The sequence below is a fragment of the Neoarius graeffei genome, chromosome 3, assembly GCF_027579695.1.
Source record: "Neoarius graeffei isolate fNeoGra1 chromosome 3, fNeoGra1.pri, whole genome shotgun sequence".
Classification (NCBI taxonomy): Eukaryota; Metazoa; Chordata; class Actinopteri; order Siluriformes; family Ariidae; genus Neoarius; species Neoarius graeffei.
Window position 1 is genome coordinate 59,077,745 of NC_083571.1, and position 53,612 is coordinate 59,131,356.

General features: G+C 42.1%; 7 protein-coding genes across 7 annotated transcripts; all 7 read left to right on the plus strand.

Annotated features, from left to right (window-relative positions):
- Positions 1-9,012: 9,012 nt before the first annotated feature.
- Positions 9,013-9,722, plus strand: LOC132882834 (gamma-crystallin M2-like). Its single transcript, XM_060915943.1, has 3 exons — positions 9,013-9,027; positions 9,111-9,356; positions 9,447-9,722. The coding sequence occupies exons 1-3, from the start codon at positions 9,013-9,015 to the stop codon at positions 9,720-9,722; spliced, it is 537 nt and encodes a 178-aa protein (XP_060771926.1).
- A 9,046-nt stretch (positions 9,723-18,768) lies between these two features.
- Positions 18,769-19,577, plus strand: LOC132882835 (gamma-crystallin M2-like). The gene is made up of 3 exons (XM_060915944.1): positions 18,769-18,777; positions 18,958-19,203; positions 19,302-19,577. The coding sequence occupies exons 1-3, from the start codon at positions 18,769-18,771 to the stop codon at positions 19,575-19,577; spliced, it is 531 nt and encodes a 176-aa protein (XP_060771927.1).
- A 3,744-nt stretch (positions 19,578-23,321) lies between these two features.
- Positions 23,322-24,072, plus strand: LOC132883425 (gamma-crystallin M2-like). The gene is made up of 3 exons (XM_060917057.1): positions 23,322-23,336; positions 23,453-23,698; positions 23,797-24,072. The coding sequence occupies exons 1-3, from the start codon at positions 23,322-23,324 to the stop codon at positions 24,070-24,072; spliced, it is 537 nt and encodes a 178-aa protein (XP_060773040.1).
- Positions 24,073-29,638: 5,566 nt separating this feature from the next.
- LOC132883426 (gamma-crystallin M2-like) lies at positions 29,639-30,383 on the plus strand. The gene is made up of 3 exons (XM_060917058.1): positions 29,639-29,647; positions 29,765-30,010; positions 30,108-30,383. The coding sequence occupies exons 1-3, from the start codon at positions 29,639-29,641 to the stop codon at positions 30,381-30,383; spliced, it is 531 nt and encodes a 176-aa protein (XP_060773041.1).
- Positions 30,384-36,225: 5,842 nt separating this feature from the next.
- Positions 36,226-36,955, plus strand: LOC132882836 (gamma-crystallin M2-like). The gene is made up of 3 exons (XM_060915945.1): positions 36,226-36,240; positions 36,336-36,581; positions 36,680-36,955. The coding sequence occupies exons 1-3, from the start codon at positions 36,226-36,228 to the stop codon at positions 36,953-36,955; spliced, it is 537 nt and encodes a 178-aa protein (XP_060771928.1).
- A 4,993-nt stretch (positions 36,956-41,948) lies between these two features.
- LOC132882837 (gamma-crystallin M2-like) lies at positions 41,949-42,671 on the plus strand. Its single transcript, XM_060915946.1, has 3 exons — positions 41,949-41,963; positions 42,052-42,297; positions 42,396-42,671. Exons 1-3 carry the CDS (start codon positions 41,949-41,951, stop codon positions 42,669-42,671), a joined length of 537 nt encoding a protein of 178 aa, XP_060771929.1.
- Positions 42,672-44,533: 1,862 nt separating this feature from the next.
- On the plus strand, positions 44,534-45,286 carry LOC132882577 (gamma-crystallin M2-like). Its single transcript, XM_060915670.1, has 3 exons — positions 44,534-44,542; positions 44,631-44,872; positions 44,971-45,286. Exons 1-3 carry the CDS (start codon positions 44,534-44,536, stop codon positions 45,284-45,286), a joined length of 567 nt encoding a protein of 188 aa, XP_060771653.1.
- Positions 45,287-53,612: the final 8,326 nt, after the last annotated feature.

Sequence of the window (53,612 nt, forward strand, 5' to 3'; positions counted from 1 at the left end):
ACTCGTTCCTTTCAGCTCTCCTGGTACGAGAAAGTGAATTGGCTAACAGCAAGTGACCCACATCAACAACAGTAAATAGGCTACTTTAGTAATATGTCATGGATGGACCAAAAATATAGAATCTATTTAAAATGTTTATGCTGAGTATATTATATTGGAATATATATTTTTCTGGATATGAATTAAACACAGCTACAATTTGGAAAACATTTTTAAACAAAAATACAGCAGAGAACATTTCACACTACAGACCTGGATTAAAAGTGAAGGGTTATGAAAATTGTCAATAAAACATTTCTCAGTCAAAATAAGTAAAATATAGGGAAAGTGTCACTGAATGAAATGTGTGGCACCCAGCTCTACTGCTGAGGTTCCTGACAAAGAGCTGCTTTCAATAATGATCAATTTTTAAACAACATGCCACAATTTTAAAATATAAAATGTTAAAATATACCCCCCCCCCCCAACACCACCATCATGTATATTGGACAGTAGGCTAATGGGCCAAAAGAAGCTGTTATTTCACAGTTTGTGACCCTGCCAACAATCAGCCAGATCAGAGGCAAGAGTATGGGCAAAACTGATGTTTTTTCTTTTAAAATCTGGAAATATCGTAACCGACCAGCCTCTCCTGTTTGAAAGACTACCAGCCGCCACTGGTATAATGTAAAGTGATAACAAGAACGAACCTTTTTGTGGATTTTTTTAGCTTTAGAATGCTAAAAATATATAATGTCATTATTTAATAGAAAAAATTGTTAGCACTGGCAGTTTGCTGCACTATAAGAAGAATAAAACACTTCAGGACATGCTGTTATTTGAAAATAATTAAATAAATGGTAATAGTAACATCACTTCATGTCAGGTGCAACACATCCATGCTGAATATTTTCTGATTACAGCATGTTATTTTGTTGTTTAGGTTGTTGATTGCAGAGGTCACTCAAATATTGACTTATTGTATCACATGAAACCCCTTTTATTAACCAGAAATCAACTTCTATAGATTATTCTAAATGGCATAGTTATAAAACTTTTGCATTTATTTATTGATTTATTTATTTACACTTGATTTGTAATATTTTTGCTATTAAATCTCCTGATTAGATTCGCTGCTTCCAGTTTTATAGAAAAACTCTGCTCATGTAAATCAGGACTATTTCAGTGAATCACACATTTTAAGGATGAGTCTCAGTATCCCATGCTTCCCCTCTCTCAAATATCCTGAGTCATTTTTCTTGATGCACTCTTTAATGCCAGGTGATACAGTGTGTATGAGACAGACCATACAGTGAGCTATTGAACATTCATTGAGGTGTCCTGGAACACATTGAGACAGATTGCCTATTGACATCTTTGACAAAAAGGCCATTTATATCTTTTTGGATGACCTTGCCAGTGGCACAATTTTACAACTGTTAGAAGTTCATGATTCTGTCACAGCAAGTACAAACAAGGTACTGATTAGTGTGTATGTACTCTGTTTTACTGTGCAGTGAAATCATTATACAACCCTAAATCAGAAAAAAAGTTAGGATGGTATGCTGAAATTAAAACAGAAAATAATGATTTGTATATAAACGGTGACCTGTATTTCACTCAAAACAATATAACAGCACACTATTTGATGTTTTAACTCATGATTTTTTTTTAAAAAATAAACATTTATTTCAGCCCTGCAATGAGCTGGCGACTTGTCCAGGGTGTACCCTGCCTCTCGCCCATGGTCAGCTGGGATAGGCTTCAGCTTGCCCCCCGCAACCCCGCATGGGATAAGCGGTTACAGATCAAACAAACAAACATTTATTTCAATTTTGATTCTTGCAACACTGTGGCAGCGGGGGCGTGGTCAGGCGCCGGTCTGTGACAGGAGGGCGGAGTCAGGGAAGGTAAGTGGCAGAATCACTACACCTGAGAGCAATTAACCTGTGTTTGTGTGTCTTCCCAGTGACCGCGCCCTATATCAGGAGGGAGAGCGAGAGCGGAAGGAGCGGATCCCTAAACCAGACGCCGGTTGTGTGTGTGTGTCTGTGTTAGTCACTGGAGATTGTTAGACTGAAAAGTGTGGCAATAAAGCCTAGTTGTAAACCTGATCTCTGTCCTGCCGTCCTCTGTGCTCCACCCACACATAGGGAACATACCACAGTGGTGCCGAAACCCGGGAAAGTGGAGCACCAATCCAGCAGCCCCATGGAATCCTCCCCGTTCGCCGACCTGGTCCACGCCCTCGCCACGGCTCAGCAAAGCCAGCACCAGGCGCTCGTCACACTCCGAAAGGAACAAGAGCGGTGCTTCGAAGCCCTGGTGCTGGCCCAGCAGGAAGATCGCGAGGCGTTCCGGCATCTCCTCGCGTCGGTGGGGTCCACCAGCGCTCCGGCCGCGGGCCCGTCTCCCCTCACTGTCACCAAGATGGGCCCGCAGGACGACCCCGAGGCGTTCCTCACGTTGTTTGAACAGGTCGCCGAAGCCTCGGGGTGGCCGATGGAGCAGCGCGCGGCACGCCTCCTCCCCCTGCTAACGGGAGAGGCACAGCTGGCCGCGCTACAGCTCCCCGCCGACCGCTGGCTGGGCTACGTGGACCTCTGCCGGGCCGTCCTCCAGTGCATGGGGTGCACACCGGAACAACAGCGCCAGCGCTTCCGCGCGCTGCGATTGGAGGAAGTCGGCCGGCCGTTCGCGTTCGGCCAGCAGCTCCGGGACGCCTGCTGGCGGTGGTTGAGGGCCAACGATCGCGACACCGAGGGAATCGTCGACCAGGTGGTACTGGAACAGTTCATCGCCCGCTTACCAGCAGGAACCGCAGAGTGGGTCCAGTGCCACCGCCCGGCGTCGCTGGATCAGGCAGTCGAGCTGGCGGAGGATCATCTGGTGGCTGTCCCGGCAGCAGGACAGCAGATGGCATCTTCTCTTCTCTCCTCTTCTCTCTCTCTCTCTCTCTCCTCCTGTGTCCCGTCCTCGCCTCATTCCCCTACCGCGGAGGTGGGGGCCGGCACCACCCCAGCCGGCCCACCGCACCCGCGGTGCCCTCCCATTTCTCCCTTCTGTGTCTGTCTCTCCCCCACCTCAGGTGAGTGAGCCCCAGATCACCAGTGCAGAGGGAAAGCCCGGGCCGGTTTGCTGGCGCTGCGGGGAGCCAGGCCACCTTCAACAGCAGTGCACAGCAATGGAAGTGGGCGCAGTGGTTCGGATCCCCGACACGCCAGAGGCCGCCCTCGATCAGGCTGGAGCGTATCGCATACCGGTGAGTATCCAAGGGGCTACATATCAGGCGTTTGTGGATTCTGGTTGTAATCAGACCTCAATTCGCCAAAGCCTGGTTCAAAATGAGGCATTGGGGGGAGCACAAGGGGTGAAGGTGTTGTGTGTGCACGGGGATGTTCACCGCTACCCTTTAGTGTCGGTCCACATTCTTTTCAGAGGGGAAAAATTTATAGAGAAGGCGGTGGTTAATCCTCGCCTTACCCACTCCTTAATTTTGGGGACTGATTGGCCGAGATTTCGGGGTTTAATGACGCGCCTAGTAGAGAGTGGGTCCTGACATTTGACAGGGGGAGGTCCCGGTGTCGCTGTGGTGGGAGCAGCTGTCACAGAGCCGTCTACATCATCTCCGCGTCAGAGTGAGGAGCCGTCGGCTCCTCCTCTCTCTATTGGGGAATCCCTCGCGGATTTCCCATTAGAGCAGTTGCGAGATGAGACTCTGCGGCATGCGTTTGACCAAGTGAGAGTAATCGATGGTCAAACGCTCCAGCTGAACGCCACCCCGTCCTTCCCCTACTTCGCAGTTATGAAGGATAGATTATACCGAGTGACGCAGGACACTCAAACTAAAGAGCGAGTCATGCAGCTTTTAATTCCGAAGAGCCGCCGGGAATTGGTATTCCAGGCGGCTCACTTTAATCCCATGGCTGGACACTTGGGGCAGGATAAAACACTAGCCCGAATAATGGCCCGATTCTATTGGCCGGGGATTCGCGGCAATGTCCGTAGGTGGTGTACGGCATGCCGCGAATGCCAGTTAATAAATCCAGCAGCCATTCCAAAAGTGCCTTTGCGCCCTCTACCGTTAATCGAGACCCTGTTTGAGAGAATTGGGATGGATCTCGTCGGGCCATTAGATCGGTCAGCACGAGGGTACCGCTTTATATTAGTTCTGGTGGACTATGCAACGCGATACCCGGAAGCAGTGCCTCTGCGCAATATCTCAGCACGCAGTATTGCAGAGGCACTCTTCCGCGTCATCTCCCGAGTTGGAATCCCGAAAGAGATTCTGACTGATCAAGGCACTACGTTTATGTCACGAACACTCCGCGAACTGTATGGGTTATTGGGGATTAAGCCGATCCGCACCAGCGTGTATCACCCACAAACGGACGGTTTAGTGGAACGGTTCAACCGCACCCTCAAAAATATTATTAAGAAATTCGTACGTGAGGACGCACGTAATTGGGATAAGTGGCTCGAACCCTTGCTGTTCTCAGTGCGAGAGGTCCCCCAAGCCTCCACGGGGTTCTCCCCATTCGAATTATTATATGGGCGTAAGTCGCGCGGCATCCTGGACATGCTGCAGGAAAATTGGGAGGAGGGACCTTCACAAAGTAAGAACGAAATTCAGTACGTTATGGACCTGTGCGCAAAACTCCTCACGCTCACCCACCTAACTCAGGAGAATTTGCGGCAGGCCCAACAACAAGGGTACGCGCCTTAGAGAGTTCACACCGGGAGATAAGGTACTTGTACTGTTGCCCACGTCGAGCTCCAAATTGATCGCCAAGTGGCAAGGACCCTTTGAGGTCACACGGCGAGTCGGGGACGTCGACTATGAGGTGAGGCGAACGGACAGGGGTGGGGCGCTACAGATTTACCTCCTCAATCTGCTTAAACTCTGGAATGAGGAGGTCCCCGTGGCATTGGTGTCGGTGGTTCCAGAGAAGGCGGAGCTGGGGCCGGAGGTTCAAAAAGGGACATTGGCATCACGTACCTCTTCGGTCCCCTGTGGAGACCACCTCTCCCCGACCCAACTCACGGAGGTCGCCCAGTTGCAGACCGAGTTTTCGGATGTGTTCTCACCCCTGCCCGGTCGCACTAACCTCATAGAGCACCACATAGAGACGCCCCCGGGGGTGGTAGTGCGTAGCCACCCTTACAGGCTACCCGAACACAAAAAAAAGGTGGTTCGGGAAGAACTTCAGACCATGCTCGAAATGGGCATCGTCGAGGAGTCCCACAGTGACTGGAGCAGCCCGGTGGTCTTGGTACCCAAGGCCGACGGGTCGGTCCGGTTCTGTGTGGACTATAGAAAAGTCAACGCGGTGTCTAAATTCGACGCGTACCCAATGCCTCGTATTGATGAGTTGCTCGATCGACTCGGCACTGCTCGCTTTTATTCGACGCTGGATTTGATGAAGGGATATTGGCAGATCCCCTTGACTCCACTATCCCAAGAAAAAATGGCCTTTTCCACACCGTTTGGTTTACACCAATTCGTCACTCTTCCATTTGGGCTGTTTGGGGCACCCGCTATGTTTCACCGGCTGATGGACAGAGTCCTCCGCCCTCACGCCACTTATGCGGCCGCGTATTTGGATGACATCATCATCTATAATAATGACTGGCAGCGGCACCTCAAACATCTGAGGGCCGTCCTTAGGTCACTGAGGCGAGCGGGGCTCACAGCCAACCCAAAGAAGTGTGCGATTGGGCAGGTGGAAGTCCGGTATCTGGGCTTCCACTTGGGCAACGGGCAGGTGCGTCCCCAAATTAATAAGACGGCAGCAATTGTGGCCTGCCCGAGGCCCAAGACCAAAAAGGGGGTGAGACAGTTCCTGGGGCTGGCTGGCTATTATCGTAGGTTTATACCTAATTATTCGGACGTCACCAGCCCGCTGACTGATCTCACTAAAAAGGGGGCACCAGATCCGGTCCAGTGGACGGAGCAATGCCAGCGGGCTTTCTCAGAGGTAAAGGCTGCACTGTGTAGGGGGCCACTTCTACACTCCCCTGACTTTTCTCTCCCCTTTATGTTGCAGACCGATGCGTCGGACAGAGGGCTGGGGGCGGTTTTGTCCCAGGAGGTGGAGGGGGAGGACCGCCCTGTCCTGTATATCAGCAGGAAGCTGTCAGTGCATGAGGGGCACTACGGCACCATAGAGAAAGAGTGTATGGCCATCAAGTGGGCGGTTCTCGCCCTCCGGTACTACCTGCTGGGGCGCCCTTTCACCCTCTGTTCGGACCACGCGCCCCTCCAGTGGCTCCACCGCATGAAAGATGCCAATGCGCGGATCACCCGTTGGTATCTGGCGCTCCAACCCTTTAATTTCAAGGTGGTCCACAGGCTGGGGGCACAGATGGTCGTGGCGGACTTCCTCTCCCGTCAAGGGGGGGGGGGGAGTCGGCTGCAGGCCGGACGGCCGCCCGGCCTGAGTCGGGTGGTGGGGGTATGTGGCAGCGGGGGCGTGGTCAAGCACCGGTCTGTGACAGGAGGGCGGAGTCAGGGAAGGTAAGTGGCAGAATCACTACACCTGAGAGCAATTAACCTGTGTTTGTGTGTCTTCCCAGTGACCGCGCCCTATATCAGGAGGGAGAGCGAGAGCGGAAGGAGCGGATCCCTAAACCAGACGCTGGTTGTGTGTGTGTGTCTGTGTTAGTCACTGGAGATTGTTAGACTGAAAAGTGTGGCAATAAAGCCTAGTTGTAAACCTGATCTCTGTCCTGCCGTCCTCTGTGCTCCACCCACACATAGGGAACATACCACAAACACATTTCAAAAAAGTTGGGACAGTAAAGCATTTACCACTTTTATAATGTTTCCATTCCTTCTCACAACACTTAAAATATTTTTTGGGACTGAAGAAACCAAGTGATGAAGTGTTTCAGGTGTTATTTTGTCCCATTCTTCCTGCAAACAGATCTTAAGGTGTGCAACAGTACAGGGTCGGCATTGTAATATTTTTTGTTTCAGAGCTCACCACACATTCTCTGTTGGGGACAGAGGGGACAGACACCCTCTTCTTCTACAGCCATGCCTTTGTAATGTGTGCAGAATGTAGTTTTGCATTGTCTTTTTGAAATCTCCCTGGAAAATATGTCGTCTTAAAGGCAGCATATGTTGCTCCAAAATCTCAGTGTACTTGTCTGCATTACTGCTCCATCACAGAAGTGTAAGTTACATTTGCCAAGGGCACTGACACAACCCCATACCATGAAAGACCCCTGGCTTTCTGACTTGGTCCTGGTAACAGTCTGCATGGGCCTTTGTGTCTTTGGTCTGGAGCACACAGCATCCCTTTCTTCCAAAAAACACCTGGAATATTGATTTGTCTGACCACAATCCACGTTTCCACTGTGTGCTGGTCCATCCCAGATACCTCTGAGCCCAGAGAAGTCAATAGCGCTTCTGGACACAGTTAACATAAGGCTTCCTTTTTGCACAATAAAGTTTTAATTGACATTTGTGGATGTAACTCCATATTGTAGAGCTTGACAAAAGTTTTGTCAAAGTAATCCCGAGCCCATGTGGTTCTATCAGCTATAGATGAATGATGGTTCTTGATGCAGTGCTGTCTGAAGGATCAGAAATCACGGGTGTTCAGCTTAGGCTTGTTCCCTTGCTCTTTACTCACTGAAATTCCTCCAGATTCCTTGAATTGTTTAATGATATTTTGCACCATAAATGATGAAATATCCAAATCCCTTCACATCTTTCTTTGAAGGACATTGTTTTAAAATATTTCAAGAATTTTCTCACACATTTGTTAACAAACTGGAGATCCTCAGCCAATGTTTGCTCCTCAAAGACTAGACCTTTCCTGGATACTGATTTTGTACCAAATCACGGTTACAGTCACCTGTTGACTTCACCTGTTTCAAATTACATCATTATTTCATTGTTTTACCTAATTACTAACCCTAAATTGCTCCCATCACAACTGTTTTTGGAATGTATTGCAGGACCTGAAACTCAGGAATGGATGTATATTAACAAATGAAATGAAGTTGACCAGACAAAACAGGAAATATCTTGGGTTCATACTGTCTGCAATGAAATACAAGTAATAGTGAATTTAGAAATAATTGCTTTCTTTTTTATTTGCATTTTTCATACCATCCCAAATTTTTTTCTGATTTTGGGTTTTATTTGTACCTCATTTTTTTCTTTCTTTTAGTTATGTTTCTGTTGAAAGAAAACAAACAAACAAACAAACAAACAAACAACCTTTGGTGTTCCTTATGGAAACCTCATAGCTTACAAGTGGATTTTCATGTCTTTAAACCCATGTCAGGTCAAAACATCAATAGGTTTTAATTTTAAGCACATTTTAGTAAAGAATTTCTTTCACTGATCTTATTTAATAACATTTCATGCCAGATATTTTGGGGGTATCAATAATGTTGACATGAAAACCTGTTTTGAATATAGAAAGGTTGTGTAGTTTCTACTGTTGTTTTCATGAACAGTTTGAATTGTTTTGTGGAATGGTTGGAATATTTTAGTCATATTTCCGATAATTTTGGAGTTCTCAGAGTTTCCACAACAACACATCCACAAAATACCAAATACTCTCCTTGGTACTCAAATGCAGAATGGAATGAAAACAAACAAACCAAGGCAGTAAAGGAAACAATTTAAAATAAATACAGTATTTAAGGGTTTTACAAAATGCCGAGAACAGTTCTGGTTGTTTCAGAAAAGATCTACATATTATTTTTAGAGAAAGGGAAGAGGTTATGGTACAGAAGTAACAAAGCGGTAGGTTTATAGTATGTGCTAAGCAAAAATAGCAAGGCAGAGCAGATGTATTGTTTTGCCAATGGGAAGCTTTCAAAAGTCTTCTGTGTCATATGAAAATGGAACAAAAACTCTTTGTGGGCCTCTGTACACAACTGCATATTCATGGGTTTTCCCAGTAGAGGTCCATATTCTTTAGTCCTGGTCAGGTATAAATACAAGAGTTAAACCAGGCAGGCTGTCAGTTCACCAAGTAGATCCAGTTTGGACAAACCAAGCCAGGAATCATGACTATGGGCAGGGTAAAATTATCAAAAGACAGATTGGTTTCATGTAATTTAACTTGTGAATGCTAAACTGATTGTGAAACTCATCCTCCAAACAGGTTATCTTCTATGAGGACAGGAACTTCATGGGGCGCTCCTATGAGTGCACCGGTGATTTTTCCGATATGCACTCTTACATGAGTCGCTGCCACTCCTTCAGGGTGGAGAGTGGCTGCTGGATGGTCTACGACCACCCCAACTTCATGGGAAACCAGTATTTCCTGAGGAGGGGCGAGTACCCTGACTACATGAACATGTGGGGCTGGGGCAACAACTACATCAGGTCCTGTCGCATGATCCCCATGGTATGGGTAACATCCTTTTTAGGACACATACCATATCCCAGTAGGTGTTTTTGCTCTATAATGACAGTGTTTGATCTCTTTCCCAAACAGTACAGAGGATCTTACAGAATGAGGCTCTATGAGAGGGACAACTTCATGGGTCAGATGATGGATGTGATGGATGACTGTGATTCCTTCATGGATCGCTACCACTGGTCCAATGGCTGCATGTCCTGCCATGTGATGGACGGCCACTGGCTCATGTATGAGTATCCCCACTACAGAGGCAGGATGTGGTACTTCAGGCCTGGAGAGTACAGGAACTTCAGGGACTATGGTGGCATGAGGTTCATGAGCATGAGGCGCATCATGGACTCCTGGTATTAAAAGCAAACTGAGTTAAAATATCAATAAAAAATGAATATGAAGAAAAGTGTTTGGGTTTTTCCTCCATAATAATCTGCATCTCCACTGCATCTCCATGAAGACATTTTGAATAAAACATTTTAGAAAACACGTGACAGGAATGAAGCACAATATGTCCTCCACTGACCTTATATAGTTAGATTCACGATCATCAGTGAGGGTGCAACATTTTTTTTTTTTTTGTGGTGGTTATCTTGCACTCATAGACTTATTGTACAATTGTAGCACCTTAAATAAAGCCAGGCTATATATTTTTTTTTCATTTAATTTTTGTTTTATAAAATTATTTCTGGTTCTGACATAAAGCCACATTACTCACACTATAACCCTTCAACAATTTACTTTCAACCACCAAACTTGCTGCAGAGCATTATTTACTGAATCAAGTACATCTTGGTATTTCATTAAAAAAATCAATATGCAAAAGAATTCAACAACAAAATGTTGCAATGTATAACCAGCCATTGCTAAATGTCATTTTGAGACACATTTATTTAAAATAATAGTAAAATGCAGTCAACCCTGCATGAGTTTTTAACTCCAAGTTTTACTTTTTAAGCACATGTTTTAAGGCAGCAGTTTGTTTTGGCCAACCTGCCCAGATCTGACTCATGATTACTCAATTACTGTTGAGACAATATTTGGTTCATTAATTGCTTATTATTTTCAGGGGCATTTCTTACTCCAATAGTTATGACTGTATACTCACAGAGGATGTACCAAAAAGTAAAGATCTTTGATACTCACTGGGTTAATGGAATGTATCAAATTTCTTTATAACAATCCAGTTTATTGGCATATGACGAGCTTCCTGTTTTACTCATATCAACTTCCAAGTGAAGAAAAGCAAAAGAATCTCAGTTATTGCATGTCCATAACCACTTATCCTGTTCAGGGTCATGGGAAAGCTGGAGCCTATCCCAGTTGACTATGGGTGAGAGGTGGAGTAAACCCTGGACAAGTCACCACATCATTGCAGGGCTGACACATAGAGACAAACAACCATTCACACTCATATTTATGGTCAGCTTAGAGCCACCAATTAGCCTAACATGCATGTACTTGGACTGAGGGGGAAACCGGAGCACCCAGAGGAAACCTATGCAGACACAGGGAGAACATGCAAACTCTACACAGAAAGATCCCCGTCAGCCACTGGGCTCGAACCCAGAACATTTCTGCTGTGAGGCGATGGTGCTAACCACTACACCACCGTGCTGCCCAAGTTGTTGATTGTGTTAAGGCAATTTTTGAAATGTTTTAAAAATTTGTCAAAACTAATTATATATATACAGTGGTGCTTGAAAGTTTGTGAACCATTTAGAATTTTCTATATTTCTGCATAAATATGACCTAAAACATCATCAGATTTTCACACAAGTCCTAAAAGTAGATAAAGAGAACCCAGTTAAACAAATAAGACAAAAATATTATACTTGGTCATTTATTTATTGAGGGAAATGATCCAATATTACATATCTGTGAGTGGCAAAAGTATGTGAACTTCTAGGATTAGCAGTTAATTTGAAGGTGAAATTAGACTCAGGTGTTTTCAGTCAATGGAATGACAGTCAGGTGTGAGTGGGCACCCTGTTTTATTTAAAGAACAGGGATCTATCAAAGTCTGATCTTCACAACACATGTTTGTGGAAGTGTATCATGGCATGAACAAAGGAGATTTCTGAGGACCTCAGAAAAAGCATTGTTGATGCTCATCAGGCTGGAAAAAGTTACAAAACCATCTCTAAAGAGTTTGGACTCCACCAATCCACAGTCAGATAGATTGTGTACAAATGGAGGAAATTCAAGACCATTGTTACCCTCCCCAGGAGTGGTCGACCAACAAAGATCACTCCAAGAGCAAGGCATATCATAGTTGGCAAGGTCACAAAGGACCCCAGGGTAACTTCTAAGCAACTGAAGGCCTCTCTCACATTGGCTAATGTTAATGTTCATGAGTCCTCCATCAGGAGAACACTGAACAACAATGGTGTGCATGGCAGAGTTGCAAGGTGAAAGCCACTGCTCTCCAAAAAGAACATTGCTGCTTGTCTGCAATTTGCTAAAGATCATGTGGACAAGCCAGAAGGCTATTGGAAAAATGTTTTGTACAGTAGACAGATGAGACCAAAATAGAACTTTTTGGTTTAAATGAGAAGCGTTATGTTTGGAGAAAGGAAAACACTGCATTCCAGCATAAGAACCTTATCCCATCTGTGAAACATGGTGGTGGTAGTATCATGGTTTGGGCCTGTTTTGCTGCATCTGGGCCAGGACGGCTTGCCGTCATTGATGGAACAATGAATTCTGAATTATACCAGCGAATTCTAAAGGAAAATGTCAGGACATCTGTCCATGAACTGAATCTCAAGAGAAGGTGGGTCATGCAGCAAGACAACGACCCTAAGCACACAGGTCATTCTACAGTACCAAAGAATGGTTAAAGAAGAATAAAGTTAATGTTTTGGAATGGCCAAGTCAAAATCCTGATCTTAATCCAATCGAAATGTTGTGGAAGAACCTGAAGCGAGCAGTTCATGTGAGGAAACCCACCAACATCCCAGAAGCTGTTCTGTACAGACAAATGGGCTAAAATTCCTCCAAGCCAGTGTGCAGGACTGATCAACAGTTACTGGAAACGTTTAGTTGCAGTTATTGCTGCCAAGGGGGTCACACCAGATACTGAAAGCAAAGGTTCACATACTTTTGCCACTCACAGATTTGTAATATTGTATCATTTTCCTCAATAAATAAATGACCAAGTATAATATTTTTGTCTCATTTGTTTAACTTGGTTCTCTTGATCTACTTTTAGGACTTGTGTGAAAATCTGATGATGTTTTAGGTCATATTTATGCAGAAATATAGAAAATTCTAAAGGGTTCACAAACTTTCATGTACCACTATATATATATATATATATATATATATATATATCAGCTGGATAGTACAGTGGTAATGCTCACTGACTATGATGCAGGAGATCGGGGTTCGAATCCCGGTCGGGGTTCATCATCCAGTAAGGGTCCTTAGGCAAAACCCCTCATGATATATCAGCCTACCTCAGGAATGAGTGAAAACATAACTGATAGAGTCATACCGGCTCAGACGTCGCCCGGGTCAACAAGGTCTGCATCAGTTGCTAGGGAACCAGGGCAAACTGATGAGAAATGGGCTACTGGAACAAGACATCGATGGACGAGGACAGAAAATACGGATTTGCTGGAATGCTACTATACAAGCAATCCCAGAGAGAGGGGATACATGCAGAGAATGTGGGACCATTGGATACTTCGAAACCCACAATCAAGGCTAACAAAGAAACAGCTATTAGCCCAGTGTTCCAACATCCATAATCGAAATCTGCTATCACAACTAGAGATTAATGAAATACAACAACGATGCTACGGCAAGGGGGAGCCAGGAAGACAGGTCAGCGGGGAGATGTCATCATCCCCACAACCAGAGATTGGGTACCAAGCCCCAACAGCTAACAGCCTCAACACAAGAGCTGCTGACCTGAGAAGGAAGATCGTGACCCAACTGGAAACCTGGAGCCCCCGACGAATACCGAAGCTGAGTTGCCAAGTACCTTCAGAAGATCTACTAGTAGATGTGAATGCTGCTCTGAAGACAATCTCCACAAGAACCATCACTGAGACCAACAAGCTGATACACAGTACGGCAACAGTAATCATGGAGATGCTTGGACACAAGGTGGGCTCGGGACATAACAAACAGTATCCACCATGGAAGAGACGATTAGAGGCCAAGATAAAGGCAGCAAGGAGAGAAGTTAGCCAGCTAGCTGAACTACAGAAAGGGAACATGGTGAATAAAGGGGCGCCCAGGAAGTACAACTCACTCTCCATACCAGAGGCACTCGAAACTGCCAAACAGCGACTAACAGCTCTGGCCACCCAGTTGAGGAGATACACCAAGGAAGGAGAGGCTAGGAGAATAAACAAGCTGTTCTCCACTGAACCAACCAAGGTGTACTCTCAATGGCAGGGGAACAACAACCGGTCAGACCCACCAAGAGCTGAGGTGGAAAAATACTGGAAAGACATATGGGAAAGAAAGGCATCACACAACACCGATGCCCAATGGTTAGTGGACCTAAGAGCTGACCACAGCAACCTCCCAGAACAAGAACCAGTAACCATCTCAATGGCAGATGTCCAAGAAAGAGTGTCAAAGATGAAGAGCTGGACAGCACCAGGCCCCGATATGATCCATACGTACTGGCTGAAGAAGCTAACTGCACTCCATGAATGCCTAGCAGCACAGATGAACCAGCTGCTGAGGGATGGAACCCACCCAGAATGGCTAACCCAAGGCAGGACAGTCCTAATCATGAAGGACCCCCAGAAGGGACCCATCCCATCCAACTACCGGCCAATTACCTGTCTCTGCACAACATGGAAGGCCCTGTCAGGCATCATTGCGGCAAAAATGAGTAAGCATGTGGCTCAATACATGAGCGAGGCACAGAAAGGAATTGGCAGTAACACCAGAGGAGCCAAGCACCAGCTACTGGCCGATAGAACAGTCGCCCGAGACTGTAAGAAGAGACAGACCAACCTGTGCACTGCCTGGATTGACTACAAGAAAGCCTACGACTCAATGCCACACACATGGATACTGGAATGTCTGGAACTGTATAAGATCAACAGGAACCTAAGGACCTTCATACAGAACTCAATGGAAATGTGGAAGACAACCCTAGAGGCCAACTCAAAACCCATTGCCCAAGTCAACATCAAGTGCGGCATATACCAAGGAGATGCGCTATCACCACTGCTGTTCTGCATAGGCCTGAACCCCCTCAGTCAGATCATCACGAAGAGCGGCTACGGGTACCGATTCCGTAGTGGGGCAACAATCAGCCACCTGCTCTACATGGATGACATCAAGCTGTATGCCAGGAACGAGCGAGAAATAGACTCGCTGATCCACACCACCCGGATCTACAGCGATGACATAGGGATGTCATTCGGATTGGACAAGTGTGGCCGGATGGTCTCAAAGAGAGGCAAGATGATCCGGACTGAAGGGATTGACCTACCAGAGGGCAACATAGGTGATATCCAAGACAGCTACAAGTACCTTGGCATCCCACAGGCTAATGGAAACCATGAAGAGGCCACAAGGAAGTCAACCACAGCCAAATACCTCCAGAGAGTAAGGCAGGTCCTGAAAAGTCAGCTGAATGGTAAAAACAAGGTCCGAGCCATCAACATGTACGCACTACCAGTCATCAGATACCCCGCTGGTATCATAAACTGGCCAAAGGAGGAGATAGAAGCCACAGATATCAAGACTAGAAAGCTCCTCACCATGCATGGAGGGTTCCACCCCAAGTCCAGCACCCTGAGACTATACACTAAGCGGAAAGAGGGAGGCCGAGGGCTAGTGAGCGTCAAGACCACGGTCCAGGATGAAACATCGAAAATCCGAGAATACATCAGAAAGATGGCCCCAAAGGATGAACTGCTAAGTGAATGTCTCAGGCAGCAGAACCCTGATGAGAGTGCAGAGGAGGAGGAGGAACAGACAACCTGGAGAGACAAACCCCTACATGGCATGTACCACCGTCAGATAGAGGAAGTGGCTGATATCAAGAAATCCTACCAGTGGCTGGATAATGCAGGACTGACAGACAGCACAGAGGCACTAATCATGGCAGCACAAGAACAGGCCATAAGCACAAGAGCCATAGAGGCCAGGATCTACCAGAGTAGATCAGACCCAAGATGCAGACTGTGCAAAGAAGCCCCTGAAACAGTCCAGCACATAGTAGCAGGGTGTAAGATGCTAGCTGGATCAGCGTACATGGAGAGGCACAACCAAGTGGCTGGGATAGTATACAGGAACATCTGCAACCAGTATGGAATAGAAATGCCCAAGTCCCAATGGGCCATACCACAGAAGGTGGCTGAGAACAACAGGGCCAAGATTCTGTGGGACTTCAGCTTCCAGACTGACAAACAGATCCTGGCTAACCAACCGGACATAGTGGTGGTGGACAAAGAGCAGAAGAGGGTGGTGGTGATAGATGTGGCGATCCCAGCTGACGCCAACATCAGGAAGAAGGAACATGAGAAACTTGAGAAGTATCAAGGGTTGAAAGAGCAGCTGGAACGGATGTGGAAGGTCAAGGGTTGCATGGTCCCCGTGGTAGTGGGGGCACTTGGGGCAGTAACCCCCAAACTGGGAGAGTGGCTCCAGCAAATCCCAGGAACAACATCTGAAGCCTCAGTCCAGAAGAGCGCAGTTCTAGGAACATCGAAGATACTGCGCAGAACCCTCAAACTCCCAGGCCTCTGGTAGAGGACCCGAGCTTGAGGATGACATGGATACCACCCCCCCCGCCGGGGGTGAGAAGGAGATAATATATATAAAATCTTATTATCTCTAGCCACTTTATCCTGTTCTACAGGGTCGCAGGTAAGCTGGAGCCTATCCCAGCTGACTACGGGCGAAAGGCGGAGTACACCCTGGACAAGTCACCAGGTCATCACAGAGCTGACACATAGACACAGATAACCATTCACACTCACATTCACACCTACGGTCAATTTAGAGCCACCAGTTAACCTAACCTGCATGTCTTTGGACTGTGGGGGAAACCGGAGCACCCGGAGGAAACCCACGCGGACATGGGGAGAACATGCAAACTCCGCACAGAAAGGCCCTCGTCAGCCACGGGGCTCGAACCTGGACCTTCTTGCTGTGAGGTGACAGCGCTAACCACTACACCACCGTGCCCCTCATGAGTGTATGAGCAAAATATTTGCAAAAGCATAAAATCAGCCTGAATAGAATGATAACATTATAGCAAATGAACCATCGAATTATGTAGTGTAGTGCATTTCACATCAATAAATTGCTGTATTGTTTTGTGACAGTGATACCAATAATGAGATACACATCACAGTTACAAATACATATTTATTCCTTTGTTTGACAAAACATACCATGTACAAGAAATGACACCACAGCATTTATCATGGTGTGACTCTGCTGGGTGCCTGGTGGACAGCAGTGAACCAGCGCTTTCACTTTGCATCATTACTACAGAGTTATGATCAAATACTATTGGACATAAGAACTAATCAGTATCGATCCGTGGGAGTTTAAAATCATAATTGCTTTTGAACTATACAATAAATATGTTTACACGAGTGTGCACAGCAGAGTAAGAAATTGTTCAGGTAAAAAGCATACAATGCAAAGATATGTTGCCTGCTATGAAAAAAAACCCCAGTGGCATAAAAACCTTCAGGAAAAGAAAACCTACTGGAAAACATGCACTTTGACCAAATGCAGCATATGAGCTCCGAGGGTTCAAGCTGCAATCTTGATATTTCAAACTTGATACAGTATGTCAAACTGTTGTCTGGTTACAAATGTCAATTTTCCAACAACCAAGTGGACTAATAAAACTGTTTTAACGAGTTTTATATGAAACTGTCATGAATATTTTCTGTAAAATGTGTTATTAAATAGTCCCAGGTTATTTTTGAAAATGCAAATAAAAAATAAGCACTGGATAAAATCCCATCTAGCTTATGGAAATAAAGATACAAATTCCGTTGTCTGGTGGCCATGTTTATGAGATACATTGCCTTGCACTTACGATTGGGTTCCCTGTGGTGGTACACGTACGTCGTTCATATGCATGTACGGATGTTGCACGGTAGCAAAAGACATAAAAAAAATCAGTTGAATGCATTACCGTATTCTCTCAAGTATGAAGCTTTACTCTGTGCACTTTGCATGCAGGGAGCTCTGCTAATAATTGGCAGACACTTTCTACCAGTCAAACATGCAGCTAAATCTTCTGGTATGATATGAGTGGTAAAAAACATCTCCCAAACATCTACTGTGTAACATCAGGATATTGAGCTTTATTTTTTATTTTATTTTTATTTGCTTGTTTAATGTCTTCTGCCCAGAGTTGTAAATATGAAGAAGATATTGGACAGCTTTGTAGTCTGGTCCAAGCAGGACCATTTTGGCAGTTGTTAGTAACAAAATCTGTTGTAAAGTAGCCTAAGTTCATTATGGAGTCCGAGAACAGGAGCACAATAGCAGGTGACAGTGGCTTAACAGATTGAGCTTTCTCTCTCAAAGTACTGTTTTTCTGTGGTTGATAGTGATGGGTGGTGTGAGATAAATAAGATCAAATTTCAGGGCTCCTCAGTGTTGCTAAAAAATAAAATCACATATCTAAGGATGTTGCTTCTGGCCTGAATTCATAACACCTTCTATGCATGAATATTACAGGATTTGCCCCAGTGCCTGTATGTGGAAAAAGCAAACTGTGATAAGAGGAAAAAACTGAATGTTTGTTGTAACCTTGGGGTATTTCTTGACCAGAGAAGGAACCAATGCTCAGATTGGTCAAGGCAGCAAACTGGTGTAGTTAATTCATCTTTATTTGATCATTTTGAAACATTTCTTTTAAACTGTTTCAGAGATTTATTTAGACACACAGAAATGTCTATTTAAGCTTCTCAGAGCAATTGCTGCATAATACCCCAAAGCCTCATTTGTATATAGGCTTACTGAATGGATTATGCTACTAAACTCAGGGAACAGCATACTCTGCTTGTACTGACAAGGCACCTTTGTCTTTACAGAATCATTTTGCCAGCTTTCCAAATATAAGCATTCAGAGAAGGCAGGCACAGGTTTTTTACATTATACAAAAGAAAAAAACAACAACACGTCTATAGACTTTAATGACCAACATAGCTGATGACTGTGAGATAGATGGATGTGGTTTTAACTTGCCAAAGATAGACATTTTAAACCCATTTAGAAACCACATCACATGGACATGTAGCAAATGCTTTTCAGGTCTTTGTTCACCTTTTTTTTTTGTCTGGTCAAGAATTTCTTTGGTTCTGGTCAGGTATAAATACAGGGGTTAATCCAGAAAGGTGGGCAGCTCACCATTTGGAAGTAGCTTGGACAAGTCAAAACAGTCACTACAACCATGGGCAGGGTAAACACTACAAGAGAAAACATTTGTTTAATTTAAAATAATTGATCACGCTTGACCAATGCAATGTTGCTAAGATAGCACAGAAATGTGCCCAACTTTCAATTTTCTCAAAGTTTTATTCAACCAAAAACATAGATACTGCTCTTTAAAAACTAATTCTGAAACTCATTCTCCAAACAGGTTATCTTCTATGAGGACAGGAACTTCATGGGGCGCTCCTACGAGTGCACCGGTGATTGTTCCGATATGCACTCTTACATGAGTCGCTGCCACTCCTTCAGGGTGGAGAGTGGCTGCTGGATGGTCTACGACCACCCCAACTTCATGGGAAACCAGTATTTCCTGAGGAGGGGCGAGTACCCTGACTACATGAACATGTGGGGCTGGGGCAACAACTGCATCAGGTCCTGCCGCATGATCCCCATGGTATGGTTTTGGATGTAACATCCTTTTCAGGATACATACCATATCCCAGTAGGTGTTTTTGCCCTAAAATGACAGGGTTTGATCTCTTTCCAAAACAGTACAGAGGATCCTACAGAATGAGGATCTATGAGAGGGACAACTTCATGGGTCAGATGATGGATGTGATGGATGACTGTGATTCCTTCATGGATCGCTACCACTGGTCCAATGGCTGCATGTCCTGCCATGTGATGGACGGCCACTGGCTCATGTATGAGTATCCCCACTACAGAGGCAGGATGTGGTACTTCAGGCCTGGAGAGTACAGGAACTTCAGGGACTATGGTGGCATGAGGTTCATGAGCATGAGGCGCATCATGGACTCCTGGTATTAAAAGATTTTTGAACAATCAAGAAATTTTAAATAAAATATTAAATAACCATTAACTAAGTATGTTGTTGTTGTTGTTTTCAGTAAAGATGTGGTTTATTACCAGTGTATGACTTTCTATACTTGTGATATGTTACTATAACAGGTAGCAGGTACAGAAATTTGCTTCTTAACTGGTCAAAAATAACATGATAGAACATGTTTACCCATACACCCATCTGTTATCTATACCGCTTATCTGTCAGAATTGCGGGGGATGCTGGAACCAATCCCAGCTAACTTTGGGCAAGAGGCAGGGTACACCCTGGGCAGATCACCAGTCTATCGCAGGGTTAACACAGAGAAGAACAACCATTCACACTCACCCCTATGGGTAATTTAGAGTAGCCAGTTGACCTTACCCACATGTTTTTGGCTTGTGGGAGGAAACTGGAGCACCCAGAGGAAACCCATACAGACACAAGGAAAACATGCAAACTCCAAACAGACAGGCCCCAGTCAGCCATAAGGTTCAAACCCAGAACCTTCTTGCTGTGAGGTCACAGTGCTAACCACTGCATCACCGTGCTGTCTACCCAAGACATATCTGAGTAAAAGTAGATATATTTTCATAAAATGATTCACATCGTAATAGTTATAAAAGTTTGAGATGTTGGTAGGTCTGGGTCAATATTTATGCCTTCTCTTATGATTTCCCATTAGATACGGATACCCAGTAATGTGTTCATTGTAATCTAGCTCCTTTTTATAAAAGCACCACTCTTCATCAGGTTATCATGTGTTGAGAGCCACAAAACACTGGAAATATTTCACAAAACAATCTTTTACCTTATTTTCACGTGTTTTATGTTTGAAAATAGAGGCCTTCAAGTATTTACTGTATATATAGCTCTTTTATATCATCAAAAATACTGTGTTCCCAAGGTAAACTACCAATTTATTTGTTCAGTCTTGTGTAACACAAACCAGATGCAAATATCATTTCCAATAGCAATTTAAGCATTTTAGCCATAAAAAAATTCCCTACCCCAATATTTTTTTTACTGTTGAGGTGCACCAATTGGGAAATATAAAAAAGATACATCCTCCATAAATTTTGTGACACCCATTAAAACATTTTTAGAGGAGCTAAATGTGAGGAAGAAATGTATGTGTGTGTGGTGCCTTGTGATGACCTTACGTCCTGATCAGGGTGTATTCTCACCTTATGTCCCCAGGATAAGTTCCAGGTTCACCACAGCCCACACCAGGATAAAGTGGTTACTAAAGAAGCAAGGAATAATAGATAGTAGTTCAATTGTTATACTTGTTTTGACCACAAGGGGCAGATTATTTGAGAAAAACACTGTGCCGAAAGTTACTAGTAGTTATAATATAGGCTTTGGGAATGAAATGAAGAAGTGCCTCAGCATCTTATGCTTTTGTGCCTCTCACAAATGAGTCTTGCATTCCTTTAGAGGGATTAGTACAGCAATGCTTAATAATGCACTCTTTTACTTCCTCCTACATATGGGCAGTCTTCAGACTGTTTCTACACTTTTTGTTCTTGTATCCCCTGATGTGTACAAACTGCTGTTCAGTCTTAGCTAATGCTGAATGTAGCCAAACCAGAATTAAGTCTCCAAGACAGATCCAAAGCTATCTGTCCTATTAGCCTGTATTTATATATAGACCAACTATGCTACAGGATAACTAAGCTGTGATCGATAATGGAGTTTATTATATGGCACAAGCTACTTCCGGTAAAATTGTGCGCTCTGATTGGTTCCTTGGTGGGCAGAATCTTTCCATAATGCCCGTGGGCGATTACAGACTTTCTTTCCAAGGTGTTGGCTTTGAATGTTGCAAAAAACAAACAAAAACAAAAATAAAATGACAAAAAAAGATGAATTGGAAATCAAAATGGAATAAAAAATGGCCAAAACACAAAAAGACAAACAAGAGTCACTGAGTCATTCAAGAAATGAGCAACGAAGAGCATTCAGAAACCACAAACCACTAACAGAAATTCAGTTTTGAAACCGCTAGCCATTTATTCTGCATACGTGACTCAACTACGTTACAAGTATGACATGACTGAAAGCAGCATCATGCTTCATTATAATGACCATTGATTTTAATCTTGGAAATAAAAAAGCTATATAATAAACTCCTTATTAACCTCGCTTGCTCTGTCTTTACATGAAAATATCAGATCTCTGTCTTTTTGTACGGACCGAGCTGTGTCCAGAGCTTGGTCTGATATTTTCCCATGAAGACCTCATGCTCCGTTAATAAGTAGTTAGTAATACTTAATATATGCACAATATTCAAGATCTCTACCTGTCCCAGCTATTTTTACTCTGAATGGGGTAAAACAACTAAAGTATAATGCTGTTCATTTCTAGTAATCCCAATACATTAACAAACCATTCTTCAATTGAAACAATAATTCAGCTTCATGATTTAGAGTACAGAAGCAGTTATCCTTCCATCCATTATCCGTACCCGCTTATGCTGTGAAGGGTCGCAGGCAAGCTGGAGCTTATCCCAGCTGACTATGGGCTAGAGGCGGGGTACACCCTGGGCAAGTCACCAGGTTATTGCAGGGCTGACACATAGAGAGAAACAACCATTCATGCTCACATTCACACCTACAGTCAATTTAGAGCCACCAATTAACCTAACCTGCATGTCTTTGGACTGTGGGGAAAACTGGAGCACCCAGAGGAAACCCATGCAGACACGGGGAGAACATGCAAACTCTGCACAGAAAGGCCCCCGTTGGCCACTAGGCTTGAACCTAGAACCTTCTTGCTGTGAGGCGACAGTGCGAACCACTACACCACCGTGCCGCCCAGAAGCAGTTATTCTCCCATATTTGTAAAGCAATGCAGCTAAACAGAATACAGTGCCTAAAGTTCCCATATAAAGTATATGAACCAGTATATTATTAATAGTGACTGCAGTAATCTCACACCAGCAATGCAACATGCTTCATCTATATGTAGCCTTTAGGTGCTGTAATTTATTTGGTATCATTAGATAGCTACTATACCAGCAATCATCAACAGTCATTAACACAGACCCGGAGCAACAACCTAGCTCTATATTAAGTATATTGCTTGAAACTGAATGAAACTTTATTTGAATATTTTCTATTTATGTTGGAAAACAGCAGAAAACTGGAGCAGAAGAACCAGTTGAATGAATGATGCTGCAGTATATCATGGTATTTCCCTTGCACAAGATTAACTCAAGTGTCATAAAGTCATGAGCAAGACAGGAACCAGCATCAAAAAAATGTCTCTCTCAACTGTCCATCATTTTAAGTTTTGAAGCGTTTGATACTCCAAGACTCCAACAGAATATTCTAGAACATGCTGCTAAGTTTAGAGGCAAATTTATTCTGCTTGTGCTCACAACACTCTTGCCCTTGCAAGCACATTTTGTCATGCTAAAGAAAAACAGACCTGATACAAAATAACCAAAAAAAACCCCTCACAGATTGTCTATATGACCAAAATGATTGAATGGTGTAAATATAGATGCATTATCTTGCCTTTGAAAAGCTGTGACCTTTGGACATGTGATACAGAGAATAGAGACATGGTCTCTATTCACCTCTTAACTTTGTTACTGGTCAGGAGTTTTCCCACAATAGGAGTCATTTATACTTTGGACCTGGTCAGGTATAAATACAGGGGTGAAACGAGACTAGTTGGCAAACCACAAGTGGAAACAGCTTGGACAAGCCAAAAGAATCACCATGACCATGGGCAGGGTAAGAATGGCAGATCAAACAAATAACTAATGAAATATTTCATTTTGAAATCTAGTGGATTAGCATTAACAGATTTGCTTCAATAGTGAAGAAGCTCATGCTTTCTCCCAAAACAGGTTATCTTCTATGAGGACAGGAACTTCATGGGGCGCTCCTATGAGTGCACCGGTGATTGTTCCAATATGCACTCTTACTTGAGCCACTGCCACTCCTTCAGGGTGGAGAGCGGCTGCTGGATGGTCTACGACCACCCCAACTTCATGGGAAACCAGTATTTCCTGAGGAGGGGCGAGTACCCTGACTACATGAACATGTGGGGCTGGGGCAACAACTGCATCAGGTCCTGCCGCATGATCCCCATGGTATGGTATTGGATGTGACATCCTTTTCAGGATTCATACCATATCCCAGTAGGTGGTTTTGCTCTATAATGACAGTGTTTGATCTCTTTCCCAAACAGTACAGAGGATCCTACAGAATGAGGGTCTATGAGAGGGACAACTTCATGGGTCAAATGATGGAAATGACGGATGACTGTGATTCCTTCATGGATCGCTACCACTGGTCCAATGGCTGCATGTCCTGCCATGTGATGGATGGCCACTGGCTCATGTATGAGTATCCCCACTACAGAGGCAGGATGTGGTACTTCAGGCCTGGAGAGTACAGGAACTTCAGGGACTACGGTGGCATGAGGTTCATGAGCATGAGGCGCATCATGGATTCTTGGTATTAACTAAAATGTGTATTAAATTACCAAATCTAATTAACAACTTATTTACAATAAACGCATTTAAGAAAATCACTGAATTGTGGACTTTGTTCCTGCAAAAACAAAAATATGCTGAGGATGAAACAACTTTGAAAAAAAAAAAGACAAAGCTTTTGCTTATTGTTGCAGATCCAGGAATTACAAAACAGTATCAAGGAGAACATTTGCTAAGTTTGTGAGAAAGACACTAATTTTGATCAATGGCATGCTGCCAACAAAAAGTCAGGGGAGGTTGGAGTTTTTATTCTCATGTGGGTAGTGGAAGCAAATAGCATTTGGCCTGTTCTAAAATTGTGTGTCTATATATATATATATATATATATATATATATATATATATATATATATATATATATATATATTCAAACATGTCCTAATCAAGTTTTCCTGTTAATGTAAAACATCAAAATCAGACACAAATCACAAAAGTACATAAATAAATAAGTATTAATTTCTAAATACAGTAGCCTGGAAGAGCAATACCAGAAACCATCCTCGGTGACACCTGTGTGGTACAGTGTCATGTAAGTCCCTAAGAAAGGCTAAATATAAATATGAGACTATTACAGTTGTGTGCACCTGGCCAACGTCCTCAGCTTCTTTTAGTGGAGAATATCCAAGTTTCTCTTGTCTGTTATTGTAATGGAGCTTGAACCAACATAAACCTCAAAATACTGCAATGCCAACACTGCAACTAAAGACTTCATTTTGGATGTTTGGAAACATTGCAAATAAGCTGCACATCCTCGTCTACTCTTGCAACAATAATAGAATGCCCTCATTATGAATAGAAAACATATACCATCACCTTAAAAACATGTTGGAGCAGCAAGCACAGAAACACTATGACAATATAAGCCAAATATGACAAGGGGAAGTGAATAATGGCAAACACCTTTACATCAGCTGCCCACACCTGACCCTGCTGGATGTGCTTTCCCAAATTAATAAGCACTTGCACTTTGCTAGATTTCTTGTAAGGTAAGCATCTTTCAAGCACACTTTCAATGCCCAAGTAAAGTAAATGCATCACCAAGTCACCTGGTTAGATATGCCTCAAAATTACTCATTAGAGGTTCTTTATTTGCAGAAAGGTAATGGAGTGGAGGTGTTTTCAGACCAAAAGGCATGACGAGATATTGGAGGTGAAACTGGAGGTTTTAATGAACAGAGGGTTAAGAGAATTTGCCAATCCTTTTCCAATATATACTTGGGTGAAATAATGAGCAGATCCTAACATATTCATCCATCCATTTAAAGAATAGTAAAGAAATCTGTTTAACTTGTTGGAGTATAGATATTTAGGCAGTGTCTAAAAGTGGAGCTCCTGATAAGCGTATGAGCAAAATATTTGCAAGGGCACAAAATCAACCTGAATAGAATATTAATATTATAGTATAGGAACTATCGAATTGTGTAGTATCATGTGTTTCACGTCAATAAATTACTGCATTGTCTTGTGACAGTGATACCAATAATGAGATACACATCACAGTTACAATACATATTTATTCCTTTCCTTGACACCGCATGTCCATGTGCGTTAGCACACACAGCGCCATTAGGACCATGCACCTGTTCCTGATTAGAGCACAATCACAGCCAAATAAGGACTCTCAGGAACACCCAGACTTTGTGAAGTATACACTCTACACCCTGTGTCTGATGTTACCAAGCCTTGTATTTTGAATCACTTTTCTGGTTTTGACCCTGTTTGTGTTTTTGGACTGTGAGTATTGTATTACCTCTGATATTCCATCTGTGCTTCACTCAACCACTGCCTGTTATTTGACTCTGCCTTTGTCTACATTTTACATCTCTTTGCTAGCACATTTTCAATAAAAAATCTTCCTGCACTTACAACCATCTACTGCCCTGACACGACAGATACTGTCAACTGTCCAACAAGCTAGTGGACTAATAATACTGTTTTAACTAGCTTTATCTGAAACTGTCATGAATATTTTCTGTGAAATGTGTTAGTAAATAATCCCACATTATTTTTTAAAAAGCAAATTAAAAATAAGCACTGGATAAAAACCCATCTATCTGATGTAAATAAGCATACAAATGTTATTGTCTGGCGTTCAAGTGTTTATGAGATACATTGCCTTGCACTTACAAGCGGGTTCCCTGTGGTGGTATATGCTCATTGTACGGTCAAAGCCATCAAAAATCAGGTCAATGTATTACCATATTCTCTTAAGTATGGGGCTCTGCTCTGCTATAACCTTTCCTATACTCAGTACAGAAATGTTACAGATATATTAAATTACTTGCTTTTCCAAATTAGTAAGTAACTGGTCAATTTCTTGTAAGATAAGCACCTTTTAAGCACACTTTACAATTTAACAGTGTGTTGGGGCCAACACTAAATGCATCACAAGTTTGCTCAGTTAGGCCTCACAAGTACTATTTCCATAAACACTTAATTCTTTATTTGATGAATAGTGGTGGAAAGATTTTTAGACCAAAAGTTATGGCCATGTATTAAAAGTATTTTTGTTGAACAAGGGTTTGGTTCATTTGTAAGTCCGTCGGTTCATTTGGTTCATTTGTAAGTCCGTTCTTAGATAAAAGACAAGCAGATCCTACTCTATCCAGCTGAGCAATAGTAAAGAAACCTGCTTTATCTGTTATTGCATTGCCTTTCCTGTAGTCAGTACAGAACTAGAAATGGTTTTGTTAAGACTTTTGCTGGCAACAAAATCTTGGTGTATGGCTGGGCTGATGGGAAAATCTTGCCAAAAGAGGCAGTGGATAAGAAGCTTATTCAGGAGAATCCTTTATTTTTCCTTCAAGTACAATCACTCATGCCCAGTTTCATAACAATGAAAGGTGCCAATAATTAGTTCTGGTCTCAGCAGCAGAGGTTGTGCCATTACTGAACTCCACTGTCAAGTGTCCTAAATTTGTTATGGAGTCTTACCAGAGAAATGAAGTGCAGGTGAAAGTGGTTCAACAGACTGATACCACTCTCTTTGCATTGGCCTTCTGTGTGTAAGGCGTAATAGTAATTGAAAACAGAATATTGATTTTGGCTTGCCTGTTTGTGAGTTTCGGCTGTGTCTTCTGTTTTGGAATGGAACACATTTTTTTTAATGTTAACATTGTGGGTGGCATGGTAGTGCAGTGGTGAGTACTGTCATCTCACAGCAAGCAGGTTCTGGGCTTGAACCTGCTGGTTGACTAGTGCCTTTCCGTGTGGAATTTGCACGCTCTCCCCATGTCTGTATGGATTTCCTCCGAGCGCTCCTCCTAATCCACAAAGATATGGGAATTAGGTCAACTGGCTACTCTAAATTGTCCATAGGTGTGAATGTGAGTGTGAATGGCTGGCTGGATCTTTGTGTCAGCCCTGTGATTGACTGGTGACCTATCCTGGGTGAACCCCACCTCTCACCCAGTTTCAGCTGGGATTGAATCCAGCTCACCCATGACCCACAATGGATAAGCAGCATATAATGTCAATGAATGAATGTTACCATTATCAGAATTCAGAGTACAGCATATTGTCTAAATACTGCAAGAGTTTTCAAGCACCCAGGGGTTAGTAAAAGATACAATGGCCTCTTACATTTGCTGTGGTTTCTGTGCGTATATATATATATATATATATATATATATATATATATATATATATATATATATATATATATATTCTGAAAGGAGAACCATTTGAGTCAGTGCTTCTCCAAGGAGTGAACATAGAGAACATGATTGGAAAAGTGGTATCTATTGATTTTAAAGCATGTTGATACTTAATACTCTGGACCATTGTCTTTGTGTAAGAATTTCTTAAATGAGCAAAGGCCATGGCTTGAATTTCATGTCTATAATTGATTTGTGTAGGTTTCACAAACATTCTTTGCCAACCACAAAACATAGTGTATGAGAGTCAGAGACTGCTTTTGAACATTTTGGAGAAAATAATAAAATTAATGTATGTTGCTTTTGGAGAAGAAAGGTGACTAAAGTTTATTTTATTATTTTATTTCATTTGTTGTTTGCAGGAATCTCGTCACTGTCAGAAATGGGGGTACAGTAGGAGTCCATTTCTGTCCCCCAAGGTACAATCTACATTAAAGTACCCCCTAGGGCTCATTACTAGACCTCAAGGTAACTATATGTACCTTTTTGGGCCAGAAAGGTACATGTATTTTCCCAAGCAGTATATAAAGTGTACAAATAAGTACCTTAGAGGGTACTGTCCCAGGGACAAGCCATTGTATCCCTAAAGGTACAGTAATGTATTTTATTTTCTGAGTGTTGATGTGAGCCCACCTGAACTCATGCTGAGACAAACTAAGGTGTGATGATGCCTTTCAAAAATCAGTTCCTGATATTAGTGAACCTTTGCTATTTTTTTTTACTTACAAATTATCTGGAGTTAGTTGGTGCATAGGATAACTGCAGTTTTCTTTAAGTGGTGTTGCGTTTCGATGTTTATTTTATCCAAGTTGGATGACCAGATTTAATGGCTCCACTTTTAGCATCCAACTTTTGATAACTAACTTCCAATTTTACAAAATTTAAAATGTACAAAACATATGTTTGTCTCATCTCATTATCTCTAGCCGCTTTATCCTTCTACAGGGTTGCAGGCAAGCTGGAGCCTATCCCAGCTGACTATAGGCGAAAGGCGGGGTACACCCTGGACAAGTCGCCAGGTCATCACAGGGCTGACACATAGACACAGACAACCATTCACACTCACATTCACACCTACGGTCAATTTAGAGTCACCAGTTAACCTAACCTGCATGTCTTTGGGCTGTGGGGGAAACCGGAGCACCCGGAGGAAACTCACGCGGACACGGGGAGAACATGCAAACTCCACACAGAAAGGCCCTCGCCGGCCACGGGGCTCGAACCCGGACCTTCTTGCTGTGAGGCGACAGCGCTAACCACTACACCACCGTGCCGCCCACATATGTTTGTAAATATTATTAAACTTAATATCCATAAATTAAGTCAATTTCTAAACTCTTTTAACAAACACAAAGACATATATTGTGCTTCAGTGTTTCCTCATTTCTACAAGTCTATGACTATCTATATCAACAACTAAGGCACTGCTGACATTCATCACACACCAAACTGGATAAAATAATTTAGTTCCTACTCTTCTAATCAATGCTGATTTATAATTTTTTTGCAATTAAAATAAAACCCTTATTCCATTTTGCCAGCTTGCCAAAATAAATTCACTGGAATAGAGATTATTCAAGCTAGATAAAAACAACAAAAATATAACATTTACCTTTTTTTTTTTTTTGTAAAAAGCTTACATGTATTATTTCCTATGGACACTCTAGTGACTTCTGGAGAAGTAGAAAATGTACAAAATAGGAGTGTAGCAAAAGCTCTTCAGAGCTCGTTGGGCCTCTGTGGTGTGTTGCTGGGTCAGGAGTTTTCACAATGGAAATCACAGACTCTTTGGTCCTGGACAGGTATAAATGCAAGGGTTAAACACAGGCAGGATGTCATTTCATGAGTTGTAATCTGTTTTGACAATTGAGCAAGTCATCATGGGCAAGGTAAGCACCAAAGATGTTGGTGTAATATAAAATATTATTTTACAGAATAAAAGTAAATCACTGAGGACTGAATTGCTGCACAACTAACTATAAAACAAATGTTTTAAACCCAAACAGGTTATCTTCTATGAGGACAGGAACTTCATGGGGCGCTCCTATGAGTGCACCGGTGATTGTTCCGATATGCACTCTTACATGAGCCGCTGCCACTCCTTCAGGGTGGAGAGCGGCTGCTGGATGGTCTACGACCACCCCAACTTTATGGGAAACCAGTATTTCCTGAGGAGGGGCGAGTACCCTGACTACATGAACATGTGGGGCTGGGGCAACAACTGCATCAGGTCCTGCCGCATGATCCCCATGGTATGGTTTTGGATGTAACATCCTTTTAGGGTGCATACCATATCCCAGTTGGTGTTTTTGCTCTAAAATGACAGGGTTTGATCTCTTTCCCAAACAGTACAGAGGATCCTACAGAATGAGGATCTATGAGAGGGACAACTTCATGGGTCAGATGATGGAGATGACGGATGACTGTGATTCCTTCATGGATCGCTACCACTGGTCCAACGGCTGCATGTCCTGCCATGTGATGGATGGCCACTGGCTCATGTATGAGTATCCCCACTACAGAGGCAGGATGTGGTACTTCAGGCCTGGAGAGTACAGGAACTTCAGGGACTATGGTGGCATGAGGTTCATGAGCATGAGGCGCATCATGGACTCCTGGTATTAAAAGCAATCAAATTTATTGATGTAACATTTACAAATTTAAATAAAATCTTGAACTATCTCTAAATCTGTTTTTGAATTCTTTTTTTCAGAAGTAAATTTTTAACCTTGTGCACTTTTTGCTATTTTTTTTAAATGCAGGGAATGCCAATTGGGTGTATTTAAGGATTAATTCTAGCAAACAGCCAAAATTGATTGAGCAAAAAAATTAGCCTAGTAAATTAGACCCACCCGCCTAGCGGCCAAAAATATTTTTGCCTACGAGTGGGTCTAGCCTCGCACCATATCAACAAAACACCCCGGGCATCAAATCGTGCCCGCCAATCACAACACAAGGTTTTTGTTTGGATTCTTTGGGCGGGCTTTTGCAGGAGTGACGACAAGGCTGCGCGACGCTGGAGAAAGCACAACAGGAAAGATGGCTACGGCTAGTGAACAGCACTAGTTTGACTCCGCTTTGGAATCAGTTTTAGAAGAATTAGACTTGGAGTTTTCGTTGAAACATGAGCAGGAAGAGGCTCTCCGCTCATTCCTTTTCAAGAAGGACGTTTTCGCTGTTTTGCCGACCGGATATGGCAAAAGTCTGATCTACCAGCTGGCTCCGCTGGTAGCCAAAAGGATGGGGCTAGTTTGTGCAGTACGAATAATTAATAAACAGCTTTGAAACATTACTTTTTGATTGTTTCTTATTTTCCCGTTATTTTAAATTTAAGGGAAATTATTTCACCAAACACCACTAAATAAAAATAAAAACTCTCCAACAGTTTAAGCAAACCCTTGAAAAACACTTGAAAAAAAAAAAGAGTGTATGTTAAGTATGTGGTACAGACTCCAAACTTGTGGTCATTATCTCCAAACTTCTTAATATCTAGAACCTGTTTATTAATTAATACGCATTTTGAAAAATTATTTATTTCAAGGCCTCCCCCACTGCTTTCTGTCACTCTGACTACGTCACTGTCACTGTTGCGCTGATTGGTCAGATTGTTGGCCTATACGCACAGAGACCGTTTGAAAGACAGTGGGTTGTTCCTACCCACACCCTTCAGAAATGTCTACGACCGAGACCAGACTAAATATTCACATTTAAATACATAAAAACATAAATACATTTCACCAAAATAACTTGGAAATATTTTTATTCACTTTGTACTTTCTGACCTTGTGTTGGCTGTCTGCCTGCAAAGAATACATTTGGAAAGGAAACAATTTTTTAAACATGGTGGGAAAAACAGCCAGCCTGTCTCAAGATTTTTAAAATCTTACTTGCTAATCTAAAACTATAGTACTTCATGTGACCACATACGCTGTCTTGCAAAAGTATTCATCCCCCTTGGTGCTTGTCCTGCTTCGTTGCATTACAAGCTAGAATTAAAATGGATTTTTGGAGGGTTAACACCATTTGATTTACACAACATGCCTATATTTATTCATTTATTTATGTATTTATTGTAACACAAACAATAAATAAGATGAAAAAAACAGAAATATGGAACTGTGCATAAGTATTCACCCCCTTTTGTATGAAACCCTTAAATAAGAGCTGGTCCAACCAATTCACTTCATAAGTCCCATAATTAGTTGATTAAGATCCACCTGACCTGTGTGCAATCAAGGTGTCACATGATCTGTCACATGATGTCTGTGTAAATCAACCTGTTCTGGAAGGTCCCTGACTCTGCAACACTACTAAGCAAGCAACATGAAAAACTAAGGAGCCTCCAAACAGGTCAGAGACAAAGTTGTGGAGAAGTATAGATCAGGGTTGGGTTATAAAAATATCCCAAACTTTGAATATCCCAGGGAGCACCATTAAATCCATTATAGCAAAATGGAAAGAATATGGGACCATAACAAACCTGACAAGAGAAGGCCGCCCACCAAAACTCACAGACCAGGCAAGGAGGGCATTAATCAGAGATGCAACAAAGACACCAAAGATGACACTGAAGGAGCTGTAAAGAGCCGCAGTGGAGATGGGAGTATCTGTCCATAGGACCACTTTAAGCTGTACACTTCACAGAGTGGGGCTTTATGGAAGAGTGGCCAGAAAAAAGTAATTGCTTCAGAAAACATGTTTGGAGTTTGCCCAACAGCATGTGGCAGACTCCCCAAACACATGGAAGAAGATTCTCTGGTCAAATGAGACTAACATTGATATTTTTGGCCATCATGGGAAATGCCATATGTGGCGCAAACCCAATGCCCTGAGAACACCATTCCTACACCGAAGCATAGTGGTGGCAGCATCATGCTGTGGGGATATTTTTAATCTGCAGGGACAGGAAAGCTGGTGAGGACTGACGGAAAGATGGATGGCACTAAATACAGGGCAATTCTGGAGGAAAACCAGTTTGAGTCAGCCAAAGGTTTGCGACTGAGATGAAGGTTCATGTTCTAGCAGGACAATGATCCTAAGCATACTGCGTAAGCTACACTGGAGTGATTTAAAGGGAAACATTTAAATGTCTTGGAATGGCCTAATCAAAGTCCAGACCTCAATCCAATTGAGAATCTGTGGCATAACTTGCTGTAAACCAACACAACCCATCTAACTTGAAGGAGTTGGAGCAGTTTTGCCTTGAGGAATGGGCAAAAATCCCAGTGGGTAGATGTGCTAATCTAATAGAGACATACCCCAAGAGACTTGTAGCTGTAATTGCAGCAAAAGGTGTCTTTACAAAGTATTGGCTTTGGGGGCTGAATACCTATAAACACTCCAGATTTCTGTTTTTTTTTTTAAATCTTAATTATTGTTTGTGTCACAATAAAACAGCAATTTTACCTTTAAAGTGGTAGGCATGTTGTGTAAATCAAATGGTGCTAACCTTCCCAAAATCCATTTTCATTCCAGGTTGTAATGCAACAAAATCAGGACAAACACCAAGGGGGATGAATACTTTTGCAAGACATTGTATACTACAGTGGTTTGTATATATATATATATATATATATATATATATATATATATATACACACACACACACATATATATATATATATATATATATATATATATATATATATATATATATATATATATATATATATATATAAATGATGTTGCTCCAGCACCAGTCAAAAGTTTGTACACCTGTACTCATTTGTAGGTTTTTCTGTATTGTGTCTATTTTCTACATTGTTGAAAAATACTGAAGACATCAAAACTATGAAATAACATCTGGAACATATACAGAATTCTGTGGTAAAGAAAAAAGTGTTTAAAAACAAATATGTTTGATATTTTTGATTCTTCAAAGTATTCACCATTTACCTTGATGATGCTTCACACACTATTGGCATTATCTTAAAGTGCCATTCCACCATTGGATGTATTCTTTGGCATAAAATACAATATATTTTATGACAACATGACTAGACAGAGAAATCGTTTAGCTTCAAAATGATATATCAAACATAATTTTTTGACAACGACAAGTATATTAATTTTGCGACCAAAGTCACCTACCCTTTTAATTTCCACGCGGTAGTGAAACGTGATGTCATCGGCAGGTTCCCCTTCTTGTGTACCACGTGTCGGTCTATTTTTAGACCAGGAAACCCCCAAAGTGAGAGAGAGTCATTTCTCCTCGTATATGGGGGCCAAAAAAATTGCGAAAAATTTTGAGTTAATCTTTCAGTTAGCTAGATTTATTGGTATTAGCTAGATTTATTGGTATTATTTTTATCGCGTTCTATCCGCCATTGCTGATAATATGTGCCACGTCACACGTCACGTGGTACACAAGAAGGGGAACCTGCCGATGACATCACGCGCGGAAATTAAAAGGGTAGGTGACTTTGGTCGCAAAATTAATATACTTGTCGTTGTCAAAAAATTATGTTTGATATATCATTTTGAAGCTAAAATATTTCTCTATCTAGTGATACCATTTATATATGTTGTCAAAATATATTGTATTTTATGCCAAAGAATACATCCAATGGTGGAATGGCACTTTAACCAACTTCATGAGGTAGTCATCTGGAATGGTTTTCAGTTAACAGCTGTGCCTAGCCAAAAGTTAATTCATGCAATGTCTTGCCTTCTTAATGTATTTGAGGTCACACAAGAAATAATGAATAATAAAAATACAGTAAATAGCCCTATTATACACCACAACTATAGTAATCCATATTATGTCAAGAACCACTCAACTAAATAAAAGGAAACATCATTGATTATTACTTTAAGACATGACGTGAATTTTAATTAATAGAAGTAAAGGAAAAAACATTGAATTAGAAGGTGTGTTCAAACTTTTGACTGGTACTGTATATAAAGTAATCCAAAGAATGCAAGCTAAATACAGATGCTATTAAAAGTGTGAGTGAGCAGGAAAGAAGTCACATCAGATTCTGTGGTAAAACTTGCCAATGATGTCAGAATATTACTAATTTTAATTTGGACATTGGACAACTAAATGTCCTGCCCAGATCAAACTGTCCAGAAGAAAACAAACAAGTTTGGTAATAATAGTAAGATATGCATATGTAATTTATTTTCAATGCCAAGTTTTAACTAACATGATGTATGAAAGTCATTTCTTGCATGAAAGCAAATATATATTTCAACATCACATTATTGGAACTGTCAGACATCTTAATAAGATAGTGATTATAGAGAGGCAATAGTAATTTGGACATATATAATTCAGAGTGACCATCTCCAATATTAGATAGGATAAGACTGAAAAAAAAAGTTTTCCAATACTGAATAAATAAATTCAATAAATTTTGGAAAAAAAAAATCAAAAGTCGTACTACAGAACATTAATTAAATATCGGCAGGAAAAAAAAAAACCCTATAAATAATTGAGTGCTTGTGTAGCTTTTTTTTAAATGTCACATCTGGATCCACCTCTGGTCTAGAAGCCTCCACAGTTCAATCCAGAGTGGACATTATATCTCCCCCAGAGACCTGATTACTAACTACACCTGTTACTGGTTTAGTTGTTTTTGTACAGTGTATTTAACCAGTCAATGATAGCCTTCATGAGGTTTTACATTCTTGCATATGTAAGTTTGAGCATTGTTTTTGCTGTTTGAATTTTTCCTTCTGTTCTAGATTTGTGAGTTTGATTTTCTTGTATTTTTCTGGAGATTTGATCCATTTATCCCTGCCGCCTTACTCTTCACGACATTCTGGATATTGGCTACTATTTTCATCTTTTTTGGCCATTCAGTATTTGAAATACTATTCAAATTTTTGGTTAAAAATCTGCTTGTCGACAGATTTTCTTCATTCTTCCGATATTCTATGAAATAATAATAATAATAATAATAATAATAATAATAATAATAATAATAATGCTTTCAACAATAAATAAGTTTTAAATGTTTTCATTGAGAAAAAAAATGCATGGGAATTAACAACACATTTTATATTTGTCTTACATAGAAACAAATGTTCAAAATTAGGACAAATTTACATACAGTATATTAGAAAATAAACATAAGGTTTACTGTGAGTTGCTTATTAACTTCCCTTCACATACAAAACACAGCAACAATTAAAATTATTTCAAATATCAAGTCCGAGTCTTGCATTTAAAGAACAAAAAATCAAATTATGGAGTCTAATGACAAAACACTCACCCATCTCTTGAAAAATAAATGGATGATATGTGGTGTTTTTCTAAAAGAAAATTCTACAGACTTCTGGAGATCATGTCACGTGGAAATGTAGCAAAAGCTTTTAAGCAACTGATTGACTTCTGTGTCATGTTGCTTAGTCAGGTGTTTGCATAATAGAAGGCATGTAGCATGTGATCCTTGCGTGGTATAAAAGCAAGGTTTAAACCAGGCAGGATGTCAGTTCACCAGTCAGAAACTAAACAGTTGTCATGACAATGGGAAAGGTAAATTTTTGTTTGATGTAAAAAAATAAAAATACTGGGAAATTGATTGTAATATTAAATAACTCTATAACTCTTTTTTACTCTTACCCAAACAGGTTATCTTCTATGAGGACAGGAACTTCATGGGGCGCTCCTATGAGTGCACCGGTGATTGTTCCGATATGCACTCTTACATGAGCCGCTGCCATTCCTTCAGGGTGGAGAGTGGCTGCTGGATGGTTTACGACCACCCCAACTTCATGGGAAATCAGTATTTCCTGAGGAGGGGCGAGTACCCTGACTACATGAACATGTGGGGCTGGGGCAACAACTACATCAGGTCCTGCCGCATGATCCCCATGGTATGGTGGTATGGTGTTGGATCTGCAGTATCATTTCAGTCTTGATTCAGGACAAATGGTGCATTTCTGAGTTAACTGACCCTTATATTTCCCAACAGTACAGAGGATCCTACAGAATGAGGATCTATGAGAGGGACAACTTCATGGGTCAGATGATGGATGTGACGGATGACTGTGATTCCTTCATGGATCGCTATCACTGGTCCAATGGCTGCATGTCCTGCCATGTGATGGACGGCCACTGGCTCATGTATGAGTATCCCCACTACAGAGGCAGGATGTGGTACTTCAGGCCTGGAGAGTACAGGAACTTCAGGGACTACGGTGGCATGAGGTTCATGAGCATGAGGCGCATCATGGACTCCTGGTATTAAAAGCAAACTGAGCTAAAGTGTCAATAAACATATTTTGAATAAAATCCAGCTAATCAGTGAAGTGTATAATTTCTCTCCCACCACAAAAAATATTTTAACCTTTTTAAAAATGTATTACTTGGGCTTAGATCAGAAAATTGTAAGCAATGTCAAGCTCATAAGTCAGCTAAAATGAAATGTAAACATCAAAATTCATTACATGAAATGGAAAAATGTATTTATATTTAACCAAAAGGCCAAGCCACATCTTATCAACATCAAAACCAAATCACTTGAACATAGGATAATACTAAAGCTGTACACCAAATTTTATCCAAATCCATTCACTACTTTTTGAGTGATATTGGGAACAGATAAAGAAAATAAAATCCTGGATTCACATACATATCTGGATTTGCATCAAAATCTAATCAATTGTTCCTTGACCCATGGCCCACTTTTCCTCACTATTCCATCAAAATCCATTCACTACTTTTTCAGTTACATTGGGAAAAGGCAAGCAAACGGAGGCAAAAACATAACCTCCTGCAACACAGCTGGCAGAGGTAAACATTTGATTGATTGATTGATTGATTGATTGATTGATTGATTGATTGATTGATTGATTGATTGATTCCAAACAGTAAAGAAGATATAAAAACAAAAAACAACAACAAAAAAAATGCAATCATCAAAGCATCATCATAAACAGAATAGCATAGCCACAAGGCAATAACATAATAATGTTCAGAAAGGATTAGGAAGAAGTAAATAACTTATCAAATCCTAACCCTCTATACCACCGTTAATCAAACGTCACTTTCCACCATAATAAACTATATATACAAAAGAAAGCAAAATCAACAACAACAAAAAAAAACATACCAACATACCAAGACATACCAACATGCTATAATATCGCTCAAATCATATATATACAAATACTTGTGCTATGCATATATACACATACAATACATATATACAGTACATACATATACACATACCTATAACTATACACATCCATACATACACAGTTTGTTTTCAGTACATGTTGAAAATGATGACTAATCTTGTCATAGCTTGGCTTTTATAAAAACATTTAAATAGACTCTTTCTAAACTCCTTCCTAATCCACTCCAGATGCTTCAACAAAAATATCTTTTGTACTTTTGCATTCCTGGTATTCAAGCATGCAAACTTATGCTCACAAATATCAATTTATTAGCCACTCATCTTTGTATGATCATGCCTACAATGATGATACTAATTTTCATGAGCATACTCAGCAGTGGAATTTCAATATTGGGTTAGCAACAAGCTAACAGTAAAATACCCAGTGTGTTGTCCCTTCTTAACATGGGTAATAAGCTTTTGTCTTAGCGAGGTGTATGTTATGGAAAACATTAACTGGCTAACATAGATCTTTTTGCTTTAAGATTCAATATCGTGTACATAACTTCATTTAAATTAAAATGAAACTGCATAAAGATGGAACAAAATTGGCTTTTCGGTGTTCTTATCTAAGCATTAATTTCCCGAACTCAACAAAATCTGCAATCATTATACTTATTACTTGTGGACTTTATAGCACATTTTTAATATGCATATAATTGAAAGCTAGAAAAATGTCTGCAGCATTACTGTTGGCTTTTGGGCTTTTTTTTTCAAACTGGCAACAATTTCAGTTTGAGTAATCTTTAACATATACATGAGACAACTTTGTTTTATTATAGTAAACACATTAACAAGGCAAATACAACTAGAAGGGCACTCAGTAGAGTGCATAGCTCTGCCAAGCCACATATCATTAACATTAAAATCAAATCACTTGAATCTAGGTGTTCACCAAATTTCATCCAAATCCGTTCACTACTTTTTGAGTTATGTTGGAAACAGAAAAAAATAAATAAATAAAATCCTGGCTCCACATACATATCTGGATTTGCATTAAAATCTAATCAATTGTTCCTTGGCCCATGGTTCACCTTTCCTCCCAATGTCATCAAAATCCATTCACTACTTCTTGAGTTACGTTGGGAACAAACAAACAAACAAGCAAACAAGTGAACATGAAAACATAACCTCCTCCAACAAAGCTGGCAGAGGTAATAAACTGACACATTTGAACTCCATTTTGTAAATATGTGTTAATATAAAAACTACTACATATACAACCCCGATTCCAAAAAAGTTGGGACAAAGTACAAATTGTAAATAAAAACGGAATGCAATGAAGTGGAAGTTTCAAAATTCCATATTTTATTCAGAATAGAACATAGATGACATATCAAATGTTTAAACTGAGAAAATGTATCATTTAAAGAGAAAAATTAGGTGATTTTAAATTTCATGACAACAACACATCTCAAAAAAGTTGGGACAAGGCCATGTTTACCACTGTGAGACATCCCCTTTTCTCTTTACAACAGTCTGTAAACGTCTGGGGACTGAGGAGACAAGTTGCTCAAGTTTAGGGATAGGAATGTTAACCCATTCTTGTCTAATGTAGGATTCTAGTTGCTCAACTGTCTTAGGTCTTTTTTTGTCGTATCTTCCGTTTTATGATGCACCAGATGTTTTCTATGGGTGAAAGATCTGGACTGCAGTCTGGCCAGTTCAGTACCCGGACCCTTCTTCTACGCAGCCATGATGCTGTAATTGATGCAGTATGTGGTTTGGCATTGTCATGTTGGAAAATGCAAGGTCTTCCCTGAAAGAGACGTCGTCTGGATGGGAGCATATGTTGCTCTAGAACCTGGATATACCTTTCAGGATTGATGGTGTCTTTCCAGATGTGCAAGCTGCCCATGCCACACGCACTAATGCAACCCCATACGGTACCATCAGAGATGCAGGCTTCTGAACTGAGCGCCGATGACAACTTGGGTCATCCTTCTCCTCTTTAGTCCGAATGACACGGCGTCCCTGATTTCCATAAAGAACTTCAAATTTTGATTCGTCTGACCACAGAACAGTTTTCCACTTTGCCACAGTCCATTTTAAATGAGCCTTGGCCCAGAGAAGACGTCTGCGCTTCTGGATCATGTTTAGATACGGCTTCTTCTTTGAACTATAGAGTTTTAGCTGGCAACTGCGGATGGTACGGTGAATTGTGTTCACAGATTATGTTCTCTGGAAATATTCCTGAGCCCATTTTGTGATTTCCAATATAGAAGCATGCCTGTATGTGATGCAGTGCCATCTAAGGGCCCGAAGATCACGGGCACCCAGTATGGTTTTCCGGCCTTGACCCTTACGCACAGAGATTCTTCCAGATTCTCTGAATCTTTGGATGATATTATGCACTGTAGATGATGATATGCTCAAACTCTTTGCAATTTTACACTGTCGAACTCCTTTCTGATATTGCTCCACTATTTGTCAGCGCAGAATTAGGGGGATTGGTGATCCTCTTCCCATCTTTACTTCTGAGAGCCGCTGCCACGCCAAGATGCTCTTTTTATACCCAGTCATGTTAATGACCTATTGCCAATTGACCTAATGAGTTGCAATTTGGTCCTCCAGCTATTCCTTTTTTGTACCTTTAACTTTTCCAGCCTCTTATTGCCCCTGTCCCAACTTTTTTGAGATGTGTTGCTGTCATGAAATTTCAAATGAGCCAATATTTTGCATGAAATTTCAAAATGTCTCACTTTCAACATTTGATATGTTGTCTATGTTCTATTGTGAATACAATATCAGTTTTTGAGATTTGTAAATTATTGCATTCCGTTTTTATTTACAATTTGTACTTTGTCCCAACTTTTTTGGAATCGGGGTTGTATTAGGTTTGTCGTGCAAGCTTCATGTTTTTACCCAGTGTGCACGATGATTAGAGCTCATTTGCATGCACAATAAACTAACAAACCCAGAAATAGTATATCGAGTTATCAAGAGTTAAAATATATAAAAAAAACAACGTGATGCTGATTTTGTGATCTACAATTGTTGAAAAATAGCTCAAAAGCATTGCAAATATTTAAAAAAAGGACTTAAGAGCCAAGTGTGTGCAGATTAAACTTTACTAAGAGCATTCTAATAGAATTTTAGTGGTAGAAGTAATGGCCAATTTGCTCAAAGTATATTTCATTTTCACAATCAAAAAGAGTTCACAAATTATATTTCAGTATGTTAGTGTTATATTTTTTTTATTTTCTTGGGCATGATTTGCAAGCTATGTTTACAATTCTAAGCCATGTTGTCCTGGAAAAAATATTTGATTCCACAGGAAATTAGTCTAGATTACAAAATTTCTATCTTTAAATCTGCTGTTTTCTGTAAATGTACAAAATTGTACATCTTTTTTAAAAAAAAATACAAATAAACTTTTTTTTTGCAATGATTGCTGTATTATTACAATAATCATTAAAAATAATTACTCTAATATAATAGCAATTCTAGTAATATTAAATGATTTTCCTTAACATTCTTTGCTGTGGCATAACAGTAAAAATGATCTACAGTACTGACAAATAATAATGTTAAAGTGTAAATTACTGTAAAAATAATTTGTTTGTCTTCATGGTTAATTAATATTTTACAATTTAACACTAAGGTAAACGAGTGTAAAATAATAGGAATTGTTTGTTTTTCCAGAAGCTCAATTGAATAATAGTTTATTTAGGTTATTCATGTTGATTTTACTCACAGAAAATTAGGGCAATTTAACAGATTTCTACTGCCACATCTGCTGCCATTTTTTAATGGCATTAAACATTTTTACAGTATTTTTTTTACAGTATATATTTAATATTTTGAAAAAAATGGTCACATAGTTTTCTGTGGATGAACACTGTGCTGTGTTGTTTGCTCTGGAGTTTTCACAGTAGACTTTCATATCCTTTCATATTCTTCAGTTCTCTGTGGACCCACTGTGCACGTTTGCTTATTCATGAGTTTTCACAATAACAGTGTCATGTTCTTTAGTCCTGGTCAGGTATAAATACACGGGTGAAAAGAGGCAGCATGTCAGTTCACCAGTTGGAAACAGCTTGAACAAAACAAGCCAGTCAGTATGACTATGGGCAAGGTAACGCTATATTGGTCAACATTACAACACTACTGTTTTTGCTTGGACAAATTTCTCTAACTCATTGTAAAACTCATTCTCCAAACAGGTTATCTTCTATGAGGACAGGAACTTCATGGGGCGCTCCTATGAGTGCACCGGTGATTGTTCTGATATGCACTCTTACATGAGCCGCTGCCACTCCTGCAGGGTGGAGAGCGGCTGCTGGATGGTCTACGACCACCCCAACTTCATGGGAAACCAGTATTTCCTGAGGAGGGGCGAGTACGCTGACTACATGAACATGTGGGGCTGGGGCAACAACTACATCAGGTCCTGCCGCATGATCCCCATGGTATGGTATTGGATGTAACATCCTTTTTAGGACACATACCATATCCCAGTAGGTGTTTTTGCTCTAAAATGACAGGGTTTGATCTCTTTCCCAAACAGTACAGAGGATCCTACAGAATGAGAATCTATGAGAGGGACAACTTCATGGGTCAGATGATGGATGTGACGGATGACTGTGATTCCTTTATGGATCGCTACCACTGGTCCAACGGCTGCATGTCCTGCCATGTGATGGACGGCCACTGGCTCATGTATGAGTATCCCCACTACAGAGGCAGGATGTGGTACTTCAGGCCTGGAGAGTACAGGAACTTCAGGGACTACGGTGGCATGAGGTTCATGAGCATGAGGCGCATCATGGACTCCTGGTATTAAAAGCAAACTGTGCTAAAGTGCCAATAAACATATTTTTGATTCAAATCCAGAAAAGTGTATGATTCCTCTGTGTGCACCAAAACACAGACAGCTGGATAAAATCTGATTTTTGCCAACATTTATTGGTCATAGATCATAAAAGCAGCTGAACAAATAAGCAAACCTGAATATAATTTGGTAACAAATGATAATCATTCCAAAGCATATCAAAGGCCAGATAAAATATTAAAGCAAATGCTCGTAAAATGAATGAAAGTAAACTGAATGTTTTGTTTCATGTGCAACATTGGCTTTTAATCCAATTCTCAAATGATGACTAGGTTAACCCTGTGTCTTTGACAAATCTGGGCCCAAATAAAACCTCTAATATATATATTTTCATGATTGTAATGATATGGATCCTCATCCACTCTTGAGGTTGAACTGTGACAGTCTTGAAGTATTTCACAGGGGAATTACAATTGTATCACTTGAAATTTATATAACATTCCTTAAGCTAAATTCCCAGATCAGATCTTAAACTTCATTTAAAGCCATGTGAAAATAAATTTGTAATTTATTTTTTGAGGGGTGAATGAGGCACTTCTCAGGGAAAGTCCTTCTAAGGGAGAATCCTTCTCAGGGAAAGTACGCATTGAAACCAAATTTGCTCTCAGAAATGCATTAATTTCTTTGTTTGCTCAATGAAAAAAAAATGTTTGAGAGATTGTCAGTAATGAGAAACTGTTCCATGGCATGGTGGAAAAAAGGTTGAGCTGCTTTTACTTTTGTGCCAATTACAAGCAGCAACTACAAAGCACTGATCATTTGAGCCTCATGGGGCAAGCTGCGATTGTCCAACTGTAAATGGAGGTTGGGGTACTTAGTCTGGTCTGTCATAGGTTTCCTCAAAAACATGTACAAAAGCTATTTAGCGCAGTATTTGGGTTCCCAGTACTTATGACACCAATTTGCATGACTATAAATATCAGGTTAAAAATTAATATCACACTTCAGAAGAGTTTTATTATTGGAAGGTCAGTAGCTGACTGTAACACAACTATTATTACATTAAAATGTTAGCTCACACAAGAGCAAGAGTAATTTGCTGGTTTACCAAAACCACTCTGCTGAATTGGTCCTGCATAAAGCATTTTTCCTCCTTGCACACTTGCTGTTTTCATGGATATGAAATACAATAGCAAATTGTCTATCCATAACACATTAACATTCACATCAATCATGAAAACTGAGTCAGGTCATGCCATATTAGACACAAAACACCATATCATTAAGAAAAAAAAAGACTAATAAAAAAAATCAACACCTCATTTTGTTGCACACACAATATTAAAAAATGGCTTTAAATACAAAGCTAAGATCATTTGTGTTTGTTAATTAATTGAGAAAGGTATAGTAGGTAGCTAACAAAGACAAATGCATTTGAAATGTGTGGTTTTATGATTGAAAGGTTTGTTTTGTACATTTAGCACTTACACTGCTTCGGCACTGCTGAACAAGGCATACACATATTAGATATGAAGCACGTATAACCCATAAATAAGATATATTTAAAAAAACTGCTCAAAATGTAAAAATAGAAATAGGACATCTATAAGACGGAAAAACAAAGATAAGTATAGATGTGATGTGTTGTATTAACAATAGGACCCATTCTGAAGTCTTCTGGAAATAGATGAAACAGCAAAAGCTCTTCAGTTCTCTGTGGACCCATTATGCATGTTTGCTTATTCATGAGTTTTCACAATAAGAGTGTCACATTTTTTAGTCCTGGTCAGGTATTAATGCAAGTGTTAAAGCGGAGAGGATGTCAGTTCACCAGTTGGAAACAGCTTGAACAAACCAAACCAGTCAGTATGACTATGGGCAAGGTAATGCTATATTGGTAAACATTTCAACGCCTCTGTTTTTGCTTGGACAAATTTCTCTAACTCATTGTAAAACTCATTCTCCAAACAGGTTATCTTCTATGAGGACAGGAACTTCATGGGGCGCTCCTATGAGTGCACTGGTGATTGTTCCAATATGCACCCTTACATGAGCCGTTGCCACTCCTTCAGGGTGGAGAGCGGCTGCTGGATGGTTTACGACCACCCCAACTTCATGGGAAACCCGTATTTCCTGAGGAGGGGTGAGTACCCTGACTACATGAACATGTGGGGCTGGGGCAACAACTGCATCAGGTCCTGCCGCATGATCCCCATGGTATGGTATTGGATGTAACATCCTTTTTAGGATATGTACCATATCCCAATAGGTGTTTCTGCTCTAAAATGACAGGGTTTGATCTCTTTCCCAAACAATACAGAGGATCCTACAGAATGAGGATCTATGAGAGGGACAACTTCATGGGTCAGATGATGGACGTGACAGATGACTGTGATTCCTTCATGGATTGCTACCACTGGTCCAACGGCTGCATGTCCTGCCATGTGATGGACGGCCACTGGCTCATGTATGAGTATCCCCACTACAGAGGCAGGATGTGGTACTTCAGGCCTGGAGAGTACAGGAACTTTAGGGACTACGGTGGCATGAGGTTCATGAGCATGAGGTGCATCATGGACTCCTGGTATTTAAAAAAAAAGAACTTTTGCACTGAAAGTTTGGAATAAAATATTCAGTAATCACAAAATAAGTCTTTGAGTTTTTTTATTTTCTTTCCTTTTACTCAAAAATAAAGCACAATGTAAAATATTTAAAAAAAAATATGTACAAAGTAGCATTAGGGAAACGATGGGAAGCCATGGCCTGAAGGTGTCTGGGTCTTCCCCGGGGCCTCCTCTCAGGGGGACATGCCTGAAACACCTCCCCAGGGAGGCGTCCAGGAGGCATCCAAAAGAGATATCCAAGCCACCTCAGTTGATTCCTCTCGATGTGGAGGAGCAGCGGCTCTACTCTGAGCTCCTCCCGAGTGACTGTGCTTCTCATCCTATCTCTAAGGGAGTGCCCAGCCACCCTGCGAAGGAAACTCATTTCGGCCACTTGTATCCGCGATCTTGTTCTTTCGGTCATTACCCAAAGCTCATGACCATAGGTGAGAGTCGGAACGTATATCGACCGGTAAATCGAGAGCTTTGCCTTTTGGCTCAGCTCCTTCTTCACCACAACGGACCGGTCAAGCGACCGCATCACTGCAGAGGCTGCACCGATCCGCCTGTTGATCTCATGCTCTATCCTTCCCTCACTCGTGAACAAGATCCCGAGATACTTAAACTCCTCCACTTGAGGTAGGACTTCTCCACCAACCTGCAGAGGGCAAGCCACCCTTTTCCAGTTGAGAACCATGGCCTCTGACTTGGAGGTGCTGATTCTCATCCCAGCCACTTCACACTCGACTGCAAACCACCCCAGTGCATGCTGAAGGTCCTGGTTTGAAGAAGCCAACAGGACAACATCATCCGCAAAAAGCAGAGATGAAATCCTGTGGTTCCCAAACAGGATTCCTTCCGGCCCCTGGCTGCGCCTAGAAATTCTGTCCATAAAAATTATGAACAGAACAGGTGACAAAGGGCAGCCCTGCCGGAGGCCAACATGCACTGGGAACAGGTCTGACTTACTGCTGGCAATGCGAACCAGACCCCTGCTCTGTTCGTACAGGGACCGGACAGCCCTTAGCAAAGAGCCCTGAACCCCATACTCCCAAAGCACCCCCCACAGAATACCACGAGGGACATGGTCGAATGCCTTCTCCAGATCCACAAAGCACATATGGACTGGTTGGGCAAACTCCCATGAACCCTCGAGCACCCTATGAAGGGTATAGAACTGGTCCAGTGTTCCCCGACCAGGACGAAACCCGCATTGTTCCTCCTGGATCTGAGGTTCAACTATTGGCTGAATTCTCCTCTCCAGTACCCTGGAGTAAACCTTCCCGGGGAGGCTGAGAAGTGTGATTCCCCTATAATTGGAGCACACTCTCCGGTCCCCTTTCTTAAAAAGAGGGACCACCACCTCAGTCTGCCACTCCAGAGGCACTGTCCCCGACTGCTATGTGATGTTGCAGAGGCGTGTCAGCCAAGACAGCCCCACAACATCCAGAGACTTGAGATACTCGGGGCAGATCTCATCCACCCCCGGTGCCTTGCCACCGAGGAGCTTGCAAACCACCTCAGTGACTTCGGCTTGGGTAATGGACGAGTCCATCTCTGAGTCATCAGCCTCCATTTTCTCAATGGAAGACGTGACGGTGGGATTGAGGAGATCCTTGAAGTATTCCTTCCACCGCCCGACAATGTCCCCAGTTGAGGTCAACAGCTCCCCACCTACACTGTAAACCAGGGGTGTCCAAACTGATCCATAAAGGGCCGTGTGGCTGCAGGTTTTCATTCCAGCCATGCAGCAGCACACCTGACTTGGCTCATTCAATCAACTGAACTGTCTTCACACAGTCAAATACTTGCAGCCACACCCACCCTTGATTAAAGGGTGGGTGTGTCAGTTGATTGAATAAGCCAAATCAGGTGTGCTGCTGCATGGCTGGAATGAAAACCTGCAGCCACACGGCCCTTTATGGATCAGTTTGGACACCCCTGCTGTAAACAGTGTTGGCAGAGTACTGCTTCCCCCTCCTGAGGCGCCGGATGGTTTGCCAGAATTTCTTCGAGGCTGACCGATAGTCCTCCTCCATGGCCTCACTGAACTCCTCCCAGTTCTGAGTTTTTGCCTCCACAACTGCCCAAGCTGTGGCACGCCTGGCCTGCCGATACCCGTCAGCTGCCTCAGGAGTCCCGGAGGCCAACATGGCCCGATAGGACTCCTTCTTCAGCTTGATGGCATCCCTTACTTCTGGTGTCCACCACCGGGTTCGGGGATTGCCACCACGACAGGCACCGGAGACCTTGTAGCCACAGCTCAGAACAGCCGTGTCTACAATGGAGGTAGAGAACATGGTCCACTCAGACTCAATGTCCCCCGCCTCCCTCGGAAGCTGGGAGAAGCTCTCCTGGAAGTGGGAGTTAAAGACCTCCCCGACAGAGTGCTCGGCCAGACGTTCCCAGCAGAACCTCACCATACGTTTGGGCCTGCCAGGTATGTCCGGCTTCCTCCTCCGCCAGCGGATCCAACTCACCACCAGGTGATGATCAGTTGACAGCTCAGCCCCTCTCTTCACCCGAGTGTCCAAGACATAGGGCCAGAGATCAGATGAAACAACAACAAAGTCAATCATCGACCTCTGACCTAAGGTGTCCTGGTGCCACGTGCACTTATGGACACCCCTATGCTCAAACATGGTGTTCGTTATGGACAAACTGTGACCAGCACAGAAGTCCAATAACAAAACACCACTCGGATTCAGATCGGGGAGGCCGTTCCTCCCAATCACGCCCCTCCAGGTATCACTGTCGTCGCCCACGTGAGCGTTGAAGTCCCCCAGTAGAACAATGGAGTCCCCAGTCTGAGCACCTCTCAGTACCTCTCCCAGGGACTCCAAGAAGGCCAGATACTCTACACTGCTATTCGGCCCGTAGGCACAAACAACAGCAAGAGCCCTCTCCCTGACCTGAAGGCGCAGAGAGGCGACCCTCTCGTTCACCGGGGTAAACTCCAACACATGGCGGCTGAGCTGGGGAGCTATAAGCAAGCCCACACCAGCCCGCCACCGCTCACCATAGGTAACTCCCAAAAACTGGAGAGTCCAGCCCCTCTCAAGGAGCTGGGTTCTGGAGCCCAAGCTGTGTATGGGGGTAAGCCCAACTATCTCTAGCCGGTACCTCTCAACCTCCTGCACAAGCTCAGGCTCTTTCACCCCCAGCGAAGTGACATTCCATGTCCCAACAGCTAGCCGCTGTGTTCAGGGATCAGGTCGTCGAGGCCCCTGCCTTCGACTGCTGCCCAATCCACACTGCACCGGCCCCTACGGCTACCTCTGTGGGTGGTGAACCCACAGGAGGTCGGGCCCACATCACCGCTTCGGGCTGAGCCCGGCCGGGCCCCATGGGCAAAGGCCCGGCCACCAAGCGCTCGCATACGAGCCCCAACCCCGGGCCTGGTTCCAGGGTGGGGCCCCGGCTGCACCATACCGGGCGACGTCACGGTCCTTGGTCTTTTATCCACAAGGGTTTTGGTGAACTGCTCTTGGTCTGGCCTGTCACCTAGGACCTGTCTGCCTTGGGAGACCCTAACAGGGGCGTAATGCCCCCGACAACATAGCTCCTAGGATCATTCAAGCACGCAAACCCCTCCACCACAATAAGGTGGCAGTTCTAGGAGAGGCGAATTGAGTTTTTGTAACAAAAATTGTGTAAATAAATTAATGAAAAATCTTTAAAAAAAACATTTTGTCTACTTTAATTTGGCAAATATAATACTTTCATTTCAGTTGTATTCATTTGCACAAATGAATAGGTATTCAAGCAATTCGAGTTTATTTTGTTTTTGGGTTTTTTTCACCTTTAAGGGTTTCTTGATTCTTCCAAAAATTGGCTGAAACCTTTTGATACAGAAACATTCTGTGGTATGGTTCAACATAGAACTTACAGAAACTTTAAAGCTAAACAAAACCCAAAAAGGAACTCCTTTATACTGACAGATAATATCCATACAAGACATGTTTGAGTGTTCACTTGTTTATATTTGTACCTGTATATTGTGTACAGATTTTATTTTAAAAGAAAAATACTCTCTCTGGGGTTCAAATATTGTGCTCTGAGTACAAATTATGCGAGAGAATCTGAGATTGTGATGTCATTTACATGCTACATGACTTTCTGAGGCTGAGATCTCGTAGATATATCACTTCTAAATTATTGTAAACAACCCTGAAAATACCTGAGTGTCAAACGTTTGGGTGTAAAAATAAGCCCGATCATTGAAGCAGTGAACACACACACACACACACACACACACACACACACACACACACACACACACACACAGCCTTTAGCCTTTGGGAGCCTTTTGCTGCCAATAAATGCTCAATTGCTGGCTAGTCAGTGTTTGTTTGTTTGTTTGTTTGTTCATTTTTAAATTAAAATTTTCCTTGTGTTTTTATGTGACATATTTTTGTTTGGGCGGCACGGTGGTGCAGTGGTTAGTGCTGTCGCCTCACAGCAAGAAGGTCCGGGTTCGAGCCCCGTGGCCGGCGAGGGCCTTTCTGTGCGGAGTTTGCATGTTCTCCCCGCGTCCACGTGGGTTTCCTCCGGGTGCTCCGGTTTCCCCCACAATCCAAAGACATGCAGGCTAGGTTAACTGGTGACTCTAAATTGACCGTAGGTGTGAATGGTTGTCTGTGTCTATGTGTCAGCCCTGTGATGACCTGGTGACTTGTCCAGGGTGTACCCTGCCTTTCGCCCATAGTCAGCTGGGATAGGCTCCAGTTTGCCTGCGACCCTGTAGAACAGGATAAAGCGGCTAGAGATAATGAGATGAGATATTTTTGCTTGTTTTTATTCACTGAGAAAAGCAATCTTTTTAGATGGCAAGAATTGCATTGCTTTAACAACAGGATTGTTTACTAGTATCTGTGTCAGTACTGTGTATGCGTTATCTAGCCGAGTGAGATTTAAACTTCATAAAAGTAAAATCTGTTGATTCGCAGATTTTGTTGCCAGTAAAAATCACATGATTAGAGAACATTTCTGATTAGATTTTTAGAATTAGACGCCTTTATTTGTCCCCACTGCAGACTTTGCACAGTGAACAATTGTGGATGTGGCTCAAAATCCAAGATGGCGGCATTTACCTTGTCTCTCCATTGTCCTACTTTTTGTTCTTATTTTAAGTGAGTGTTTGTAGCAATATTTTACAGTTGTTTGTTTTATTGGAATTGAAATCTATGGCCCAAACCCTGCTCCATCGTCAATCTTTGCCTGGCTCCATTGGACATTCTACCTGCTCACTAGGGTTGCCACCTGTGTCTGACAAAAATCCTGGACATTTCGACCATCCAATCGACCTTTTTGCTTGTAAGCAACGGCGCCCTTCACACATCTAACCCAAGACAAAAATCACCCTTCTACGCTGAAATTGTATTGCTCTAATTAGTAAAAATGACGCTTTTGCTAGTTATTTGTTTAGTTAATTGCTTTACATAATATAGCAGGTCTTCATTATTTTGGTTTATTCCCAACAGTTTTTGGTTGTGGACACCTGGGGGCAGTAGTGGGCACAGGTAAAAGGGGAATACATAATTAAGTTGTTTGTTTGCTTATGTGCAATAAAAATAATCTAATTTTTCATTGTATCTAAGAATACCTGAATGTAACAATGTAAGGTGTAGTGTCCAACAGCTTACCTGATTGCTTAGAGTGTGGTGTGTGCTTTGCTTGTGCTTGCCTGTGCCTCTGCTGCTCTTGGCTAAACAAATACATAGGAGGACATATAACTGGGCACATACAGTACATACAGGAGTAGGCAGATAAGACTACTTGGATTTCATTTAATTCACCAAAACCTTACCTAATCTTCCATTTATATTTGGTGTTTTTCTTTGCTGCTGCTATGAGTCCTGGCTGATTTTCAATGAATGTCTTGAACTCAGTACAGGACAACTGAAAGTTTAGCCTGACTTGAAGCTCAGCCTTCACCATTGCAACAGAGAGTCTGTTTCTTTTATCAGTCCAAGCATCCTCCATTGCCCCCTTTCCACCAAAGCAGTTCCAGGGCTGGTTCGGGGCCAGCACCAACTCTTTGCTGGGCCAGAGGAAAGAACCGCTTACGTCAGCGGGGGGGCGGAGTTGTTAAGACCAACAACAATAACAAGGCCACGAAAGATCGCCATTTTTAAGCGACGAGAAGCAGCAGCTGTACAAACGCGAAGTCAGCCATCATCATTATTATTGTTGTTGTTGTTGCTGCTGCTGCTTCTTCCGTGTTTTTGCTTTGATATTCGCGCCAAGGTTTATGCAAACGTAGCGCCGTAACCGACGTATACAGCGACGTAATGACGTATTCAGCGACGTAATGACGTGGCTCTGCTTAGCACAGCGAGCTCGGAAAAGCAAACTGGTTCTCAGCTGGCTCGCAAGTTGAAATACACATTTTGCCCATTATGTACAAAAAACCGGGACATTCAGTGTCCCGGATTTTTATTTTTATTTTCCGGGACAGACCATGAAAATCCAGGACAATCAGGAAAAACCGGGACAGGTGGCAACACTACTGCTCACTCTGAGTGCTTCAAACAAACAAGCCTCCAAACAAGTCTCCATTTTCCCCTTCCCTAATTTCATGTCTCCCTCTCCCTGTCACAATTCCCATACTGGCATGTTCAGCATAGGACACACACCCAGTAGTCGAAGCTACACAGTCATTGTTTACATGCGTTCAATGGACTTACCTGCGTTAATCTCCATTGCTTCTCCGTTCTCCTTTGTTGGACTTTGGTAAGCTACTTGCGACCATGCAAACTGTACAGGTAATTTAGTTGTTACTTTCTATTTTAAATCTGAATTTCTTGACTTGTGTTTTGGAAGAAAGAGACTCATTGGGGACTTCACACCTCTTTTTATACACTTTGTCAAAAAGCACACAAACAAACACACATGCTCCTCAGCAGGAGTGTTGTGCCGTAGACTTTACCTTTGGACCTAACATTAACTTCTCTTTTGCTTATTTACTTGTGATCAGGAACAATTTCATCACCTTGGACACAAGATTATATGATTCTCTGCAGTTTGTAATTTCACGAGATGTTATATGGAAAAATGTTTGGCAATGTTGTTTTATTGTACTATTGCTTCTTCTGTCTGGAAATGTCCAACCAAACCCAGGTCCAGAGCCTGAATTCCTGTACACACCATTGGATTTCTCTAACAGATCTGGCCTGAGATTTGTACATTTAAATGTCTGTAGCTTAGCACCTAAATTGGATTTTGTTAGAATTTGGGCATTGTCCACAAATGCTGACGTTTTTGCCTTATCTGAAACGTGGCTGAAAAAGAACCTCATCTCATTATCTCTAGCTGATTTATCCTGTTCTACAGGGTCACAGGCAAGCTGGAGCCTATCCCAGCCAACTACAGGCGAAAGGCAGGGTACACCCTGGACAAATTGCCAGGTCATCAGAGGGCTGACATATAGACACAGACAACCATTCACACTCAGTCATTTTAGAGTCACCAGTTAACCTAGCCTGCATGTCTTTGGACTATGGGGGAAACCAGAGCACCCAGAGGAAACCCACACAGACAACATGCAAACTCCACTGCATACTGTGAAAGGCCCTCGCTGGCCATGGGGCTTGAACCCAGACCTTCTTGCTGTGAGGCAACACTGCTAACCACTACACCACCATGCCACCCTAAAAAAGAATGTTTCTGATAATGATATTGCTATTAGTGGTTACAATGTCTTTCATGCAGGAAGGAAGATCAAGGGAGGGGGTGTAGTTCTATATGTGAAGTCAACTTTCCATGCTACTTTATTGAAATTTATCTCATCTCATCTCATTATCTCTAGCCGCTTTATCCTTCTACAGGGTCGCAGGCAAGCTGGAGCCTATCCCAGCTGACTACGGGCGAAAGGCGGGGTACACCCTGGACAAGTCGCCAGGTCATCACAGGGCTGACACATAGACACAGACAACCATTCACACTCACATTCACACCTACGGTCAATTTAGAGTCACCAGTTAACCTAACCTGCATGTCTTTGGACTGTGGGGGAAACCGGAGCACCCGGAGGAAACCCACGCGGACACGGGGAGAACATGCAAACTCCACACAGAAAGGCCCTCGCCGGCCCCGGGGCTCGAACCCAGGACCTTCTTGCTGTGAGGCGACAGCGCTAACCACTACACCACCGTGCCGCCCCTATTGAAATTTATGTCTGTCACAAAATGTTTTGACCTGATAGCTACTGATTTAAAATTAGAAAATACTAGCTTATTTATGGGTGGCATGATGGTGTAGTGGTTAGCACTATCGTCTCACAGCAAGAAGGTCCTGGGTTCAAGGCTGGCAAGGGCCTTTTTGTGTGGAGTTTGCATGTTCTCCCCGT

Bases quoted from the DNA above. Each gene is read 5' to 3' on its own strand.
- LOC132882834 (XM_060915943.1), top strand. The intron at 9,357-9,446 runs GTATGGGTAACA...TTTCCCAAACAG, and splicing joins CCTGTCGCATGATCCCCATG to TACAGAGGATCTTACAGAAT.
- LOC132882835 (XM_060915944.1), top strand. The intron at 19,204-19,301 runs GTATGGTTTTGG...TTTCCAAAACAG, and splicing joins CCTGCCGCATGATCCCCATG to TACAGAGGATCCTACAGAAT.
- LOC132883425 (XM_060917057.1), top strand. The intron at 23,699-23,796 runs GTATGGTATTGG...TTTCCCAAACAG, and splicing joins CCTGCCGCATGATCCCCATG to TACAGAGGATCCTACAGAAT.
- LOC132883426 (XM_060917058.1), top strand. The intron at 30,011-30,107 runs GTATGGTTTTGG...TTTCCCAAACAG, and splicing joins CCTGCCGCATGATCCCCATG to TACAGAGGATCCTACAGAAT.
- LOC132882836 (XM_060915945.1), top strand. The intron at 36,582-36,679 runs GTATGGTGGTAT...ATTTCCCAACAG, and splicing joins CCTGCCGCATGATCCCCATG to TACAGAGGATCCTACAGAAT.
- LOC132882837 (XM_060915946.1), top strand. The intron at 42,298-42,395 runs GTATGGTATTGG...TTTCCCAAACAG, and splicing joins CCTGCCGCATGATCCCCATG to TACAGAGGATCCTACAGAAT.
- LOC132882577 (XM_060915670.1), top strand. The intron at 44,873-44,970 runs CATGGTATGGTA...TCTCTTTCCCAA, and splicing joins AGGTCCTGCCGCATGATCCC to ACAATACAGAGGATCCTACA.